The sequence below is a fragment of the Cherax quadricarinatus genome, chromosome 25 (genome assembly GCF_038502225.1).
Source record: "Cherax quadricarinatus isolate ZL_2023a chromosome 25, ASM3850222v1, whole genome shotgun sequence".
Lineage (NCBI taxonomy): Eukaryota > Metazoa > Arthropoda > Malacostraca > Decapoda > Parastacidae > Cherax > Cherax quadricarinatus.
The window spans coordinates 42,608,252-42,680,340 of NC_091316.1; the positions used below are offsets into that span (position 1 = coordinate 42,608,252).

At 40.5% G+C, this 72,089-nt stretch overlaps 1 protein-coding gene across 1 annotated transcript; it reads right to left on the minus strand.

Moving 5' to 3' along the window:
- Positions 1 to 7,183: 7,183 nt before the first annotated feature.
- Positions 7,184 to 43,079, minus strand: LOC138853212 (zinc finger protein 252-like). Its single transcript, XM_070088713.1, has 2 exons — positions 42,966 to 43,079; positions 7,184 to 8,842 (listed from the first exon to the last, which is right to left on the minus strand). The coding sequence occupies exon 2, from the start codon at positions 8,339 to 8,341 to the stop codon at positions 7,184 to 7,186; it is 1,158 nt and encodes a 385-aa protein (XP_069944814.1). The 5' UTR covers positions 8,342 to 8,842; positions 42,966 to 43,079.
- Positions 43,080 to 72,089: the final 29,010 nt, after the last annotated feature.

Genomic DNA, 72,089 nt, shown 5'->3' on the forward strand with positions numbered 1-72,089 from the left:
CCCTTTATACGTATATACATAAAAGCATCGCAAGTGTTGTCACCAATCATTGCAACACTTTAACAAATCCATCAAATCCTCTGCCTTCCCTACAGTTCTCAAAATAGCGAGGGTCACCCCGATCCATAAAGGAGGAGACCAAACAGACTTAAATAAATATAGGCTAATATCCAATTCACACCCTCTCTCTAAAATCTTCGAAAAATTCATAAGCGAATCTATTCCTACCTCATCTCCCACAACATACTCAACCCCTGTCAGTTTGGGTTCAGGCCTAATAAAAATATGAATGATGCTATTATACACATGCTAGAACAAATATACACTGCACTAGAAAAAAAAGAAGTCACACTGGGGATCTTCATTGATTTACGTAAAGCTTTTGATACAGTTGACCATGACTTGCTTCACATAAAATTGTCGCACTGTGGTATAAGAGGGCACTCCCTCAACTACCTAAAGTCATACCTCAGCAATAGAAGCCAATATGTGTACACAAATGGAGCAAACTCTTCCACACAACCAATTACAGTTGGTGTCCCACAGGGAAGTGTCCTTGGCCCTCTTCTCTTTCCCATTTACATAAATGACCCACCAAATGCATCGCAAGTACTCAAACCCACACTATTTGCAGATGACACTACATACGTTTTCTCTCACCCGAGCCCAGTCATGCTACCGAATTACAGAAAATATCTACCTGGATGAGGACTAACAAACTTACTCTCAACACTGACAAAACCTATTTCATTCAATTTGGTAACAGAGCTACAGATGTCCCTCTTAACATAATGATAAATGGACTATCTATCACAAAGCTCACAGAGGGAAAATTCTTAGGAATCCACCTTGATAACAGACTCAAATTTCAAACACATATACATGTACAACAAATTTCCAAGAAAATTTCCAAGACCGTAGGTATACTATCGAAGATACGGTACTATGTTCCACAATCAGCCCTCCTGGCCCTATATCACTCACTTATTTACCCCTATCTCACCTATGGAATTTGTGCATGGGGCTCAACAACAATAAACCATCTCAGACCACTAATCACCCAACAAAAGGCTGCAGTCAGAATGATAACAAATTCCCACTACAGGCAGCACACTCCACCAATATTCAAAACTCTAAATCTACTCACCATACAAAACATCCATACTTATTATTGTACCTACTACATACAAAGAACACTTAACTCGGATATAAACCCTCCCCTCAAACGTCTCCTTACCAACCTCGAAAGAACACATGACCATAACACAAGGCACAGATCACTTTTTGATGTTCCTCGTGTCCATCTCACACTATGCAAAAACTCAATGCACATAAAAGGCCCAAAAATCTGGAATTCATTAACTGTGAATATAAAAGAAACACTGTTTATAAATTCAAGTCTCTTCTTAAAAATCACTTACTCACCCACAACTAAATAAATACTGAATAATTGTATCTCATAAATGTTTAACCTGTGACCCAACCAAACTTTGTTATTTTTAATTAAATTACCTAACAGAATACTCCATTCTACTGAATGCACAGCAACACAGTAAATGATCATATGACCTCTCTTTGAAATATTCATTTGTGCTTAATTTTTATCTGTTTACAATAATGTTTACTGCTGAATATATCATTGCTTAGTTAATCTTAAGTTAATTTTAAGCCTGCCCATAATGCTCTGCATACAAGGGGCTTTGGCATGTTACACTTAACCACTGTATATCTTTGTACTTCTATGTATCATGTTAAAATAAATAAATAAATAAATAAATAAATATTAACGAAATCAACCAAACATCTACTGGATCGTTTTATCAAGTGACCTCCTGGCTTTTAATTCTGCCATTCCATAAAATATTACCACCTGCACCACTCCTTGTAAATTACATTTTGTACTAAGTATACATAAGATTAAGTATACATAAGATTAAGTCCAAACATGATTGTAAAACAGCAAACCACTATTCTATGTTTAGTTTTAAGTAATAATTACTATGTACTATTATCTTATCTAGTTTTAATTAGTTACTATGTATTAGGATTAGTTTGCCCGAAATGCCTCAGCACGATAGTGGCTATCTTTGTACTTAGCAAAGAAAAAAATTGTAGTTACACATTGTAACCTTTACAAAGAAATAAACTTATTATTACTGTATTATTATTATTACTAGTCAATATGGCTTTCATAAGAGCCATTCTACCATTGACCTCTTACTACACTTGGATACGTATGTTCGTAATGCCTTTGCGAATAACCACTCAGTTATTGCCATATTTTTTGACCTTGAGAAGGCATATGACACAACTTGGAGGTATAATATTTTGGCCCAAGCCCACTCCTTAGGCCTCCGAGGCAATCTACCATCCTTCGTTAAGAACTTCTTAACTGCCAGACATTTCTATGTTTGGGTTAATAACGTAACGTTAATAACGTAAGTAACCATTCTTACAGGATTCATTACCTTTGTAACTTGTGAGTTCATTAACTTTGTACCTAGTTCAGCTATCAAAACTTTGGGGCCCAGTCCCTGGACCCATTACGTACCTCTGTAATCTGTAAATACCTTTGTAACTTATCATGATTGTGACTAGACCTACCTGGTGTTCATTACCTTTGTAAATTGTGAGTTCATTACCTCTGTAACTTGCTCAGCTATCAAAACTTTGGAGTCCAGTCCCTGGACCAATTATGTACCTCTGTAATCTTTTGGCTACCGCCCACAGGATGGGTATGGGGTGCATAATAAACATATTAAACTAATGGGTTAATAATATGCTCTCCCCGGACTTTGTCCAAGCTGAAGGTGTCCCCCAGGGATGTGTTCTGAGCACAACACTTTTTCTTCTTGCTATAAATAATTTGGCCTCTCTTCTTCCATCCAATATTTGGTCATCACTTTATGTTGATGACTTTGCTATAACTTGTGCAGGCGCTGACTGTCACCTCATTGCAATTTCTCTCCAACATGCAGTCAACGTGTTTCTAATTGGGCCACTACGCATGGGTTTAAATTTTCCAGTACTAAAACTCACCAAATTACTTTCTTTCACTAGACTTTCTGTCATCTCTGATCATCCATTGAACCTCTAAGGCTCACGTATTCCTGAACGTGATACAGTCAGGTTTCTAGGCCTTCTGTTTGACTGTAGGTTATCCTGGAAACCTCACATTACCTCTCTGAAGGCTACTTGTCACAGCCGGCTGAACCTTCTTAAAACCCTTGCTCATCTTTCATGGGGATCTGATCTTAGAACTCTCCTTCGCCTACATTCAGCCCATATTTTATTGAAACTCGATTATGGTGACCAGATCTATTCGGCGACTTCTCCTGCTACTCTCTCTAACCTTAATCCCATCCATCACCAGGGATTATGTTTATGCCTTGGTGCTTTTCGCTCTTCACCCATTGAGAGTCTCTATGCAGAAGTGAATATTCCATCATTGTCTGATCGACATGAGCCCCATTGCCTTCGCTGCTATGTTCGCTCTCATGTTCTCCACAATCCTTCCATATACAGAATAGTCACTGATGTTAGTAGACATTCTTTATTTGTTCGTCGCGCCTGTCTGCTCCATCCCTTTTCTCTTCACCTACATTCGCTTTTGTTTCCCTTTCAGTTACCACCTTTCTATGTTCAATTAGCATCTCACTTTTCCCTACCCCCCTAGGAAGTTCCAGCTGTTTGTGTCTGTTCTTTCTCACTCTCTTGTGGGTGCACACCCTCCCAAAGCTGTCAGGTTAGATTTCCCTAACAACACTGATCAAGAGACCAAGTGCAACTGGTTTTTCGAAGCTAGTGTAGACAATCATGAGAAAACGATCAAGTTTCTCCACGATGAGGATAACTACGTCTTTGTGCCTAATGATTCAGCATTTATAGACAAACTTCTCACTCACGAATATGCCAACATCAAACTCCGAGCTGCCCCACCAAGGGCACTTAAAGTGCTTATTGTCATCTACAACATCAACAAGCACTTGAATCCTCAATATCTGGCGTCAGAGCAAGTTGCAAGCCCTCGTCGACTTTCCGAGTGGACTGGCTGAGTGGACTGGCCAGAGAACTCTGCCATGCTATATTCACTCCCGTGCAGCCCTCAACAGACACTATTACACTGCATTGTACAGACCTCCTCAACGTCGATGTTATAAGTGTCAACGCTGGGGCCAAATTGCCAGGAAATGCCCAGCTAAGTCACACTGGTGTGCAGTGTGTGCCAAGGCTCATCTTTCTGAACAGTGTTATGATATGATCAAACGGCAAGAAGACTGTTGCTAAACAATGTATCAATTGTAAGACCTCAGGCGTTACAGCAGCTCATGCTGACTGCAGTGTGAGGGCTGCCCACATCGCAGCCAACTGCACCTCACCCTGTACCCCTCATTATGACCCCCCAGGACTACCAGGTACCTCGAGTCTGAATACTGGCTCATGCCTGCCCTCAGACAATGGGGTTGAGCACCTCACCTGGGGAGCACGTCAACAGACCTCCATTACGTCAACTGTCAATACCAGCCTAGCTGAGTCAGCTGACAGTCAGCCAACGAGCTCAGCTGACGGGGTCTCCAGATGTTCCAAGTCTTGCTCCTGTGGTATACAACCTGATGTCGCACATAAGGGTACTGGAAACACAACAATTTCTCCTGAAACAACAACTTGAGCAACACAAGGAAAGATGTGTAGAGTGTACCAATAACAAGATTGTCACATTGAAGGAGGGGAATACTTGGAGAGGGTTTCGGGGATCAATGCCCCCACGACCTGGTCTATGACCAGGCCTCATGGTGGATCAGGGCCTGATCAACCAGGCTGTGGGGACACTTTGTAGTTTACAGCTGCAGTAACAACATTTGTTTGGCAAGACAGTGATGGAGTAAGTGATGGTAGAAGAGTTTTCTTTTTCAGGTCACCTTACCAGGGTGGGAGAGAGCCGGTGTGTTCAAATAATAATAAGTCACAATATTAATAATAAAGAATATAGAGGTAAATTTAGAAAGAAACAAAGCACTATAATTTACATAATAATTTTTAATATATTAAAATTCTACATTAAAATAAGTACATAGAGAAAAGTATTAAAGTTAGATAAGGTGAGATCACATTAATAACAAACATACATAGAAAATGTCAACTTTCTCACCATTAAATAGTACATCACCTTAACATATAAACTGACAATAACATTGTTGGTAAGAACAAACTTAAAAAATTCCTTCAACAATAAAAAGTATGGGTGGAGAAAGTGATATTTGTAAGCATAAAATTCACCATGTAAATCATCACCTTAACAATACCACTGTCTGCAAGATGCAACTTAAAATCTTCCCGCTACAACAACAATACCAATGTCTGCAAGATGCAACTTAAAATCTTCCTGCTGCAACAACAATACCAATGTCTGCAAGATGCAACTTAAAATCTTCCTGCTGCAACAACAATACCACTGTCTGCAAGATGCAACTTAAAATCTTCCCGCTACAACAACAATACCAATGTCTGCAAGATGCAACTTAAAATCTTCCTGCTGCAACAACAATACCAATGTCTGCAAGATGCAACTTAAAATCTTCCTGCTGCAACAACAATACCAATGTCTGCAAGATGCAACTTAAAATCTTCCCGCTACAACAACAATACCAATGTCTGCAAGATGCAACTTAAAATCTTCCTGCTACAACAACAATACCAATGTCTGCAAGATGCAACTTAAAATCTTCCTGCTGCAACAACAATACCAATGTCTGCAAGATGCAACTTAAAATCTTCCTGCTGCAACAACAATACCACTGTCTGCAAGATGCAACTTAAAATCTTCCCGCTACAACAACAATACCAATGTCTGCAAGATGCAACTTAAAATCTTCCTGCTGCAACAACAATACCAATGTCTGCAAGATGCAACTTAAAATCTTCCTGCTACAACAACAATACCACTGTCTGCAAGATGCAACTTAAAATCTTCCCGCTACAACAACAATACCAATGTCTGCAAGATGCAACTTAAAATCTTCCCGCTGCAACAACAATACCACTGTCTGCAAGATGCAACTTAAAATCTTCCCGCTACAACAACAATACCAATGTCTGCAAGATGCAACTTAAAATCTTCCCGCTGCAACAACAATACCACTGTCTGCAAGATGCAACTTAAAATCTTCCTGCTACAACAACAATACCACTGTCTGCAAGATGCAACTTAAAATCTTCCCGCTACAACAACAATACCAATGTCTGCAAGATGCAACTTAAAATCTTCCCGCTGCAACAACAATACCACTGTCTGCAAGATGCAGCTTAAAATCTTCCTGCTGCAACAACAAAAAAATGCTGGGTGGAAAAAGTCAAAATTCTAGATATAAAATACACCAAGTATATCACTTCAGCAGTAAAATAAATTGTCATTACCATTGTCTACAAGACAAAACTTAACTTGTTGCAAACCTTTATAAAATGATTTGTGGAGAATATATTAGCTTCCAGGTGAAAATAATAAACAGCCTGTTTGATCAAACATTCATCCTAGAAGCCAGAATTATTTCATTTCTGAGGAAACACTAAACCTGTAAAGGTCATACAATGCCTAGGAAATGGGAGTCATTCTGCTTTGATACAAAAAAAAAAATGTAACTCAAAAATATAGTTAACCTCATGATTCTTAAATGCAAGAGTGCTAAATCAGTATGGGTCATACAGCCCCTTGAAAATATGAGGTGGAGGGTATTCATATCTGATCCAAGGAAGGTGAGAGATAACTCTAACTCCTTGGAATGAGAGCATATTACCAGCATTAAGACAATCATTCTTGTAGATGAATGGTTCAGAGAACCGACATGTTGATAAATTAGACACATGTGCAACTCTTGGGTATCTTTATTGAGGAAACGTTTCGCCACACAGTGGCTTCATCAGTCCATACGTAGGAGAAACTTGAAGAATAGGAGGAGAATGAGGTAATCAGTCCCTCAACCTTGAGTCGATGTGTTCAGTCCATCAATCTATTCAAGATTGATGGACTGAACACATCGACTCAAGGTTGAGGGACTGATTACCTCATTCTCCTCCTGTTCTTCAAGTTTCTCCTACGTATGGACTGATGAAGCCACTGTGTGGCGAAACGTTTCCTCAATAAAGATACCCAAGAGTTGCACATGTGTCTAATTTATCACAATCATTCTTAAAAGGAATTTTCTAATGAATGAACTCTCACGTGTCGCATTAGGGATGACCTTCGTGAAAAGTCTTTTAGACAATCAGAACATTGATATGGTTTTTCTTGTGAATGAACACTCATGTGTTGTATAAGGGATGATCTATCTATAAAGCCTTTTAGACATTCAGAACATTGATATGGTTTTACTTGTGAATGAACTCTCATGTGTCGTATTAGATATGATCTCTGTGAAAAGCCTTTTAGACATTCAGAACATTGATATGGTTTTACTTGTGAATGAACTCTCATGTGTTGTATTAGATATGATCTCTGTGAAAAGTCTTTTAGACATTCAGAACACTGATATGGTTTTTCTTGAGAATGAATTCTCGTGTGATGTATTAGATGTGATCTATTTGAAAAGTCTTTTAGACATTCAGAACACTGAAATGGTTTTTCTTGAGAATGAACTCTCACGTGTTGCATTAGGGATGATCTCTGTGAAAAGTCTTTTAGACATTCAGAACATTGATATGGTTTTTCTTGAGAATGAATTCTCATGTGGTGTACTAGGGATGATTTCCATGAAAAGTCTTTTAGACATTCAGAACATTGATATGGTGTTACTTGTGAATGAACTCTCATGTGTTGTATTAGACTTGATTTCTGTGAAAAGTCTTTTAGACATTCAGAACACTGATATGGTTTTTCTTGTGAATGAATTCTCATGTGACGTATTAGGGATGATCTGCGTGAAAAGTTTTTTAGACATTCAGCACACTGATATGGTTTTTCTTGAGAATGAATTCTCATGTGTTGTATTAGATTTGATCTCTTTGAAAAGTCTTTTAGACATTCAGCACACTGATATGGTTTTTCTTGTGAATGAACTCTCATGTGTCGTATTAGATTTGATCTCTTTGAAAAGTCTTTTAGACATTCAGAACACTGATATGGTTTTTCTTGTGAATGAACTCTCATGTGTTGTTCTAGGGATGATCTCTCTGAAAAGTGTTTTAAACATTCAGAACACTGATATGGTTTTTCTTGAGAATGAACTCTAGTGAGTTCCATTAGATGTGATTTATGTAAAAAATCTTTTAGACATTCAGAACACTGATAAGTTTGTTTCCTTGAAGGAACTCTAATGTATTGTGTCTTATTGTTTGTCTGAAAAGTCATTTAAGTCCTTAACACCTTCACTACTGTGACTCCGAAAATTAAAAGGGCTGAGTGTGTCACAAATTTTCAAATCGTAAGGAATGTTTTTCTCAAGTTATGACACCACAAATGCAACATCTGATGGAAATTATTCAGACACAACTATATGCATCAGCAATTTGACACATTTTACATCCTATTTTAACCCATTTCAGTAATTAAGTTGATCCAGTTCCTAGCCAACATACCTACTGCTTTATCAATTATGCACATGAAACAAACCATTCAATTATTTTAAGGTAATTTGACTAATTTTACAAATTCAAAAAAAAATCTAATATAAAAACAGAGTTCAAAATAAAGAGAGGGTAACTTTCCCAAGCAGCTGGATCTGTTAGACAGAAATTATTGGAGAAACCAGAAGTGACAATCGTGCAGTGCCAAAGTCTGGAGATGACCAAGAACATGAAGCCTCCAAGTTGTCTCAGATTCTCTCTCTCTCTTCAGGTTGAAACATTGCCTCTGAAACACAAATATTAGAATAGTGATGGTTATGCACTGATTATGTTAGGGAGCTGACTTTTACTACCAGGTGAAGAGAGAGTAATGATGAGAATGAACTGGAGGTGGAGGACTGTATTATGATAATAGTTGAGTATAGATTAGTGATGATGGTGGATGAACATTAATAATACCGTAGGAGAACAGATTAATGTAGATGATGAAAAACATTGTAAACATTCCACTCACTAAAACAATTTTGCCTCAGTTCAGTATGTCCACTGTGGCTTCTACTATATAATACCATAAATCTCTGAGTACTGAAACATAACAATCCCAATAATTGAAGCAGACCTACTGAAAACATGTAAAAAACATGTAGGGGCTAGGGAGGATCCTACCCTTCTTTAGGGAAACTGCCAAAAATCAAATATGTCTGCCACTTTGAGCTCTCTTTCAAACTACTTCCAGATTGAAACCAACCAAAATCTTCTCCTTTTCACTAGGAAGTCTTCCATTCCATCAATTGACACCAAGAAACAACAAGTAAAACAAAATAAACAACCCTAGAAATTCACTACAGCGTTGCTATATTAAACCAAATACAAGGTGAGTGCTTTGTTTTCTTGGGTACACTGTGCACACTCACTGTCCTGACTAGTGGCGGCCCATCAACAAATAGAACAGCATAATAAACGCTATTAAATTAATAATTTTTAAAATAAAACTAAATTTAAATGATAAACATTTGCATACACATATCCGGAGAGGCACAGATTTTTCCTGTAATATATTTGGCAGTTTCAAATTATTTTAGCGTAAGGTTGATGAAGTCATATGTCTGGCAGTGAGCATCTGCGTTGACTGCAGCTCTGCAGCTCCTATGGATGAGCTGCCACTGGTCCTGACTCAGTCTCTCAACTCAGGTGCACTGCGTAGGAACTACAAACCTCTAACACACAGTACATCAGCAAGATCACAACTCTAGAACATAAACTAAACACGCTGGAACAATTAAGCAAAACCCACACTCAGTCTGTGGACACCATCAACAGTCTGAAAGATCTAGTTACCCAGCTAAACACCAACAACATAGAAGAGAGATCATGAATGGATCTCCAACTTGCAGATGTCATAAACAACTTCCAAGACCATAATGACCAGCAACAGCTGTCTGATGCTGTTGTAGTTAACAGCTACCATCTCCCACCTAGTCACCCAAGAGACATGTATGGAGGCCACCCTACAGCTTATCAAGGACCACCTTCACCTAAACATACATAGTGATGAAGTAAAAGAGTGAAAACTGATGGGCCACCAAGCAGGAAAAAGCACTTCTATTAAAATTCAACACCAGCTTGCAAAGAAATAACCTGTTAAAAACATCCATATCCATGAAATCTGAGGTAAATGTTAATGAGTGCCTCACCAAAACAAGGAAAAACCACCTTTATTGACTAGGAAAATTATGCCACAACCAAAAAATCCATCACTGTGTTGTGAGGGATGGTAAAATTGCAGTTAGGAAGGAGCACACTGGGAAGAGATACTTCATCTCCACAGAATTTGAACTAAAAAAATTCCTTAGTGAGGCTGTGTTAACCGACTCAGAAGAAAGTGCAGTTTATACCCATTGTCCATGAATAGTGTTATGAATTACTCAGTAACTGTTAAATACTGCTTTAAAATTTATTCCTTAACCCTATCAGGGTTTCGGCCGTACTAGTACGGCTTACGCACCAGGGTTTTTGACGTACTAGTACACATAAATTCTAGCGCCCTCAAATCTAGTGAGAGAAAGCTGGTAGGCCTACATATCAAAGAAGGGGTCTATGTGGTCACTGTGCGCAGTATAAAAAAAATCCTGCAGCACACAGTGTGTAATGAAAAAAAAAAAAACTTTGACCGTGTTTTTGGATTAAAACAGTGACTTTGTACTGTACTTTCGTATGGTATTTATTGTTGTATTCTAGTTTTCTTGATCTCATTCTATAGAATGGAAGACATACTACAGAAATTGAGATGATTTTGACTGATTTTATAATGAAAAGTACCTTGAAATTGAGCTAAAAGTAGCAGAAATGTTCGATTTTTACCAAAGTTCAAAAGTAAACAAATCATGCTAAGCGTCCAATACACGTCAACTGGTGAATTTAATATTTTTTCACAAGTGTGCCAATATTATTTATACCATATTTTACACTAATGCAGTTGTTTGCATAACAGTAAATCTTCTATTTTTTGTAAGAATAAAAATTCAAAGTGGAAAGCAAAAGAATGTAAGAGGGGCATTGGGGCATGACTAATGAACAGAGGAAATGTCATTTTAGTGCCAGGAATGTCTTTCATGTTTATTCTGAACCCTATTTGGAAATTGGCATCTTTTGAAATTTGTATGAAATTGGCAAAATTGCTAAATTCTGACCACTGTATTGGATAGTTGAAATCGGTAAATGGGTGGTTTCTTGCACTCATTCGATAGAAAAAATGGAATTCTAGCGAAAGTTATTATTTTTGTCGACTAGTACAGTAGAATTGGCCGAAAATAGGGCTCAAAGTGGGCAAAATTGCCGATGCATAAACATCGTCGAGACCGCTAACTTCGCGAGAGCATAATTCCGTAAGTTTTCCATCAAATTTCATACTTTTGGTGTCATTATGATCGGGAAAAGATTGTGGCCCGGTGGCCTGGTGGCTAAAGCTCCCGCTTCACACACGGAGGGCCCGGGTTCGATTCCCAGCGGGTGGAAACATTTCGACACCTGTTGTCCTGTTCACCTAGCAGTAAATAAGTACCTGGGTGTTAGTCGACTGGTGTGGGTCACATCCTGGGGGACAATATTAACCCTTTGACTGCTTCGGCTGTATATGTATGTCTTACGAGCCACCGTGTTTGACGTATATATAGTCGAAAATTCTAGAGGCTTCAAATCAAGTAGGAGAAAGCTGGTGGGCCCGCATATGAGAGAGTGGGTCTGTGTGGTCGGTGTGCACCATATAAAAAATCCTGCATCACGCAGTGCATAATGAGAAAAAAACTGACCGTGTTTTTGGATTAAAATGTCGACATTGTGGTGTATTTTCGTATAGTATTTGTGGTTGTAGTCTCGTTTTCTTGGTCTCATTTGATAGAATGGGAAACATATTATAGAAATGGAGGTGATTTTGATTGATTTTACTATGAAAAGAGCCTTGAAATGGAGCTCAAAGTAGGGAAAATGTTTGATTTTTGCCGATGTTCAAAAGTAAAATGATGTCGTTGTCCATTAAATGTCCAACTAGATATTCTAATGTGCAATCATGAATGGGTTGACATTATTTATACAATTATTACAATATTGCAGTGGTCTGCATAACAGTGGAACTTCTATTTTTTGTTTGAATAAAAATTCAAAATGGAAAGCAAGAGTAATATCGGAGGGGCCTGGAGACGTGACTGATGAACAAGGAAAATGTTATTTTGGAGCCAGAAATGTCTGCATTGTTCATTCTGGACCCTATTTTGAAATTGGCATGTTTTTTAATTTTCGTGAAATTGGCCAAATTGCAAATTTCTGACCACATTATTGGGTAGTTGTAATCGGTAAATGGGCAGTTTCTTGTACTCAGTCGATAGAACAAATGGAGTTCTAAAGAAATAGCTACGAGTTTGATCGACTGGAGCAATGGAATTAGCCGAAAATAGGGCTCAAAGTAGGCGAAGTCGCAGATTCGTAAATATTGCCAAGGTTGCTAACTTCACGAGAGCATAATTCCTTAAGTTTTCCAACAAATTTTGTTCTTTTGCTGTCATTACCATCGGCAAAAGATTCTCCATCATTTCATAGGATTTTTTTTTCGACACCAGGAAACACCTCAGGATTTGGGGTTGCGACAGTCAAGGGGTTAAAATGTAAATATTTATTATTTATAAATTAAAATGTAAATATTTATTATTTATAAATTAAAATGTAAATATTTATTATTTATAAATTACATACATTGTTTAAGTGTAAATAGTGGTGATGGCTTCTGCTGCCACCTCCACCACCATTAACATGTACGGCTTCTCTCAGTGGCCTTTTTAAACCCAGCAACAACACCACCACCACTTACTCCTCACATACATTATAACATATTTTATACTTTCTAGAGAATATATCATATTTCTATGTCATTAATATTGCTAATTATGTCATATTAGATGAATTTTGATAGATAAATAAGCCATAGAGATGATATTAGCGTCATATTGAAGCATAATAAACTCGTCTTCCTCTCGCCTCCTACTTGTCTTCCAAACACCAACAAGAGTCAATAAAGGTAGGTGTGATGTTAAATGTTCATTTATCCTGCAGCACACAGTGCACGAGAGAAAAAAATACCGAGACCGTAATTTTCAATTAAAACAGCGACTTTGCAGTGTTTTTTCGTATGTTTTTTATAGTTGTATTTGCAATTTCTTGGTCTCATTTGATAGAATGGAAGATGATTTTAACTGGTTTTAATAATGGAAATGATTTTAATGATTTTAACTGGTTTTAATAATGGAAATGGGTTGAAACTGAGCTCAAAATAGCAGAGATGTTAAATTTTTGCCGATGTTCAAGAGTAAACAAATGATCCCACACATCTAATACACACCAGCTGGTGGGTCTAACATACGTTTACAAATGTGGTGATATTATTTATAAAATTATTACAGTATTACATAACAGTAAATCTTCTATTTTTTGGTTTGAATAAAAATTCATTATGTGAATAAAAAATTAAAATGGAATTCATTTGTAATGCCTGAAAACGTAACTAATGAACAGAGGAAATGTTAGTTTAGTTCCAGGAATGCCGGCATTGTTTATTCTGGATTCTATTTTGAACTTTGCATTAAATTGGCCAAATTACCAATTTCTGACCACTTTATTTTGTAGTTGAAACAGTTGACTGGCGATTTCTTGTGCTCAATTGATAGAATAGAAGTAATACTAGTGAAACAGCTAAGAATTTGGTTGACTAGAGTAATATAATTGGCATAAAATGGGAGTCAAAGTCAGTAAAATCACTGATTTCTTAACCCTTTGACTGCCACAGGCCCCTTTCTGAAACTCTCATTCTATGTCGCAAAATATTTAAAAAAAAAAAAAATTCTTACCAAAATGTTAGGATTATTTTACCGAGTGTTTTAAGCCTAAAAAATTTTTTTGCCATCAGTACTTACCGAGATACAGAGGTGCAAAGTTGGCACAAAATGATCGATGTATGGCAACAGCGGCGAATGCCGCACACCCGGTATTCTTTTATTTACTCCAGTTCGAAGGTTTCTTGTATTTTCCAATATTTTTCTTTTCTAAGTAACTTATGTGGCCTGTGAGACCAAAGTAAGGTGCATTGTTCAAATATACACTCATTGTTTACAACACAATAACTGAACAAATATTATCACTATTAGTTTGTGTATAAAACTTTTTTACACAAACAAACAATACAAAACATTGTTTATTACTACTGTCCCATAATATATATACATATGTACAGTCACTGAACACTTTCCTAGAACTGCTGCAGCTTGTGGAACTCTTTGAAACATGGGTATATGCATAGTGGCATTTGACACTCCTCACACATAAAACGAGTGTCTCTGCGTGTTTGTGGGAGTTTTGTGGTATGTCAAAATACAAAACGCCTCATCTGAGCATTTTTCTTGAAAGCAGTAGGAGGCAGTTGTATGGGTAGTGATCACTAGGCCTCAAACAAGATTGCGTGTGTTGGTAATTTCGTGGGCGCTGGTCTACTGCAGGTGTTGCTCCTTGGTACTTGGCGATTATTTGTCTGATAACTGACAAACAAAATTCACCATATTTTGGTTTTTGTTGGTCCTCAACTTGTATATGTTATAAGCATTTAGCATGGAAATATCAACAAGATGGAAAAAAAGTTTTATATACCACTTATAACAATCAGCAAACCCAATCTGCATGTCACATTTGTCCATTAAGCGCATATTGAGGTTGTAGTCCATGACAGCGGCAGGTTTTAGAATGGGTTCATTGGTCTCTCTACTGTGCCTGCCAGTATGTGCCACTTCGTTTCAGTGAACTGATGTCAACAATGTGACATCACGTTTGTCATACCACCGAAATGCCATGATGTCATTGGCAGCAAAGGCTTGCACCTCACCTCTGCGAGTGCCAGTGTCGAGCCTTAGCATATGTTTAGGATTACCACGCACTGTGCCACACACGTCTGTCAGGTTCACTCACAAGAAATCACTGAGTATGGGGCTTGTGTACCAGTTATCAGTAAATAATATAAGCCCCTTACCAAGATATGGTTCCATTATTGTTCGAACCACATCATCAGAGATACCCAATAACTTCCTGGTATCTCTCAATGTATTACTGCCAGTGTACACAATGATATCCAAAACGAGACCACTTTTGCAATGACACAGTACAGTGGAACCTCAAAAATCGAACTTAATCCATTCCAGGAGCTAGTTCTAAATTCGAAAAGTCTGAAATTTGAAGCAATATTTCCCATAAGAAATAATGGAAATGCAATTAATCCATTCCAGAAACCCAAAAATATTCACACAAAAAATACATTTTATAGAGATTAATTACAGTTTTACATACAACAAATACGTACTATAGTTTTTAATTATGTATAATAATACATATAAAATAACATTTTTACTTACCTTTATTGAAGATTGTTGATGGCATCTGGAAGATAGGGAGGAGGAGAGAGGGAGTTGGGGTTAGTGTTTGGAAGGTGAATCCCCCTCCATGAGGACTTCAGGTAAAGTCCTCTCTGGGGTTACTTCCCTTCTCTATCTTTTAATGCCACTAGGACCAGCTTGCGAGTCACTGGACCCCTGTCTCACAAAATAACTGTCCACACTCCTCTGTTTCTGGCACCTCTTTAACATTTCCCTAAAATAGGACATGGTTCTGTCACTGAACTTGTTGCAAAGATGGCTTGTTTCAGCTTGCTCAGGGTGGTACTTCTGCACAAACATTTGGACATCATTCCACTTGGCACAAATCTCCTTAATCTTTGAAGAAGGCACCTCATCCACTCCCTATATTAACACCTTTCGCAACATCAGCTTCCTTGATTTGTTCTTTCTTTGACAGGATAGAACCGATGGTCGACTTGTTTTACCCATACATCCTGGCAAGCTCAACAAGTCTCACACCACTCTCATACTTCTGTATTATTTCCTTCTTCACATCTATGGTGTTTCTCACTTTCTTTACCACAGGGGTACCACTAGCAAGTTTCTTTGGGCCCATGGCAGCTTACTTCACAGTCCCACAAGCACTAAACACAACGAAATAATCGTAAAATGCGTGAATGAGAGCACAGGTTAGTGTTCACTCAAGCATAAACAAAGCTAGACTGCTCACGGCACCTGCGCGGGGACGCGGACAGAGCGGGCGGTAGACAGGTCCCATACCCGGCCATGCGAAAATAGGGGCGCGTTCGATAATAGGGACACAGTTTGTCCGAAAAAATGGTCCTATTTTCGAAACGTTCAATATGTGATACGTTCAATTTTTGAGGTTCCACTGTACAAATAACTTTATACCAAAGCGTTTCCTCTTGCTTGGTATGTTTTTGCTTGAATGAGAGTTTTCCTTTGAATAAAGTCAAAGACTCGTCAATGACAAGCTTTCTGAAAGGATAAAAATACATGCAACACTTTTGTTTCAGGTACATAAACACATTTCTGATCTTATATAACCTGTCAATACTGTCAGACCTTGTTTTGTCTGAAAAGTGTAACATATGTAACAGTATCAAGAAACGATTCATGCCTATGATGTCACTAAAACTTGAGGTTGAAATCAGGCGTTCTGTTGCCCAGTACGTGGGGACAGTGTGCTTATATACATGTGGCATAAGCATTATTGTGGCAAAAAACAGGTACATCTCTGTCACAGTTGTGTCCTTCCACTGGTGTAGCCATGATCTTGGTGAGAGAATTTCATTTGCCATGGTGTACTCAAAGTATGTGTTGGTTTCCCTGACAATAATGTCCATCAGAGGTTCATCGAAGAGTAACTGAAAGCATTCCAGTTCAGTAGCATTGCTCCCAAGTGTACATGATGGCTGTATTCCACTTTGTTTCACCAAAGTCATGGGGACTGGGAACAAACTTGTCACCTTCCTGCCAATCCCAGATATGGTCTGCTGGTGGGTTCTGGATATTGAAATGTGGTTGTGCAGGTTGTGGGGTTGGGTGAGGCTGGTCATGCAGAGTCAGCAGTGTGGGTAGTAGCGTGGCCAGCTGCTGGTGCAACATGACTCATGCCACCATCACTATCACCACCACCACCTGCTGCCTCACTCACATCATTCATACCCATCGTAACAATATCGTCATCTTCACTATCAGGCCGTGGTGTAGGGCCATGGGATGTGCTCCGAGATTTACTCCTTCCCCTTGGAACAGCATATGAAACACTACCAGACCGCATGCTATGTCGTATTTACAGCCGCTTCACTGGGGAATATTCATCCTCACTGTCACAACTAAAACTGCTTTCAGTAACTTTGAAATCACTATCGCTTTCACTGCTCACATCTGAGTCTTGTACATGGGCAAATAGTTTCCTCTTTTGTCCTGGTACAGGTGAACATGAATGAGCCGGCCCAGCACCAGAGGTGGAAGGTCGTGGGTCATCTGGGTTTTCATCACTAATTACGTTATCCTGGGCACTTTTTTCGGTCACACCCCATTGAAAACCATGGAATTCACTTTCACTGACACTTTCATCGCTGTTAGAGCTATCACTTGGGAACAAAAGACCTCCAATCCAGTGAGGAGTGAGGAACTTCTTACTGCGAGGCATGGTGAAAATAGACTACCAAGATGGTGTTCCCACAATGCACCACTGAGTCCCAGATTTTTTTCCACAGGGTCCACACCCACCACTCAGACCCATTCTCTCTCATGTAGGCCTACTAGCTTTCTCCCGCTCGATTTGAAGCCATACAAATACATCAGAAACAGTGGTGCATAAGACATATATATATGACATAAACAGTCAAAGGGTTAAATATAGCTGACACATCAAAATTCGCGAGAGCATAATTTCGTCAATTTTCCATCAAATTTCGTACTTTTTGTTTTATTACCTTCAGAAAAAGATTCTCTACCATTTCATAAGAAAAAATAACAAAATTATTTTTTGAAAATTCTTGGACACTGGTGTGCACTTTGAAATTTGGCATTTGGACCCAGAAAGGGTTGTAATAAAATTGGTAGAATTACCGACAATATGTAAAGTAAAAGGACACAAGTGCAACTAATGTGACATTTTTATTGTGGCAACGTTTTGCTCTCCAGGAGCTTTGTCAGGCTGTTACCATGTATGAAGTTGTGTCTGTTGCGATTGCTGTGAGCACTAAGAAGGGTGTCCAAATAACATCTGCATGAAATGTCCATTATGTTGCAGTGTCCAACAGATTGTAATAAAGTTGGTAGAATTACCGACTATATGTAAAGTAAAAGGACACAAGTGCAACTAATGTGACATTTTTATTGTGGCAACGTTTCACTCTCCAGGAGCTTTGTTAAGCCATAACGGCTTGACAAAGCTCCTGGAGAGCGAAACGTTGCCACAATAAAAGTGTCACATTAGTTGCACTTGTGTCCTTTTACTGAAAGGGTTAATAGGTCACTATTTTTTATTACTAATCATACAATTTGCTTATGGTGTTATTACTTGCCTAAATATTGTGCTTTACGTCAAATCTTACTATTTAAATTTTATTTAAGACCTTTTTTTACTATCTTTTAACTTTATACTTTTTGTATTATTATTATTACTTGTTTAGTATCTGTGCAATCTATAGAATAGTTCTTCTGCTGCCTACACTTTGTACTGCTTGTATAAGCTCTCATATCACATCCAGTGCAATATTAATACAGTGGTACCTTGAGTTATGAGTAGCTCCCAACTCGAACAATTATGTAAATGTATTTTTGTAAATGGTTTTGTAAGTGTATTTTTGGGGGTCTGAAATGCATTAATCTAATTTTCATTATTCCTTATGGAAACAAATTCGTTCGGTATCGGCACTCGAACAGCCTTCTGGAGTGAATTAAGTTTGTAACTCGAGGTACCACTGTAGTTATCTTTATATTATTTATACACTGTTAAACTTGCGTTAGTCATATAGTTGCAAACATCAACCCTGACATTATTAATAATAATAATAATAATAATAATAATAATAATAATAATAATAATATCTTTATTTACTACAAGTACATGTACATGTACATGGTATACAGGCCTAGCTGACATCAATCACATACTACTGTATAGAAAGCCCCTTGTTATGCTGAGCATTTTGGGCAAATTAGGTCAGTGTCCCAGGATGCGACCCACACCAGTCGACTAACACCCAGGTACCCATTTTACTGATGGGGAACATAGACAACATTTGTAAAAAAACGCATCCAAAGTTCCTACCCTGGCTGGAAATCTAACCCTGGTCCATGCCATGTGAAGCGAGATCCTAACAACAATTGCCTTTATTACACTGCTAGTCAGGCTAAGACACTACTCAGTTCCAGCAGTAACATAATTGTATTCAATCATAATGTCAGATCACTAAGCAAGCACTATGAAGACTTTCAGGCACTACTGAATTATCTAAATGTCAGTATGTTTATCATTATTCTCACTGAAACACGGCTAAAACATGATGCTACAAACATCTATTCCATACCTGGCTACACATCAAAACACAATTGTAGGCCAGATCAATTAATAGGTGGAACAGCTATATACTACTCTGATGAACTAGAGTGTATAAATTCTACTTGCACAAGGGATGAGCATGATGAATAAACCTTTGCTAAATTTAAATCCAAAGACCTTACAAAATCTTTAACAGTTGGAGCAATTTACAGAGTTCCTCACTTCAATATTTACTCTTTTAGTGAAACACTAAGAAACATAATAACTAGTGCCAAAATGAATAAACACCACCTAAAACTTACAGGGGACTTCAACATAAATCTCATCCATGACCATGACTCACAAGTGACTGAATTCACAAACGATATGAACAGCTGCTTACTTATTATTTTTATTTTTTTTTATTAACACACTGGCCGATTCCCACCAAGGCAGGGAGGCTCGAAAAAGAAAAACTTTCACCATCATTCACTCCATCACTGTCTTGCCAGAAGGGTGCTTTACACTACAGTTTTTAAACTGCAACATTAACACCCCTCCTTCAGAGTGCCGGCACTGTACTTCCCATCTCCAGGACTCAAGACCGGCCTGCCAGTTTCCCTGAATCCCTTCATAAATGTTACTTTGCTCACACTCCAACAGCATGTCAAGTATTAAAAACCATTTGTCTCCATTCACTCCTATCAAACACGCACACCTCTGTGCACTTGCTCTCCCTCTGTGGGCACCTAGCTCCCTTGCAGTGTTCCCCTTCCTTTGCATTTGACTGGCTCGTCCTCCTTATTCCCCACTTCTACCACTACCACTACTACTACCTCTTCTATTACTACTACTACTACTGATGAAATTAAGACAAATGTGCGGCATCTGGGTGTCTTTGTTGTGGACATTTCGCCATCCAGTGGCTGGCTGGATGGCGAGACGTCTACGATAGAGATACCCGGGGGTTGCGCATGTGTCTTAATTTCATCTTGTCGGTATTATATACCATTCTTGTACTACTACTACTACTACCACTTCTTCCTGCCTATATATAGCCGTCCTGCTCCACTTCTGGTTAGTGTGACTTTGTAAATGGTCCAAGTCGGACTGAAACATCGTCGTAAGCTTCTGTCTTTTATGTGTGGGTTATTTGTGTATCATTCCAGTCACGGTATTGTGCCTTTTTTGTTATATAGGTATAGTTAGTTTAGGTGTTGTCTAAGTATTGAGCTAGAATGAGCTAAAGTACAACTAGCTATAAACTTATAATATAAAATACAAATGAAAATGGCACTTGTAATTGCACTAGGGTCTGATATAGGTTGTTAACAAGATCAAGAGTATAACTAGATTTAAATTGACAAAATAAAATTCACAAATTAAAGTACCAAAAGAATAATAAGTAAAAAATAACAATGGCAATGACTTGGTTATAATATCATAGTAAGATGGTAGACAGGTGCACAGGTACAAAGGATAATATAAAGGTTGGAGTTGAATATACAAACTTGAAAATTTGGCAACAAAATGTTATGAAAAGTATAAAATAATGATTAATGTGAAAAAATAAAATTGACTGGTAGTAAATATAGTGTTTAATAAAATTTTAGTAAGTAATAATGATTAAAAAAAAAAAAAGATTAATTAGCAAAAAAAAAAAAAAAAAGTGAAAAAGTAATGTTTATTTCAAGTATTAAATTTTAAGAACAGTTATTTGGATTCAATATTGCACTGGTAGTTATACTAGAGGTTATTTGGCAGTACAAAGTATTTAAGAGTACTCTAAGATAGTAAATGTGGTATTAAAACAGGTTATGGTAATTAGACAAGTAATGGTAATTAAATGGTGTCAAAAATGTTAAGAGTAAATTGTACTGATAGTAAAAATGGTAATTAATTATTAATTTTAGTAAGTAATATCAATTAATAGTATTTAAAAAAATATGAGGTAGTAATATGGACAGAGAAAGTATCAACTCAGCTAATATTTAAGCAAACAATAGTAAATAAGAAAATTACATAAGGAGACTTATGCTTACTAGTATAATCACAAAATGAGGTAGTTGATTATTTAATTACTAAAAGATTGTACTATGAAATTTGAACAATAATGGAGCAAAACATACACTACACTACGTAGGCTTTTAGGTTGGACATTGTTTAGTTATTCTCTGTAAGATTAGTATCCTTGAGAAATCGTGATAGATCATTCTCATTCGTGATTATGTACAGTTGACCTACATTCGTTTTCCTAACTAGAATTTTCCCATCCCATGTGAAGCATTGGTGTATTGTGTCATTATTCTCCTGCTTAAGTTTTCTGACTCTGTACAGGAGGTTCTGACGTTTTTTGGTAAGACACTCGTTTATGTATACCTCTTTCTTTACTTTAATAGGTGCAATTATTAAGTCTTTTTTCCTGTCATGTGAGTCGAATCTAAGCATAACACTTTTTCTACCATGGGATCCTAGAGTTATGGGGCTATGGGACCCAACATGTATTTATGTATCTGTAAGTTACTCTGGGATACCTAATTATATTGAATTGATGGGAACTCAGCTCTAAATGTCATAAGGGTAGATCACTCTTATGGCTGAAAGGCAGCTGAGTCAAGCCTGTTTTTCTCATAATAGGTTATACTATAGACACACAAACACACAATTTAAATAAGTAGTTTATAAAGTTGTAATTCTTTTTGTAAAAGCAAAATTGAGGTGTGGTAGAATTGTGGTAATAAGAGAATTGTGCTTGGCAACAGTCTTTTGTTTTGGTGGGAGGAGCTTAGCTAGGCTCCTCCTCCTCTCTCTCTCTCTCTGTGTTGCTGGACTTCAACCTGGCAGGATCTCTGGGTCTTTCTTCTATTTTTTGGGGCATTATGTGTGCTCCAGGGGTGAGTTTTTATAACTTAAGTTGTGGCCACCATACCCAGGGTGACTAAAGTGTGTCAAAACACTGGTTAACCCAGGATTAGTCATGAAGAGAGAAGGGCAAAGTTGCTGAGATGCACCATGTGGGAGAACAGCTAAGGAGTGTGTAGATTTTTGTTTTGAATATGTGAGGCTGTAATTGTATATTCTGTACATATCTATTTAGAATACAGTTATATTTTTATAGTTGTAGTTTACATAACCTGTGAAGAGGGCTGGTGAAAGGACATCAGAGACACTGAGGATGATCAGTCATGATGTAAGTATTACATCTAGACAGATTAGGCCATTAAGTAGAAAGCTACCCCACACTAGATCATATAGCGAGAACCTTACTATCAAAGTAATAAGAGAAACCAACGTAACACCTAGTAACCTGGCTTCCTTTATTTCTGACTCTGGTACTGTAACTTTTGTTTGGTCCTTTATGATCTGGAGAGTAATTTCTTTACTGTTCGTTTGGTTCATATCACTGGGAAAAAGTAGACTGTTAATTATTACTGCATCTGATAGTTTATCTTGTTCAGTTTTATCTTCTTGGAGAGCAAAGAAGTCACTGAACTGGTTATCTAAGTTGTTCTTCCATTCTTTTACTGCTTCTTCAACCTTTGTATTAAGAGATATTATTTGTTCTGCATGGCTATCTATGACTGTTTTGATGGTCTTGCCATAGTTAGTCATTCCTGGTGTTGATAACTTTTGTTCAAGACTGAGGATTTTGTTCTCGAGTTGTGTCATCCTGGTGTCTTGTTTTGTTAGCATCTCTCAAAGATTCATATTTTCAATAACTAAGGTGGAGATGCATGACTTTAGGGTATCTGGATCGTTGGTCATACCTGAGAGACTACTTGGTAGGTTGAATCCGAGGAAGAGAGGGGAGGATGGGCTGGTGGCAGCCATGTTTGTTGTTATTGTTGTGATGCTGCTTTGAGCGGTGGTGAGAGGGGTGGTAGCTGGGCCGGCGTCCTCCTGGCTACACTTGTTGAATAGTTAATTTTTTGGTGTTTTCTTGCTGGCCTTGGTGCTGTTTCCTCTGAGATTGCGCCTCATAATACTACAGGAATTGTTGTAGTTAAGAAGAAGTTGTAGTTATACAAAGCTTAGGGTTACGTTGTTCGGCTGGCAGCGGGGTGTTGCTTTGGGTTTGAGGGCAGTCTTCCTTTGATCTCTATTATTTTCGATTTGTAGGTTTCACTGTTGGTAATCTTTGGTCATTCTGGGTGCTATGTTGGGTATTGCAGTTTTGCTTGTAACTAGGTCATCATAGGAGCATTGGTGGCTCTGATAGTTGGAGAAAAGTATGGAGCTTGTAGGTTGCTGCTGTTGCTGCCGCTGCCGTATTAATAACGGCAGAATCACTGGAGTGGTTGACACATCGTCAGTGTGGCTTTGTTTATGCTGGAGTAAGCATTAGTCTCGGTGCTCTTCCAAACATTTCACAATAATTCATTGTGTTTGGTGCTTGTAGATTGAGTGCGACTGGAGTGGTAGAGGCAGTGGTTGAGGAAGCGGTTGAGGCAGTGGGTGAGGCAGTGGGTGAGGCAGTGGGTGAGGCAGTGGGTGAGGCAGTGGGTGAGGCAGCAGTTGAGGCAGTGGGTGAGGCAGTGGTTGAGGCAGTGGTTGAGGCAGCAGTTGAGGCAGTGGGTGAGGCAGTGGGTGAGGCAGTGGTCGAGGCAGTGGTATTTAATAACATACATGTTATTATTAATAATAATAATAATAATAATAATAATAATAATAATACATGTTATTAGTAATATGTATTATTATTATTTATAACCTGTTATTAACCCTTTGAATGTTTCAGGCCCCTCTCTGAAACTATCATTCTATGTCGCAAAATACAGTGGACCCCAGGTTAACGATATTTTTTCACTCCAGAAGTATGTTCAGGTGCCAGTACTGACCGAATTTGTTGCCATAAGGAATATTGTGAAGTAGATTAGTCCATCTCAAACCCCCAAACATACACGTACAAACGCACTTACATAAATACACTTACATAATTGGTCGCATTTGGAGGTGATCGTTATGCGGGGGTCCACTGTATTCAAAAAAAAAAAATTATTTTTTCTTATGAAAATGTTAGGAATATTTTTAGTAGTGTTTTAAGCCTAAAAAATTTTTTTGCCATCAGTACTTACCGAGATATAGAGCTGCAAAGTTTGCAGAAAGTGATGTGCATATGGCAACAGCGGCGACTGCCGCCCACCCGGTATTCTTTTTACTCTAATTCAAAGGTTTCTTGCATTTTTCAATATTTTTCTGTTCCAGGTAACTTATGTGGCCTGTGAGACCAATGTAAGGTGCATTCTTCAAATATACTCTCATTGTTTACAACACAATAACAGAACAAACTTTATCATTATTAGTTTGTGTATACACTTTGTTTACACAAACAAACAATACAAAACAATGTTTATTACTATTGTTCCATAATATATATACATATGTACAGTCACTAAACACGTTCCTAGAACTGCTGCAGCTTGTGGAACTCTTTGAAACATGGGTATATGCAGAGGGGCACTTCACACTCCTCACACATAAAACGAGTGTCTCTGCGTGTTTGTGGGCATTTTGTGGTATGCATACATACATAACACCTCTTCTGAGCATTTTTCTTGGCAGTAGTAGGAGGCAGTTGTATGGGGTAGTGATCACCAGGCCTCATACGAGATGACGTCTGTGGGCGCTGGTCTATTGCAGGAGTTGCTCCTTGGTACTTTGCAATTATTTGTCTGATTACTGACAGGCAAAATTCACCATATTTTGGTGTTTTCTTGGTCTTCAACTTGTATATGTTATAAGCATTTAGCATAGAGATATCAGCAAGATGGAAAAAAGTTTTATATAACACTTATAACTCTTGCGTACACAGTCTGCAAACCCAATCTGCATGTCACATTTGTCCACTAAGCGCATATTGAGGTTGTAGTCCATGACAGCTGCAGGCTTTAGAATGGGTTCATTGGTCTCTCTGTTGTCCCTGCCACTGGGTACCATTTCGTTTCTGTGAATTGATGTCAACAATGTGACATCACGTTTGTCATGCCACTGAAATGCCATGATGTCATTGGCAGCAAAGGCTTGCACCTCACCTCTGCGAGTGCCAGCATTGAACCTTGGCATATGTTTACAATTACCATGCACTGTGCCACACACGTCTGTCAAGTTCACTCGCAAGAAATCACTGAGTAAGGGGCTTGTGTACCAGTTATCAGTAAATAACATATGCCCCTTACCAAGATATGGTTCCATCATTGTTCGAACCACATCACCAGAGATACCCAATAACTTAATGGTATCTCTCAAAGTATTACTGCCAGTGTACACAATGATATCCAAAACTAGACCACTTCTGCAATCACACAGTACAAATAGCTTTATACCAAAGCGTTTCCTCTTGCTTGGTATATATTGCTTGAATGAGAGTCTTCCTTTGAATAAAATCAAGGACTCATCAATAACAAGCTTCCTGAAGGGATAAAAATACATGCAGCACTTTTGTTTCAGGTACATAAACACATTTCTGATCTTATATAACCTGTCGCTTCTGTCAGGCCTGGTTTTGTCTGAAAAGTGTAACATACGTAACAGTATCAGGAAACGATTGACACCTATAATGTCACTAAAACCTGGAGTTGAAGTCAGGCGTTCTGTTGCCCAGTATGTGGTGACAGTGTGCTTATACACATGTGGCATAAGCATTATTGTGGCAAAAAACAGGTACATCTCTGCCACAGTTGTCTCCTTCCACTTGTGTAGCCGTGATTTTGGTGAGAGAATTGTATTTGCCATGGTGTAATTACAGTATGTGTTTGTTTCCCTGACAATGATGTCCATCAGGGGTTCATCGAAGAATAACTCAAAGCAGTCCAGTTCACTGGCATTGTTCCCAAGTGGACAAGATGGCTTTATTCCACTTTGTGTTTCATCAAAGTCATGGGGACTGGGAACAAACTCGTCACTGTCCTGCCAATCCCAGATGTGGTCTGCTGGTGGGGTCTGGATATTGTACCATGGTTGTGGTTGTGCAGGTTGTGGTTGTACAGGTTGTGGTGGTGCAGGTTGTGGGAGTGTGGGGTAGGGTGAGGCTGGTTGTTGTGCTGAGTCAGCAGCGTGGGTAGTAGCGTGGCCCGCTGATGGTGCCACATGGGCCGTGCCACCCTCACTATCACCACCACTGCCTCCTCCCTCACTGTCATCATTCATACCCATCGTTACGATATCGTCATCTTCACTATCAGGTCGTGGTGTAGGGCCACGGGATGTGCTCCCAGAGTTTCTCCTTCCCCTTGGAACAACATATGAAACACTACCAGACCGCATGCTACATCGTACATACTGCCGCTTCACTGGGGAATATTCACTCTCACTGTCACTAGAACTGCTTTCAATGACCTTGAAATCACTATCACTATCACTGCTATCATCTGGGTGTTGTACACAACCAAATAGTTTCCTCTTTCGTCCTGGTACAGGCGAACGTGAATGTGAACAAGCCGGCACAGCACCAGAGGTGGAAGGTTGTGGGTCATCTGGGTTTTCATCACTAATTACGTTATCCTGGGCACTTTTTCTGGTAACACTCACTTCAAAACCCTGGAATTCACTGTCACTGACATTTTCATCGCTGTTAGAGCTATCACTTGGGAACAAAAGACCTCTAATCCGCCGAGGAGTGAGGAACTTCTTACCGAGAGGCATGGTGAAAATGGACTAACAACATGGCGTTCCCACAATGCACCGCTGGGTCCCAGATTTTTTTCACAGGGTGCACACCGACCACTGAGACCCATTCTCTCTCGTGTAGGCCTACCAGGCCTTTGGCGCTTGATTTGAAGCCGCTAGAATTTGTGCGTATAAATACGTCAGAAACATTGGCTCATAGGAGGTATTTATACGTCAGAAACAGTCAAAGGGTTAAATACCACTGCCTCAACTGCTGCCTCTACCATTGCCTCAACCGCTGCCTCTACCAGTGCCTCAACCACTGCCTCTACCAGTGCCTCAACCACTGCCTCACCCACTACCTCAACCACTGCCTCACCCACTGCCTCACCCACTGCCTCAACCACTGCCTCAACCATTGTTTCACCCACTGCCTCACCCACTGCCTCATGCACTGCCTCTACCATTGCTTCAACCACTGCCTCACCCACTGCCTCACCCACTGCCTCAACCACTGCCTCTACCATTGCCTCAACCACTGCCTCACCCACTGCCTCAACCGCTGCCTCACCCACTGCCTCAACCGCTTCCCCAACCACTGCCTCTACCACTCCAGTCACGCTCAATCTACAAGCACCAAACACAATGAATTATTGTGAAATGTTTAGAAGAGCACAGAGGCTAATGCTCACTCCAGCATAAACAAAGCCACACTGACGATGTGCCAACCACTCCTTCATATTTTTGTACAATTTCCTTCTTCAATTCTATCGTATTTATTATTATTTTAATTTATTATTATTATTATTATTAGTATTATTATTACTACTACAACTATTGTTATTATTAGCAGTAGCAGAAATGTTTGATTCTTTGCTGTGTTCAAGAGTCAACACATGATGTCACCGTCTAATACCTGTCAGAATAGTCATTCCAAAATGCAGTCATGAATGGGTTTACATTATTTATACTGTAGTTTAACAGTAAATAATGGACAAAACACTCACCACACTGGTAGGAGGGCTGGCTGCCAGTTGGGGGGGGTCAGAGGGAAGGTAGTAGGGACTCGCAGAGGTCGAGGAAGTGGAGGCAGTGGTGGAGGCAGTGGTATTTAATAACATACCTGTTATTAAATCATAACATGTATGTATTTAGTACAATTTATGACGTTTTCATGTATTTTATTATTGTTCATGGTTCAACAAGTTAAGGAAGAAGTATTGTATTATATTTCCCAACAATATATTAGGGCACCAAACATTCGCGATTTTTCAACATTCGCAAGGCTCTTGATCCCCTAACCCTCGCGAATGTTGAGGGAGACCTGTATATATGTATGTACAATCACTGGACACTTTGCTAGAACTGCTGCAGCTTGTGGAATTCTTTGAAACATGGGTGTATGCACAATGGTGTTTTACACTCCTCACATAAAACGAATGTCTGTGTTTTTGTGGGCATTTTGTGGTATGTGCACAGACATAATACCTCTTCTGAGCATTTTTCTTGAAAGCAGTAGCAGGCAGTGGTATGGGGTAGTGATCACCAGGCTTCAGACGAGAGTGCATGTGTTGGTAATTTCGTGGGTGCTGGTCAATTGCAATTGTTGTTCCTTGGTACTTGAATATTATTTGCCTGATGACTGACAAACAAAATTCACCATATTTGGGTTTCTTGTTGGTCTTCAATTTATACATATTATAAGCATTCAGCATGAAAATGTTAAGAAGATGGAAAAAGAGTTTTATGTGCCACTTATGAGCACAATCAGCAAACCCAATCTGCAAGTCACATTTGTCCACTAACCACATACTGAGGTTCTAATCCATCACAGCTGCAGGTTTTACAATGGGTTCATTGGTCTCTCTATTCTGCTTGCTACTGTCTATCATGTCAATAAACTGATGTCAACAGTGTGACATCACATTTGTCATACCACCAAAATGCCATGATGTCATTGGCAGCAAACACCTGAACATCACCTCTACGAGTGCCAGCGTTGAACCTGGGCATATGTTTACAATTTCCACGCACTGTGCCACACACATCTGTCATGTTCACTTGCAAGAAATCACTGAGTGAGGGGCTTGTGTACCAGTTGTCAGTATATAAAATATGCCCCTTACCAAGATATGGTTCCATCATTGTTCTAACCATATCACCTGAGATACCCAGTAACTTCCTGGTATCTTGCAATGTTTTACTGACAGTTTACCTGGAGTTTACCTGGAGAGAGTTCCGGGGGTCAACGCCCCCGCGGCCCGGTCTGTGACCAGGCCTCCTGGTGGATCAGCGCCTGATCAACCAGGCTGTTGCTGCTGGCTGCACGCAAACCAACGTACGAGCCACAGCCCGGCTGATCAGGAACTGACTTTAGGTGCTTGTCCAGTGCCAGCTTGAAGACTGCCAGGGGTCTGTTGGTAATCCCCCTTATGTGTGCTGGGAGGCAGTTGAACAGTCTCGGGCCCCTGACACTTATTGTATGGTCTCTTAACGTGCTAGTGACACCCCCGCTTTTCATTGGGGGGATGGTGCATCGTCTGCCAAGTCTTTTGCTTTTGTAGTGAGTGATTTTCGTGTGTGACAGTGTACACAATTATATCCAAAACCAGACAACTCTTGCAATCACACAGTGCAAATAACTTTATACCAAAGTGTTTCCTCTTGCTTGGTATGTACTGCTTGAATAAGAGTCTGCCTTTGAACAAAATCAAAGACTCACCAATAACAAGCTTCCTGAAGGAATAAACATACAGTGGTCCCTCGATAATCGTCGTTCTCGGGAATCATAGATTTCGGAAATCATAGGGATATTTTCGTATAAACATGGGCTCGCTAATCGTAGGTTGACTCGCGAATAGTAGGTCGTCCGGGGCGCGTACGCACGGTGTGAGCCGAGGCAGCCTCCCTACCCAGCCAGTGTGGCATTGTTTACCAGTGAGCGAAGGTCCCCTCACTTGCTCCTATGAAATATTTCATAATATTCCACTTATTTTAGTGCTTGCAAGTACAAAATAAGCTACCATGGCTCCAAAAAAAGCTCCTAGTGCCAAGCCTGTGGTAAAGAAGGTGAGAAATACAATTGAATTTAAGAAAAACATCACTGAACAATACGAAAGTGGCACAAGTGCGGCCAAACTGGCCAGGATGTATAAGAAACCCTACACAACCATATGTTCCATCGTGGCCAAGAAAGAGGAAATCAAGGATGCTGTTGTTGCAAAGGGGGTAAATTTTTTTTTTTTTTATTATCACACTGGCCGATTCCCACCAAGGCAGGGTGGCCTGAAAAAGAAAAACTTTCACCATCATTCACTCCATCACTGTCTTGCCAGAAGGGTGCTTTACACTACAGTTTTTAAACTGCAACATTAACACCCCTCCTTCAGAGTGCAGGCACTGTACTTCCCATCTCCAGGACTCAAGTCCGGCCTGCCGGTTTCCCTGAATCCCTTCATAAATGTTACTTTGCTCACACTCCAACAGCACGTCAAGTATTAAAAACCATTTGTCTCCATTCACTCCTATCAAACACGCTCACGCATGCCTGCTGGAAGTCCAAGCCCCTCGCACACAAAACCTCCTTTACCCCCTCCCTCCAACCCTTCCTAGGCCGACCCCTACCCCGCCTTCCTTCCACTACAGACTGATACACTCTTGAAGTCATTCTGTTTCGCTCCATTCTCTCTACATGTCCGAACCACCTCAACAACCCTTCCTCAGCCCTCTGGACAACAGTTTTGGTAATCCCGCACCTCCTCCTAACTTCCAAACTACGAATTCTCTGCATTATATTCACACCACACATTGCCCTCAGACATGACATCTCCACTGCCTCCAGCCTTCTCCTTGCTGCAACATTCATCACCCACGCTTCACACCTATATAAGAGCGTTGGTAAAACTATACTCTCATACATTCCCCTCTTTGCCTCCAAGGACAAAGTTCTTTGTCTCCACAGACTCCTAAGTGCACCACTCACTCTTTTTCCCTCATCAATTCTATGATTCACCTCATCTTTCATAGACCCATCCGCTGACACGTCCACTCCCAAATATCTGAATACGTTCACCTCCTCCATACTCTCTCCCTCCAATCTGATATTCAATCTTTCATCACCTAATCTTTTTGTTATCCTCATAACCTTACTCTTTCCTGTATTCACCTTTAATTTTCTTCTTTTGCACACCCTTCCAAATTCATCCACCAATCTCTGCAACTTCTCTTCAGAATCTCCCAAGAGCTGACAAAAATGAGATCACCAGTACTCGAAGATGTTGAGAAGTTATTATTGGTGTGGATAAATGAGAAACAATTAGCAGGAGATACTCTTATGACTTCAATTATTTGTGAAAAGGCTAGGCAGTTGCACAACGATCTGGCAAAGAAATTGCCTGCAAATAGTGATGTGAGTGAATTTAAGGCCAGCAAAGGTTGGTTTGAGAGATTTAAGAACCGTACTGGCATACACAGTCTGGTAAGGCATGGTGAGGCTGCCAGTTCGGACCACAAGGCGGCTGAAAAATATGTGCATGAATTCCAGGAGTACATAGAGGCCGAAGGACTGAAACCTGAACAAGTGTTCAGTTGTGACAAAACAGGCCTCTTTTGGAAGGAAATGCCAAAGAGGACCTTCATTACACAGGAGGAAAAGGCAATGCCAGGACACAAGCCTATGAAAGACAGGCTGACACTCATGTTCTGTGCTAATGCTAGTGAGGATTTCAAAGTGAAGCCATTGCTAGCGTACCATTCTGAAAATCCCAGAATGTTCAGGAAAAACAATGTTATGAAGAGTAAATTGTGTGTGTTTTGGAAATCTAATAGTAAGGCATGGGTTACGAGGGAAATTTTTGTCGAGTGGTTCAATGAAGTGTTTGGCCCTAGTGTGAAGAATTACCTCCTGGAAAAGAAATTGGATCTCAAGTGCCTGCTAGTAATGAACAATGCACCTGCTCATCCTCCAAACTTGGATGACCTAATTTTCGAGGAGTTTGGGCTCATCACAGTAAAGTTCTTGCCCCCGAATACCACTCCTCTCCTCCAGCCCATGGACCAGCAGGTCATTGCAAACTTTAAAAAACTCTACACCAAAGCCATGTTTCAAAGGTGCTTGACTGTGACCACAGACACTCACTTGACCCTAAGAGAATTTTGGAGAGAACACTTCAGCATCCTCCATTGCATAACCCTTATAGGTATGGCTTGGGAGGGAGCGACTGGAGTTACCTGGAGAGAGTTCCGGGGGTCAACGCCCCCGCGGCCCGGTCTGAGACCAGGCCTCCTGGTGGATCACAGCCTGATCAACCAGGCTGTTGCTGCTGGCTGCACGCAAACCAACATACGAGCTACAGCCCGGCTGATCCGGAACTGACTTTAGGTGCTTGTCCAGTGCCAGCTTGAAGACTGCCAGGGGTCTGTTGGTAATCCCCCTTATGTGTGCTGGGAGGCAGTTGAACAGTCTCGGGCCCCTGACACTTATTGTATGGTCTCTTAACGTGCTAGTGACACCCCTGCTTTTCATTGGGGGGATGGTGCATCGTCTGCCAAGTCTTTTGCTTTCGTAATGAGTGATTTTCGTGTGCAAGTTCGGTACTAGTCCCTCTAGGATTTTCCAGGTGTATATAATCATGTATCTCTCCCTCCTGCGTTCCAGGGAATACAGGTTTAGGAACCTCAAGCGCTCCCAATAATTGAGGTGTTTTATCTCCGTTATGCGTGCCGTGAAAGTTCTCTGTACATTTTCTAGGTCGGCAATTTCACCTGCCTTGAAAGGTGCTGTTAGTGTGCAGCAATATTCCAGCCTAGATAGAACAAGTGACCTGAAGAGTGTCATCATGGGCTTGGCCTCCCTAGTTTTGAAGGTTCTCATTATCCATCCTGTCATTTTTCTAGCAGATGCGATTGATACAATGTTATGGTCCTTGAAGGTGAGATCCTCCGACATGATCACTCCCAGGTCTTTGACGTTGGTGTTTCGCTCTATTTTGTGGCCAGAATTTGTTTTGTACTCTGATGACGATTTAATTTCCTCATGTTTACCATATCTGAGTAATTGAAATTTCTCATCGTTGAACTTCATATTGTTTTCTGCAGCCCACTGAAAGATTTGGTTGATGTCTGCCTGGAGCTTTGCAGTGTCTGCAATGGAAGACACTGTCATGCAGATTCGGGTGTCATCTGCAAAGGAAGACACGGTGCTGTGGCTGACATCCTTGTCTATGTCGGATATAAGGATGAGGAACAAGATGGGAGCGAGTACTGTGCCTTGTGGAACAGAGCTTTTCACCGTAGCTGCCTCGGACTTTACTCTGTTGACGACTACTCTCTGTGTTCTGTTAGTGAGGAAATTATAGATCCATCGACCGACTTTTCCTGTTATTCCTTTAGCACGCATTTTGTGCGCTATTACGCCATGGTCACACTTGTCGAAGGCTTTTGCAAAGTCTGTATATATTACATCTGCATTCTTTTTGTCTTCTAGTGCATTTAGGACCTTGTCGTAGTGGTCCAATAGTTGAGACAGACAGGAGCGACCTGTTCTAAACCCATGTTGCCCTGGGTTGTGTAACTGATGGGTTTCTAGATGCGTGGTGATCTTGCTTCTTAGGACCCTTTCAAAGATTTTTATGATATGGGATGTTAGTGCTATTGGTCTGTAGTTCTTTGCTGTTGCTTTACTGCCCCCTTTGTGGAGTGGGGCTATGTCTGTTGTTTTTAGTAACTGTGGGACGACCCCCGTGTCCATGCTCCCTCTCCATAGGATGGAAAAGGCTCGTGATAGGGGCTTCTTGCAGTTCTTGATGAACACAGAGTTCCATGAGTCTGGCCCTGGGGCAGAGTGCATGGGCATGTCATTTATCGCCTGTTCGAAGTCATTTGGCGTCAGGACTTGGAACTCTGCTTGGAGAAAATTGTGGCCAGATTGTGTTGACAAGAAGGATTTTGAAGGGTTTGGGACTGACCCTGATGAGCCTATGTCTGTTGTTAAATCAGTTGTGGAACTGGGGAGTTCCATGGGGTTGGATGTGAGTTTGGAGGATGTGGAAGAGTTGGTGGAAGACCACAATGAAAAGCTCACCACTGAGGAGCTGCAAGAGCTTCAGCAGGAACAGCAACAGATCGCAGCTCAGAATCTTGCTGCAGAGGAGGAGGAAGAGAGATGGAAGAAGGTGCCTTCTTCAGAAATTAAAGAGATTTTTGCTATGTGGGGTAAGATGGAAAGATTTGTGGAGAAACATCACCATGACAAGGTTGTTGCAAGCTATGTTGGCAACATGTACAGTGACAAAGTCTTAGGCCATTTTAGGGAAGTGTTAAAGAGATGCCAGAAACAGAGCTCTCTCCACAGTTATTTTGCAAGACAGGACTCCAGTGACTCTCAAGCTGGTCCTAGTGGCATTAAGAAACAGAGAAGACAAGCAACCTCAGAAAAGCGATTGGTACCTGAGGTGTTGCTTGAAGGGGATTCCCATTCCAAACTGTAAACAATCCAATCTCTCTCCTCCTCCAGTCTCCCATACACTAAGAAGAATCTCCAGTAAAGGTAAGTGTTATGCTGTTAATGTTTCATTCATCATTTCCCACTGTATTGTTTATGTACTACATGTGGAAACTTAAAACACATATGTAGTTTAATGTGATCCTTTATTGACAATGTTTCACCCACACAGTGGGCTTTTTCAAGTCACAAACAGATCTGTGATCTGTGTGGGCAAAACGTTGTCAATAAAGGATCACATTAAACTGCATATGAGTTTAAGTTTCCATAGTGTCGGTATTTTATACCATTTATTTTCATGTACTACATGTACATTTCATGTAAAAAAAATTTTTGTTTTAATACTTCTGGGTGTCAGGAACAGATTAATTGTATTTACATTATTTCTTATGGGGAAAATTGATTCGAAACCGTAGATTTCAATAATAGTAGCAACTCCAGGAATGGATTAACTACGAAAAACGAGGGACCACTGTACATACAGCACTTTTGTTTCAGGTACGTAAACACATTTCTGATCTTATATAGCATGTCGCTTCTGTCAGGCCTTGTTTTGTCTGATAAGTGTAGCATACATAACAGTAGCACAAATTTATTCACTGGTATAATGTCACCAAAAGCTGGGGTTGAAATCAGGCAGTCTGTCACTGTGCTTATACACATGTGGCATAAGCATTATTGTGGCAAAGATCAGATACATCTCTGCCACAGTTGTGTCCTTCCACTGGTGTAGGTGTGATCTTGGTGAAAGAATTGTGTTTGCCATGGTGTACTCAAAGTATGTATTGCTTTACCTGACAATAATGTCCATCAGGGGTTCATCGAAGAATAACTGAGAGCATTCCAGTTCAGTAGCATTGCTCCCAAGTGTACATGATGGCCATATCCCACTTTGTGTTTCATCAAAGTGATGGGGATTGGGAACAAAATTGTCACCTTGCTGCCAATCCCAGATGTGGTCTGCTGGTGGGTTCTGGATACTGAAAGGTGTTTGTGGTTGTGCAGGTTGAGGTTGAGGTTGTGGATGTTGTGGGGCTGTGGGGTTGGGTGAGGCTGGTTGTGGGTGTGCTGAGTTAGCAGTGTCAGTAGTAACGTGGCCAGCTGCTAGTGCCACATGACTCATGGCACCACCACTATCACCACCACCACCTGCTCTCTCACTCACATCATTCATACCCATTGTAAGTTAAGACACATGTGCAACATATGGATATCTTTATTGTAAACATTTCACCATCCAGTGGCTTTATCAATACAGATTCTAGGACATAATAAGAAGACAGTAGAACTATATACAAAAGATGAGGTAATCAGTCCCTCAGCCTTGGAGTTAGTGTTTACAGCATCGTGGTGGTGGAGAATCTGGAGCAAAGAACAGAACAGAACAGAGGACTCACAGGTTAGGACCCCAAGGGGCGAGGGGGAAGTGGGGACAGGTCGAAGAGTAGACGGTGAGAGGACTGTCTTGAGTCGAAGAGAGAAGAGTCAGGATTAGACCCAACTGCTAAGCCTGGAGAAGCACTAACGAAGACAATGTAGAAGGCAACAGGAACTCTGCAGGTGCTGACTGCATCTTGCTTGATGAAAGAAAACTGCGACTTGATAGTGATAGGTGGCTGCAGGAGACAAGGAAGGAGCTTATCGTTGATTGGTCAGTTCATAGAGGTTTGGTGGTTAATTGGAGTTGTAGCGTTGTTTTACAATGTAATTTTGCTTGGTGAATTTAGTTCTATTTTCAAGACGTTTAAATCATTGGATAGGGATGATCATGAGACATGTTAACAAGTGTTGATAGCAGGAATCTAGAGAGCATTCTTCAATGTGCTTTAGAAAAGTAGAAAGTTCAATTGTACAACCAGTTGTGCAAGAAGAATCGATGGTAAACTTGACTTTCTTTTGGATGAGGTGAGAGTGGACTATAGATAGCAGCATATCTTGAGGATAATTTGCTGTGGTGCAGAAGGTGATTCCATGCCACGAATAGTTTTTTTTTTCAGCATCTTCATCTGGAACTGTATCGAGTCGTAAGATTGTGTTGTTGGTACTGGTTTTTCTTTCTTGTTATGTGGTGTTGAAGGTGGAAGTGAAGATTCGTTGTCAGTTTCAGTAAACGAATAGGAAGATGTTGCTATGGAATTTCAGTGAGGAGCAGTGGTGGTAAAGGCTTCTCATTGGTTGTTGTTGGAGTGACGTCACTAGTTGGTAGAGACGGAGGAGTTACTGAAGAAGTAGAGGTGGTGACTAAGTCTTTCATAAATTTAAGAATATCGGCTAATGGTGGAGAGGCTGGAAATTCAAACGATGGCATGTGTTGAAGGAGCCAGGTACTGCCATATTCTGCATATGAGCATACAGCAGACAGTAGTGGATCTTCGTTATGTCACATGCTGGAGGAGTGACGGTGGTGGTGGAAGTGGGTTGAGAAGAAGCTTGAAGGAGTTTTGTTGTGTCTGCCTGCAACTTTGCAATTGTGGCATAGGTAGGCGACTTGGACGATGACTTCTTTTGTGCTGCATCTTGAGTTTTCTTCATAATGTCCTTTCTAGTAGGAAATTTTGCTGCAAGAGTGTGGTGATCATTACTGTTGCAGTTTAAACAAGTTGGTGGAGATGGAGCAGAGGCAGTACAGGAACTACCACATGTAGTACAGAACTTCTTATCTTTCACTGAGCATGCCTTGGTGTTATGCAGAGAAGAATAACAGTTACAACAATGTTGAATATATTGAAACTTTTCAGCTTCAATGTAGGTAGGGCTGTTGAAGTAGTAGTACACAGCAAGGGCTTCGTTCAGAGCAGTGGCAGCCATGGTGACATCGGTAAAGGTGACATTGAGCAAGAACGACGCATTAGGGACTTTGGTGATGCTATCGACAGTAGCCCATGTATTTTGAGTATCAATAGATGACTTGAGTTCAGCAATAGGTAGAGAAGTGAGGATCTTGTCAAGTTTCTTCAGGAAAATTTATCTTCTTGCTCTTATAGCAGAAGACCTAACAGTAAGTCCTTGAGCAGTAAGAGTAGAGGTGGCTTCAGGAGTGAGTGTCTTCTCAGCTTCAGCTTCATCCTGACAGATGACAATGAAAGCTTCCTTGAGTGACAGAATAGCATTGAATTTCACTCTTAATCTTCCCTGAATGACAGTTGCAAGAGCAAGCTTCGCTGAATCATCAACAGTACCACTGTTGGGCTTGATCTTGACACAATTTGCATAGCTCATCATGCAAGTCAAGGCTGAAGACGATGATGGTAAAGGTTCCCCTCCCCTGTGGGGATAATAGGGAGACTGAAATAAGTAAGGAGAGCTGCTATGACCTGCCGAGGTGAGAGTCAAAAGGAAAATCCAACCCTGGGGCAAAGGCAAGGAGACTGGCAGTTATATAAGTGTCAGTGGATAGGGACATGTAGCAGACGAGGGCATAGTCACTGGTAGGCGGGATTCCCCAGTGGAAGTAGGACCTACCCAAAGGGATCGGTTGTAATAGCCATCAAGAAGGTCTTGTAGATGTCCTCTGAACCAAGATTCCATGATGTTGCAGTGTCTGACAAGTTGTGTAAGAAAGGTATAAAATATCGACAATACAGTGGACCCCCACCTTACAATATTAATCTGTTCCTGAGAGCTCATTGTATGCCGAAATTATCGTAAGGCGAATTAATTTTCCCTATAAGAAATAATGGAAATCAAATTAATCCGTGCACGACACCCCAAAGTATGAAAAAAAAAAAATTTACCACATGAAATATTAATTTTAATACACACAAACTGAAGAAGACATGCACAGTTACATGACACTTACCTTTATTGAAGATCTGGTGATGATTGATGGGATGGGAGGAGGGGAGTGTGTGGAAGTTATTGTTTAGAAGAGGAGTCCCTTTCCATTAGGAATTGAGGTATCAAGTGCTTTTCTGGGGTTACTTCCCTTCTTCTTTTAATGCAACTAGGACCAGCTTGAGAGTCACTGGACCTCTGTCGCACAATATATCTGTCCATAGAGCTCTGTACCTATCGTTCCTTTATGATTTGTCTAAAGTGGTTCACAACATTGTCATTGTAATAGTCACCAGCACGGCTTGCAATAGCTGTGTGAGGGTAATTTTCATCCATAAAGGTTTGCAGTTCAACCCACTTTGCACACATTTCCTTAATCTCTTTTTTCAATTCCATACTAATTCTCATCCTTTTTACCACAGGGATGGGACTAGAAGCTTTTTTCGGGTCCATGGTGACTTATTTTGCAGTTACAAGCTCTAAAAACACTGGGATAATGTGAAAAGTACTGAATGTATGCGTAGATGCGACCACACTGGCTGGCTTGTAAACACTGGTGCTGAGGCCACACATGGGACGCGTCCTGGATGAGTCATGTAAGGTGAGTTTTTTAGCGTGAGGCGAGGCAAAATTTTTGCGTTAAAATGTATCATATGGCAGATTTAATGTAGCGCGATGCCATCATAAGGCGGGTGTCCACTGTATGTAAGTTAAGACATATGTGCAACATATAGATACAGTGGACCACCGATATTCGATGGCATCGGTATTCGATAAATCCGGTATTTGATGTATTTTAACGCAAAAATTTCGCCTCAGTATCCGATCGAAAACCCGGTATTCGATGTGATTCGTACGAGATGTGGCCAGTGTGTGCCAGTGTTTTCAAGCCAGCCAGTGTGCACGCATCTAAGGATACATTCGGTACATTACATATTATCAATGTTTTTGGTGCTTGTTTCTGCAAATTATGAAATTTCTGAAATTATGAAAGATTTTGAAGGGTTTGGGGCTAACCCTGAGAAGCTTATGCCAGTTGTGGAATCCATTGTGCCTACTTCAAAAATTAAGGAAATGTGTGCACAGTGGGTTGAACTGCAAACCTTTATGGATGAAAATCACCCTAACACAGCTATTGCAAGCAATTTTGGTGACTATTATAATGGCAATGTTGCGGGCCATTTTAGACAAATCGTAAAGGAACGGGAGGCACAGAGCTCTATGGACAGATTTGTTGTGCAACAGAGGTCCAGTGACTCTCAAGCTGGTCCTAGTGGCATTAAAAGAAGAAGGGAAGTAACCCCGGAAAAGGACTTGCTACCTCAAGTCCTAATGGAAGGGGATTCCCCTTCTAAACACTAACACCATCCACACTCTCCCCTCCTCCCATCCCATCAATCATTACCAGATCTTCATTAAAGGCAAGTGTCAATTATTCTATTATTATTCTATTGTTATTGTTGTTATTGTAATTATTCTATTGCATTAAACTTAATATTTCAGGTGGTAAAATATTTTTTTTCATACTTTTGGGTGTCTTGCACGGATTAATTTGATTTCCATTATTTCTTATGGGGAAAATTGATTCGCTTTTCGATATTTTCGGTATTCAATGAGCTCTCAGGAATGGATTAACATCGAATACCGTGGGTCCACTGTATCTTTATTGTAGACATTTCGCCATCCAGTGGCTTCATCAAAATACAGATTCTAGGACATAATTAGAAGGCAGTAGAACTACAGGTACCATCCGACTTACAACCAAGCTTAGTTTCAACCAACTGGTCGTAAGTCGAACCTTTTGCATTAAAATGTATTGTATGGCAGATTTAATGTAATGCGATGCCATCGTAAGGCGGGGATCCACTGTATGTAAGTTAAGACACATGTGCAACATATAGATATCTTTATTGTAGACATTTTGCCATCCAGTGGCTTTATCAATACAGATTCTAGGACATACATGTAATTAGAAGACAGCAGAACTACAGGTGCCATCCGACTTACGACCAAGGTTAGTTTCAACCAACTGGTCCTAAGTCAAAATGGACGTAAGTCGAACCTTTGAAAATTGCCGACATATTGTGTAGGGCATAATGTCAAACCTTTCCAATATAAACTACCTACATAGTACTGCAATGTAATGTACAGGTCTCCCTCAACATTCGTGTGGATTAAAGGATCAAGAGTCTCGCGAATGTTGAAAAATCGTGAATGTTTGGTGCCCCAATATATTGTAGGGAAATATAATACAATACTCCTTCCTTAACTTGTTGAACCATGAACAATCATAAAATACATCAAAACGTTGTAAATTGTACTAAATACATAAATGTTATGGTTTAATAACATGTATGTTATTAAATACCACTGCCTCCACCAATGCCTCCACTTCCTCGACCACTGCGAGTCCATACTACCCTCCCTCCGACCCCCGCAACTGGCAGCCAGCCCTCCCACCAGTGTGGTGAGTGTTTTGTTTGTTCATTATTTGCTATTAAACCACAGTATAAATAATGTAAACCCATTCATGACTGCATATTGGAATGGCTATTCGGACAGGTATTCGACAGTGACATCATGTGTTTACTCTTGAACACAGCGAAGAATCAAACATTTCTACTACTGCTAATAATAACAATAGTAATAATAATAATAACAATAATAATAATAATAATAAATACGATAGAATTGAAGAAGGAAATTGTACAAAAATACGAGGGAGTGGTTGACACATCATAAGTGTGGCTTTGTTTATGCTGGCGTGAGCATTAGTCTCCGTGCTCTTCCAAACATTTCACAATAATTCATTGTGTTTGGTGCTTGTAGATTGAGTGCGACTCGAGTGGTAGAGGCAGTGGTTGAGGAAGCAGTTGAGGCAGTGGTTGAGGCAGTGGGTGAGGCAGTGGGTGAGGCAATGGTAGAGGCAGCAGTTGAAGCAGTGGTATTTAATAACATGTTATAAATAATAATAATACATATTAATAACATGTATTATTATTATTATTATTATTATTATAATTATTATTATTATTAATAACATGTACGTTATTAAATACCACTGCCTCAACCACTGCCTCACCCACTGCCTCAACCACTGCCTCACCCACTGCTTCATCCACTGCCTCAACCACTGCCTCAACCACTGCCTCACCCACTGCCTCAACCACTGCCTCACCCACTGCTTCATCCACTGCCTCAACCACTGCCTCACCCACTGCCTCAACTGCTGCCTCACCCACTGCCTCAACCACTGCCTAACCCACTGCCTCATCTGCTGCCTCACTTACTGCCTCAACTGCTTCCTCAACCACTGCCTCACCCACTGCTTCAACTGCTGCCTCACCCACTGCCTCAACTGCTGCCTCACCCACTGCCTCAACCACTGCCTCAACCGCTTCCTCAACCACTGCCTCTACCACTCCAGTCGCACTCAATCTACAAGCACAAAACACAATGAATTATTGCGAAATGTTTGGAAGAGCACCGAGACTAATGCTCACTCCAGCATAAGCAAAGCCACACTGACAATGTGTCAATCACTCCCTCGTTTCTTTGTACAGTTTCCTTCTTCAATTCTATCGTATTTATTATTATTATTACCATTATTACTATTGTTATTATTAGCAGTAGCAGAAATGTTTGATTCTTTGCTGTGTTCAAGAGTAAACACATGATGTCACTGTCCAATACCTGTCCGAATAGCCATTCCAATATGCAGTCATGAATGGGTTTACATTATTTATACTGTAGTTTAATAGCAAATAATGAACAAACAAAACACTCACCACACTGGTGGGAGGGCTGGCTGCCAGTTGCGGGGATCAGAGGGAGGGTAGTAGTTACTCGCAGGTGGCAGGAAACTTAAAATATGATTTGGCGGCTGGGAATTTGGAGGCTGGGAATTTGGCAGTTGGGAATGAGTGAATGTGAAGCCCGTGAAAGTTGAAAACGCGAATGTTGAGGGAGACCTGTACAATCATTATTTCATTCTTTTTACCATAATTTACTTCTATTGTTATATTTTAATTATTTATGTACTGTATATAATGTATACATGGTAGTGAACTGTATTGTAAATTTTACATCACATACAGTATCACATGTTACTGTTATCTTTATTATCGACATAGTGGAATGGGAGAATACCACTGGTAGTGTCATCCTGCCAGAATGTAGTATAACCTATACCCTAAGTAAAGAGAAATAACTCTGGAACATGTGTAATACGTATCCGGCTGGCTGGTCGAGTGGGTGGCCGGATGGGTGGGTGGGTGGGTGGTTGATTGGCTGACTGGCTGACTGAATGTGGCTGTCTCTCTCTCTGTATCTCTCTCTCTCTATCTTTATCTCTCTCTCTTTCTCTCACAGGTACACGTAAGTGAAGTTATCATACATAGTATAAATTACCTAGGATAACCCAAAAAATCCAGACAAAGTGCTATACAGTGGATCTGTGCTCCAGTGCCCTAAATTAATAATATTAATAATAATAATTATTATTATTACAATAATACATATGTACTAATATTAATAATAATATTATTATTAAACTATAATATAATAATCGTGTCCATTCATTACTTACCTTAAAATATCTGTAGTCTTAATGCAGAGTGAGAGGTGAGTAAACAAGATTAAATGAATAAAGGAGAGAGAGAATGAGAGTGTAGAAGCTTCACGAGTTATGTAAACAAACGCTGTTGTTGTTGTTGTTGTTGTTGTTACCAGCCTGGACACGAATGGTTTTTGTTCACTCTGTCAAGCCGACCAGAAAAACATCTCATATTTGTTAATTTATATGTTTATATGTTATTTAGCATGTTTATTATATAATTTTGAAAAAATCATAGATGGATTAAGCAAAATGTCTATATTAATGTTTTATTCACCTTTAATGCACATCAGTGATTATTATTGTGTTTTCATTATTAATATGGCATCTTCAAGACCAATTACACTCTTAATGAATGGCTCTGAGACAGACAAGCCGACAGAAAGACAGATACAGGTAGACAGAAAGACAGACACAGGTAGACAGAAAGACAGACACAGGTAGACAGAAAGACAGACACACAGGTAGACAGAAAGACACACACAGGTAGACAGAAAGACACACACAGGTAGACAGACACACACAGGTAGACATAAAGACAGACACACACATAGACAGACAGACACAGGTAGACATAAAGACAGACATACAAGTAGACATAAAGACAGACACACAGGTAGAGAGAAAGACAGACACACAGGTAGAGAGAAAGACAGACACACAGGTAGAGAGAAAGACAGACACACAGGTAGAGAGAAAGACAGACACACAGGTAGAGAGAAAGACAGACACACAGGTAGAGAGAAAGACAGACACACAGGTAGAGAGAAAGACAGACACACAGGTAGAGAGAAAGACAGACACACAGGTAGAGAGAAAGACAGACACACAGGTAGAGAGAAAGACAGACACACAGGTAGAGAGAAAGACAGACACACAGGTAGACAGACACACAGGTAGACAGAAAGACAGACACACAGGTAGACAGACACACACAGGTAGACAGACAGACACACAGAGATACAGACAGACAGATACAGACAGGTTTATGTGCAACAGTGAAAACAAATAGAGAGTGGGAGAGTACGAGCCTTTCTTGCCACAATCTCAAGTGCAAGATTCAGACTTCATCTTAGAGGCCACTACCTGGAGTTTACCTGGAGAGAGTTCCGGGGGTCAATGCCCCCGCGGCCCGGTCTGTGACCAGGCCTCCCGGTGGATCAGAGCCTGATCAACCAGGCTGTTACTGCTGGCTGCACGCAAACCAACATACGAGCCACAGCCCGGCTGGTCAGGAACCGACTTTAGGTGCTTGTCCAGTGCCACCTTGAAGACTGCCAGGGGTCTGTTGGTAATCCCCCTTACCAACAGGCCATGGTGAAATTTCCTGTCCAGTTAGTACAGTTCATACAGTATGATGCTGCTGATAGGGCAGGGTTACTCAAACTGATGCTGCCTGCATGACACATTGCCGCCATGAGTATTGTCAAATATTGTACAGAGGTGTGCATCAGCCAGCCCAGCCCAGCTGCCAGATGCACGGTCGTAAGTCGAGGGGACCTATGTCGAGCAGGGTGTAAGTCGGATGGTAGGTGTATATACAAAAGATGAGGTAATCGGTCCCTCAGCCTTGGAGTTAGTATTTACAGCATCATGGTGGAGAATCTGGGGCAAAGGCAAGGAGATTGGCAGTTATACAGGCGTCAGTGGATAGGGACATTTAGCAGACGAGCGCATAGTCACTGGTAGGCGGGTTTCCCCAGCAGAAGTAGGTCCTACCCAAAGGGATGGGTTAGTTGTAGTAGCCGTCTAGGTCTTGTAGATGTCATCTGAACCAAGATTCCATGATGTTGCAGTGTCTGACAAGTTGTGCAAGAAAGGTATAAAATACCGACTATATGTAAGTTAAGACACATGTGCAACATATGGATATCTTTATTGTAGACATTTTGTCATCCAGTGGCTTTATCATTCTCCATTACCCTGATGCTGTAAACACTAACTCCAAGGCTGAGGGACTGATTACCTCATGTTTTGTATATACAGTAAACTGTAATTTAGCACGAATTTATTTGGCAAGATTGAAGAATTGCAACACATTTTTATGTAACACGTCATATGATCAATTTAACACGATTCACGGGAGGGGTAAAATTTTTGAGCTTGCAGTTGCCAGGTCGCCCGTGGTGGGTTATACTATTGAGTCAATGGGGGAGGCCTACTGCCATCCTCCTGCCATCCATCCCCACCCCTACCATGCTCCCAGCCTCCAGTTTGGCTCATACACGTGCAGGACGAAGATACTCGGGAACCTAGCTGTGTTTATTTACATACATATTTTCTTATTTTTGTTGCCATTTTTTTAAATCTGCCAAGTAATCATGGCACCCAGTAAGCATACAAGTGTTGCTGAGATTGACAAGAAAAGGTTTAAGCGTTCAAGTCTAGGAATTGCGAAGAAAATTGAGATATTAGACAAGCTTAAGAGTGGATCATGTTAGGTGGATATAGTGAGGGCCTATGGCCTTAATAAAGCATCAGTTCATACAATTAAAGAGAACGAGGCGAATATACGAGCTTGTGTAATGAATAACCCAAGATGTCATCTCATGACAAGAATGAAATGTAGGTCCCAACAAGTAAATAAAACAGAAAACTTGTTGCTTGAGTGGATTGAACAAAAGACAAAGAAAGGTGCACCACTTAATTTCATCTTAATTAGGGAAAAGACCTTACAGTTGTTTAAAGCAGTGTGTGATAAGGAAGGAAAGCCTGAAAAAGAGTGTGTTTAGCACAGGCTGGTTCCACACCTTTAAGTTGCATAATAAGTTACATAATATTAAATTTTCTGGTCAAAGTACTTCAGCTGATCATACAGCAGCAAGTAATTTTCCTGCTGAATTGCAGGAAATTATTTCTGAGGGTGGCTATGAGCCACATCAAGTGTTTAATGCTGACAAGACAGGTGTTTTTTGGAAAAAAAATGCCAACACGAACTTATATCAATCAGCAAGAGAAGAGTGCACCAAGCTTCAAGACAGCAAAGGACCACTTCACCTTGCTCCTTTGCAGTAATGCATCAGGTGATTTCAAGTGTAAGCCCATAGTTATTTACCTCTCTAAGAATCCTTGTGCTTTGAAAGGTGTAGCTAAAAACACCTTACCAGTAATTTGGAGGTCAAACCAGTCAGCATGGATGACAGAGGAAATATTTATTGACTGGTTTAAGCATCACTTTATTCCTGAAGTCAAGTTTTACCTGCACAGCAAGAACCTTGCATTCAAGGCTCTCTTCATTCTTGATAATTCCCATACTCATCCACAAGTTTTGCTGGATGTGTCCCCACATGTAAAAGTTGTATTTTTACCTCCAAATACAACATCTTTAATACAACCACTGGATCAGGGAGTTAAGTCATTCAAGTGTAACTACACAAAAAATGTTATGAAAAAACTAGTTGCATCAATGGACTCTGATTCCAACTTGGCAGCACCAAGCTTCTGGAATAAATTTAACATCACAGATGCTATCAGCTATGCTAGAAGTGCATGGAATGAAGTGCCCCAATCAACGTTAAATGCAGGTTGGGGAAAGTTATGGCCTTCTGTGGTTAATTCTTTCATTGGTGTCTCCTGGCTTGAAAGTTAGGTTCAGGAAATTGTTCAGCTGGCAAGGAGATTACCAGGTGATTGTTTTGAAGATATGAATGAAGATGTGAATGAGCTCTTAGAAGATGACGATGAAGACAGGAGTCCAGAGGAAATGTTAGCAGAGCTCGATGCACAGATACAAGGGAGAGACATAACAGAAGAAGATGAAGAAGAACCTGAAGAAAAACAGTTAACATTGCAGCAGTTACGTGAGCAGTTCCGTGTTGCTGCTAAACTAGCAGACTTTTTCACTGAAGAGGACCCTGACAAATCTAGAAGCAGTGCTTTGAAACAAGGTGTAGACCAGCTGATGATGCCTTACTGTCAGCTGTATAATGTATTACAGGGTAAAACAGAGAACCATTACAGAATTCATGCACACTGTAAGGCTGGAGGTGATGTCCTGGTAGTCAGTAAATGTGGGGCTGATAGTGCTGTCCTGGGAGACAGTAATGGTGAAGCTGGAGGTGCTGTCCTGGGAGACAGTAATGGTGAAGCTGGAGGAGCTGTCCTGGGAGACAGTAATGGTGAAGCTGGAGTTTTTGTCCAGGTAGTCGGGAATTATACGCAGGAAGGAATACATATAAATGACCTCATAGGGGACAGGAGCAGCAGTGGGGAAACAAGTGTAGTCAAAGATAAAACCAATATTGCAAACTAGAAATACCACAGGAAATAGCAAACAAGAGGACTCCACTAGCAATAGTGAGGATATATTACCAAAAACAACTGGTGGGAGCTCCATTGTTGGTGCTAGGGAGGATAGGAATAAGACAGGTAAACATGCACCAACAGGGAATACAGTCACAGAAACCCAAGGCAAACGGAAACCAAGCCTGTGCACATACTATGCACTTGGTATCTGCAGACATGGGAAATCTGGAAAAACAGACGAGACGTGCAACTACAGTGGACCCCCGCATAGCGATATTAATCCGTGCAAGAAAGCTCATTGTTATGCGAAATTATCGTTTTATTTTATATTTTATTATCACACCGGCCGATTCCCACCAAGGCAAGGTGGCCCGAAAAAGAAAAACTTTCACCATCATTCACTCCATCACTGTCTTGCCAGAAGGGTGCTTTACACTACAGTTTTTAAACTGCAACATTAACACCCCTCCTTCAGAGTGCAGGCACTGTACTTCCCATCTCCAGGACTCAAGTCCGGCCTGCCGGTTTCCCTGAATCCCTTCATAAATGTTACTTTGCTCACACTCCAACAGCACGTCAAGTATTAAAAACCATTTGTCTCCATTCACTCCTATCAAACACGCTCACGCATGCCTGCTGGAAGTCCAAGCCCCTCGCACACAAAACCTCCTTTACCCCCTCTCTCCAACCCTTCCTAGGCCGACCCCTACCCCGCCTTCCTTCCACTACAGACTGATACACTCTTGAAGTCATTCTGTTTCGCTCCATTCTCTCTACATGTCCGAACCACCTCAACAACCCTTCCTCAGCCCTCTGGACAACAGTTTTGGTAATCCCGCACCTCCTCCTAACTTCCAAACTACGAATTCTCTGCATTATATTCACACCACACATTGCCCTCAGACATGACATCTCCACTGCCTCCAGCCTTCTCCTCGCTGCAACATTCATCACCCACGCTTCACACCCATATAAGAGCGTTGGTAAAACTATACTCTCATACATTCCCCTCTTTGCCTCCAAGGACAAAGTTCTTTGTCTCCACAGACTCCTAAGTGCACCACTCACTCTTTTTCCCTCATCAATTCTATGATTCACCTCATCTTTCATTGACCCATCCGCTGACACGTCCACTCCCAAATATCTGAATACGTTCACCTCCTCCATACTCTCTCCCTCCAATCTGATATTCAATCTTTCATCACCTAATCTTTTTGTTATCCTCATAACCTTACTCTTTCCTGTATTCACCTTTAATTTTCTTCTTTTGCACACCCTACCAAATTCATCCACTAATCTCTGCAACTTCTCTTCAGAATCTCCCAAGAGCACAGTGTCATCAGCAAAGAGCAGCTGTGACAACTCCCACTTTGTGTGTGATTCTTTATCTTTTAACTCCACGCCTCTTGCCAAGACCCTCGCATTTACTTCTCTTACAACCCCATCTATAAATATATTAAACAACCACGGTGACATCACACATCCTTGTCTAAGGCCTACTTTTACTGGGAAAAAATTTCCCTCTTTCCTACATACTCTAACTTGAGCCTCACTATCCTCACTATGAGAATGAATTTTCCCCATAAGAAATAATGGAAATCAAATTAATCCGTGCAAGACACCCCAAAGTATGAAAAAAAAAAATAAATTTACCACATGAAATATTAATTTTAATACACACAAACTGAAAAAGGCATGCACAATTACATGACATTTACTTTTATTGAAGATCTGGTGATGATTGATGGGATGGGAGGAGGAGAGAGTGTTAGTGTTTAGAAGGGGAATCCCCTTCCATTAAGACTTGAGGTGTCAAGTCCTTTTCTGGGGTTACTTCCCTTCTTCTTTTAATGCCACTAGGACCAGCTTCAGAGTCACTGGAGTTCTGTCGCACAACATATCTGTCCATAGTGGCCTGTACCTCTCGTTCCTTCATGACTTCCCTAAAGTGTTTCACAGCATTGTCAGTGTAATAGTCACCAGCACGGCTTGCAATAGCTGTGTGAGGGTGATTTTCATCCATGAAGGTTTGCACATCAAGCCACTTTGCACAGATTTCCTTAATCTTTGTAGTAGGCAATTTCTTCAATTTCTCTCTCCCCTCCTTCGAACCAGTTTCCTCAGGTCTGGCCTCTTGCTGTTGAAGTTGATCTATCAGCTCATCAGTGGTTAGTTCTTCATTGTCCTCCTCCACCAACTCTTCCACATCATCCCCACTAACCTCCAACCCCAAGGACTTTCCCAATGCCATAATGGATTCCTCAACTGGCATAGGATTCTCAGGGTTAGCCTGAAACCCTTCAAAATCCCTTTGGTCTACACATTCTGGCCACAGTTTCTTCCAAGCAGAGTTCAAGGTTCTCTTAGTCACTCCCTCCCAAGCCTTACCTATAAGGTTTACACAATTGAGGATATTAAAGTGATCTCTCCAAAAGTCTCTTAGAGTCAGTTGAGTTTCTGAGGTCACTACAAAGCACCTTTCAAACAGAGCTTTTGTGTACAGTTTTTTGAAGTTTGCAATAACCTGCTGGTCCATGGGCTGCAGGAGAGGAGTGGTATTAAGAGGCAAAAACTTCACCTTAATGAATTTCATGTCCCCATAAAGTCACTCTGCCACATCTGTAGGATGACCAGGGGCATTGTCTAACACCAGGAGGCACTTAAGTTCTAATTTTTTTTCAGTTAGGTAATCTTTCACATTGGGAGCAAATGCATGTTGTAACCAGTCATAGAAAAAGTCCCTAGTGACCCATGCCTTACTGTTTGCCCTCAACAGCACACACGAATTTTCCTTGAGGACATTCTTTTGCCTGAACGGTCTGGGAGTTTCAGAGTGATACACTAATAAAGGCTTCACTTTGCAATCACCAGTAGCATTGGAACACATCAACAGAGTAAGCCTGTCTTTCATAGGCTTATGTCCTGGGAGTGCCTTTTCCTCCTGAGTAATGTACGTCCTGCTTGGCATTTTCTTCCAAAACAGGCCTGCTTCATCACAATTAAACACTTGTTCAGGTTTCAGTCCTTCAGTTTCTATGTACTCCTTGAATTCCTGCACATATTTTTCAGCTGCTTTGTGGTCCGAACTGGCAGCCTCACCATGCCTTATCACACTATGTATGCCACTACGCCTCTTAAATCTCTCAAACCAACCTTTGCTGGCCTTAAATTCACTCACATCATCACTAGTTGCAGGCATTTTTTTAATTAAATCCTCATGCAACTTCCTAGCCTTTTCACTTATGATCACTTGAGAGATGCTATCTCCTGCTATCTGTTTCTCATTTATCCACACCAAAAACAGTCTCTCAACATCTTCCATCACTTGCGATCTGTTTCGAAAACACAGTTAAACCTTTGGCAAGAACAGCTTCCTTGATTGCCTTTTTGTTGCCCACAATAGTAGCGATGGTTGATTGGGGTTTACTATACAACCTGGCCAGCTCGGAGACACGCACTCCACTTTCATACTTATCAATGATCTCTTTCTTCATCTCTATAGTAATTCTTACCCTTATTCCTGTAGGGTTGGCACTAGAAGCTTTCTTGGGGCCCATGGTCACTTATTTTGCAGATAAAATCACCAGAAACACTGTAATAATACGAAATGTTCCGATTGTATGCTTGGATGTTACCGCGGAAGCTGGCTGGTAAACAATGCCACCGGCGGAACATGTGAGGCTGGCTAAGGGCGCACATTACACGCGTCTCAGACAAACAGCGTTGAGCGGGTTTTTTAGCGGTATGCGAGGCAAAATCTTGGCGATAAAATGTAGTGGTATGCAGATTTAACGTTATGTGATGCCAACGGTATGCGGGGGTCCACTGTATGACCACCCTAGAAAATGCCGTGCCCATATGACAACAGGAAAATGCAAACTCCCTTCCTGTAAGCTTTTTCACCCTGAAATGTGTACCTCTTCAGTACAGGAAAGACTGTGCTATAACTTAAATTGCCAGGCACACCATCTAAAGGGGACAAAAAGATACAAAACATCAAGGCCATGGGAAAACCTGGGTAGCCACAGCCACTCAAGAGGGAGAGGTTTTTTAGTGCCAGGAAGGAAAAAGAACTGGCAGAAAATGGCAGAAATCGTACACCAAATCCAGTCATTCCTGGAGTGGAACCACAGTCGATGGCCTCCACTCCAAACCAACAGATACAGATACTAATGCCGGAAAAAATCCCCCCCCCAGTACCAACAATATCACCAGTCCGATGACATTCTTCTTTGCAAATATACAGGGTCTAAAGCCAGCAACAAATAACAAAATACCTTTCATCCGTGGACTGCTTGCAGAGGCAAAGGTAATGTTCGCGGCTATCACTGAGACCCACATAAAGGATCACTTGGACAATGAAATATGGATCCCAGGTTACAACCTATACAGATGTGACAGAGTGAACAGGCAAAAAAGGGGGGGGGGTTGGCCTGTACATTGCAGAGTCACTTGTTTGCACAGAACTGCTTAATGCCTCAAATGATGCAGTGGAAGTTTTAGCAGTAAAGGTCGAGAAGCAAAACCTAGTCATTGTGGTAGTCTACAAGCCTCCGGATGCAACATCCCAGCAATTCCAGGAACAGCTGTTAAAAATTGACCACTGTCTGGAAAATCTTCCAGCTCCTGCACCCAACACCTAACGACGACGACTCCAGTGTGTCAGAGGAAAGAAAGTCTCCCTGAAAGCATTGAGTATACATAGTGTATAGTGTATACTACAGTGGCTCCCTAGTATATTGATGATAAAGGCTAAAGTGTCATTTGAAAACAGGTGAATTTGTAAATGAAGTGATAAGCCTATAGAGGCAGGTGCCAGAAGTCGCCAGAAACTTACCACAGGTCAGCTGTTTTAATAATCTTCCTGGCTTGCTAGTGTACTCGCATATAATCTAGTGATACCAGTGAATAGCAGAATACAGTGTTGTAGTAGCAACTAACCAGTATTATAATGGTACTTAGTGGAGTGGAGTGACTTTCATTAGTTTCTTTTTCTTGAAATACCAGACGTTACTGTGAATTTCATATAACCTGTAGTTACCAGCGGTCGCAATATACACAACGAGAAGCAATTATTACTACAGAAAAAGCGTCCTTCCTCCAAAATTTGCACCAGTCAACTATAGTGATAATATAGCATTTATTGTGGTGGAGACGGAAAAAACAAAAATAGAAAAGCCAGATACAGCGATTGATAAACAAAGAGGTCGACTGTACGTCATTGTAGGAGCTGCCAGATATCACCGGCTCTTCAACACGCAAGTTATACTTTTGTATCAGTCAAATCACATATTACTCGGGTAGATAATTTCCAGTAGATCCTTCATGTGTTAGCTCAAATCACCGACCAGTATGTTTTAAATAAGTGACCCACTGATCAGAGCAGATCGACTGGTCCGAACCCTTGACTGGTCCGAACCCTTGACTGGTCCGAACCCGGGACTGGTTTCAAACAGTTTCGTTGGACAATAAAGCAGACTGTAAACGGATGGGTTTGTAGGCGCCCTTATAAACACAAACATTAAAAATCAGGAACGTGACGGTAAGCTGTCCAATATACAAAAAGAGTTAGAAACAGAAATACAAATAGCTAGAGCTTCATTTAAGGTTATTAATATAATATTCAAGAGGTTGCTAGTAGAATTGCAGTAAATCAACCATTCACATCATTATGAAGCTGTGTGTAGTCTGTGGTCAGTCAAACAAACGGGCTTCCACATGGATAAATTGTCATTTTTGTGGAAATTGGTGTCACGCTCCTTGTGCAGATATCCCAGAACTAGCTACAAGCAGTATTAAAACAGAGAAGTGTTTTTGGGTATGCCCAAATGAGGAAAATCTGTGGACTAAAATCACAAGGGTATTAAAAGAGGACAACATCAAAGCTGCTTTCATAGAAAACCTGGAAGCTTTCTACAACAGATGGGAACATAAAAAGTCTGGGCTGAATGGTACTGCCCTTGATACTGGCCATGTAGTCACAAACTGTAAGGCTGGAGGTGATGTCCTGGTAGTCAGTAAATGTGGGGCTGATAGTGCTGTCCTGGGAGACAGTAATGGTGAAGCTGGAGGTGCTGTCCTGGGAGACAGAAATGGTGAAGCTGGAGATACTGTCCTGGGAGACAGTAATGGTGAAGCTGGAGATTTTGTCCAGGTAGTCGGGAATTATACGCAGGAAGGAATACATATAAATGACCTCATAGAGGACAGGAGCCATAGTAGGGAAACAAGTGTAGTCAAAGATAAGATAAAACCAATATTGCAAACTAGAAATACCGCAGGAAATAGCAAACAAGAGGACTCCAATAGCAATAGTGAGGATAAATTACCAAAAACAACTGGTGGGAGCTCCATTGTTGGTGCTAGGGAGGATAGGAATAAGACAGGGAAACATGCACCAACAGGGAATACAGTCACAGAAACCCAAGGCAAACGGAAACCAAGCCTGTGCACATACTATGCACTTGGTATCTGCTGGCATGGGAAATCTGGAAAAACAGATGGGACATGCAACTATGACCACCCTAGAAAATGTCATGTCCATATGACAACAGGAAAATGCAAACTCCCTTCCTGTAAGCTTTTTCACCCTGAACTGTGTACCTCTTCAGTACAGGAAAGACTGTGCTATAACTTAAATTGCCAGGCATACCATCTAAAGGGGACAAAAAGATACAAAACATCCAGGCCATGGGAAAACCTGGGTAGCCACAGCCACTCAAGAGGGAGAGGTTTTTTAGTGCCAGGAAGGAAAAAAAACTGGCAGGAAATGGCAGAAATCGTACACCAAATCCAGTCATTCCTGGAGTGGAACCACAGTCGATGGCCTCCACTCCAAACCAACAGATACAGATACTAATGCCGGAAAAAAAATCCCCCCCCAGTACCAACAATACCACCAGTCCGATAACATTCTTCTTTGCAAATATACGGGGTCTAAAGCCAGCAACAAACAACAAAATACCTTTCATCCGTGGACTGCTTGCAGAGGCAAAGGCAATGTTCGCGGCTTTCACTGAGACCCACATAAAGGATCACTTGGACAACGAAATATGGATCCCAGGTTACAACCTATACAGATGTGACAGAGTGAACAGGCAAAAGGGGGGGGGGGTTGGCCTGTACATTGCAGAGTCACTTGTTTGCACAGAACTGCTTAATGCCTCAAATGACGTAGTGGAAGTTTTAGCAGTAAAGGTCGAGAACCAAAACCTAGTCATTGTGGTAGTCTACAAGCCTCCGGATGCAACTTCCCAGCAATTCCAGGAACAGCTGTTAAAAATTGACCACTGTCTGGAAAATCTTCCAGCTCCTGCACCCAACATCTTGCTCCTGGGGGATTTCAACTTAAGGCACCTAAAATGGAGGAATATAGCAAATAATATTGTTGCAGAAATAACACCAGGAGGCAGCTCTGATGAAAACTCACACTCACACGAGCTTTTAAATCTCTGCACAAAATTCAATTTAAACCAGCAAATAATAGAGCCTACTAGACTGGAGAATACACTAGACCTCATATTCACTAACAATGATGATCTGATAAGAAATGTCACCATATCAAAAACAATATACTCAGATCACAACATAATTGAGGTTCAGACATGTATGCGTGGAGCCCCAGACCGACAAAATGAGACTAGTCACGAGGGAGCATTCACCAAATTCAACTTCAATAACAAAAACATAAAGTGGGACCAAGTAAACCAAGTCCTAACCGATATAAGCTGGGAAGATATACTAAGCAACACAGACCCAAACTTATGCCTAGAACAGATTAACTCGGTGGCACTCGATGTATGCACAAGGCTTATTCCTCTAAGAAAAAGGAGGAGTAGATGTAAAATAGAAAGAGACAGGCGCTCCCTTTACAGGCGACGGAAAAGAATAACAGAGCGGCTAAAAGAGGTCAATATATCTGAAATGCGCAGGGAGACACTGGTCAGAGAAATAGCAAGCATCGAACTTAAGCTAAAAGAATCCTTGAGGAGTCAGGAATCGCGGGAAGAACTAAAAGCCATAAATGAAATCGAAAGAAACCCAAAGTATTTCTTCTCCTATGCCAAATCAAAATCGAGAACAACGTCCAGTATTGGGCCCCTACTTAAACAAGATGGGTCCTACACAGATGACAGCAAGGAAATGAGTGAGCTACTCAAGTCCCAATATGACTCAGTTTTTAGCAAGCCGCTAACCAGACTGAGAGTCGAAGATCAAAATGAATTTTTTATGAGAGAGCCACAAAATTTGATTAACACAAGCCTATCCGATGTTATCCTGACGCCAAATGACTTCGAACAGGCGATAAATGACATGCCCATGCACTCTGCCCCAGGGCCAGACTCATGGAACTCTGTGTTCATCAAGAACTGCAAGAAGCCCCTATCACGAGCCTTTTCCATCCTATGGAGAGGGAGCATGGACACGGGGGTCGTCCCACAGTTACTAAAAACAACAGACATAGCCCAACTCCACAAAGGGGGCAGTAAAGCAACAGCAAAGAACTACAGACCAATAGCACTAACATCCCATATCATAAAAATCTTTGAAAGGGTCCTAAGAAGCAAGATCACCACGCATCTAGAAACCCATCAGTTACACAACCCAGGGCAACATGGGTTTAGAACAGGTCGCTCCTGTCTGTCTCAACTATTGGACCACTACGACAAGGTCCTAAATGCACTAGAAGACAAAAAGAATGCAGATGTAATATATACAGACTTTGCAAAAGCCTTCGACAAGTGTGACCATGGCGTAATAGCGCACAAAATGCGTGCTAAAGGAATAACAGGAAAAGTCGGTCGATGGATCTATAATTTCCTCACTAACAGAACACAGAGAGTAGTCATCAACAGAGTAAAGTCCGAGGCAGCTACGGTGAAAAGCTCTGTTCCACAAGGCACAGTACTCGCTCCCATCTTGTTCCTCATCCTTATATCCGACATAGACAAGGATGTCAGCCACAGCACCGTGTCTTCCTTTGCAGATGACACCCGAATCTGCATGACAGTGTCTTCCATTGCAGACACTGCAAAGCTCCAGGCAGACATCAACCAAATCTTTCAGTGGGCTGCAGAAAACAATATGAAGTTCAACGATGAGAAATTTCAATTACTCAGATATGGTAAACATGAGGAAATTAAATCGTCATCAGAGTACAAAACAAATTCTGGCCACAAAATAGAGCGAAACACCAACGTCAAAGACCTGGGAGTGATCATGTCGGAGGATCTCACCTTCAAGGACCATAACATTGTATCAATCGCATCTGCTAGAAAAATGACAGGATGGATAATGAGAACCTTCAAAACTAGGGAGGCCAAGCCCATGATGACACTCTTCAGGTCACTTGTTCTATCTAGGCTGGAATATTGCTGCACACTAACAGCACCTTTCAAGGCAGGTGAAATTGCCGACCTAGAAAATGTACAGAGAACTTTCACGGCGCGCATAACGGAGATAAAACACCTCAATTATTGGGAGCGCTTGAGGTTCCTAAACCTGTATTCCCTGGAACGCAGGAGGGAGAGATACATGATTATATACACCTGGAAAATCCTAGAGGGACTAGTACCGAACTTGCACACGAAAATCACTCATTACGAAAGCAAAAGACTTGGCAGACGATGCACCATCCCCCCAATGAAAAGCAGGGGTGTCACTAGCACGTTAAGAGACCATACAATAAGTGTCAGGGGCCCGAGACTGTTCAACTGCCTCCCAGCACACATAAGGGGGATTACCAACAGACCCCTGGCAGTCTTCAAGCTGGCACTGGACAAGCACCTAAAGTCAGTTCCGGATCAGCCGGGCTGTAGCTCGTATGTTGGTTTGCGTGCAGCCAGCAGCAACAGCCTGGTTGATCAGGCTCTGATCCACCAGGAGGCCTGGTCTCAGACCGGGCCGCGGGGGCGTTGACCCCCGGAACTCTCTCCAGGTAAACTCCAGGTAATATTGTTGCAGTAATAACACAAGGAGGCAGCTGTGATGAAAACTCACTCTCACACGAGCTTTTAAATCTCTGCACAAAATTCAATTTAAACCAGCAAATAATAGAGCCTACTAGACTGGAGAATACACTAGACCTCATCTTCACTAACAATGATGATCTGATAAGAAATGTCACCATATCAAAAACAATATACTCAGATCACAACATAATTGAGGTTCAGACATGTATGCTTGGAGCCCCAGACCGACAAAATGAGACTAGTCACGAGGGAGCATTCACCAAATTCAACAAAGAACTACAGACCGATAGCACTAACATCCCATATCATAAAAATCTTTGAAAGGGTCCTAAGAAGCAAGATCACCACGCATCTAGAAACCCATCAGTTACACAACCCAGGGCAACATGGGTTTAGAACAGGTCGCTCCTGTCTGTCTCAACTATTGGACCACTACGACAAGGTCCTAAATGCACTAGAAGACAAAAAGAATGCAGATGTAATATATACAGATTTTGCAAAAGCCTTCGACAAGTGTGACCATGGCGTAATAGCGCACAAAATGCGTGCTAAAGGAATAACAGGAAAAGTCGGTCGATGGATCTATAATTTCCTCACTAACAGAACACAGAGAGTAGTCGTCAACAGAGTAAAGTCCGAGGCAGCTACGGTGAAAAGCTCTGTTCCACAAGGCACAGTACTCGCTCCCATCTTGTTCCTCATCCTTATATCCGACATAGACAAGGATGTCAGCCACAGCACCGTGTCTTCCTTTGCAGATGACACCCGAATCTGCATGACAGTGTCTTCCATTGCAGACACTGCAAAGCTCCAGGCAGACATCAACCAAATCTTTCAGTGGGCTGCAGAAAACAATATGAAGTTCAACGATGAGAAATTTCAATTACTCAGATATGGTAAACATGAGGAAATTAAATCTTCATCAGAGTACAAAACAAATTCTGGCCACAAAATAGAGCGAAACACCAACGTCAAAGACCTGGGAGTGATCATGTCGGAGGATCTCACCTTCAAGGACCATAACATTGTATCAATCGCATCTGCTAGAAAAATGACAGGATGGATAATGAGAACCTTCAAAACTAGGGAGGCCAAGCCCATGATGACACTCTTCAGGTCACTTGTTCTATCTAGGCTGGAATATTGCTGCACACTAACAGCACCTTTCAAGGCAGGTGAAATTGCCGACCTAGAAAATGTACAGAGAACTTTCACGGCGCGCATAACGGAGATAAAACACCTCAATTATTGGGAGCGCTTGAGGTTCATAAACCTGTATTCCCTGGAACGCAGGAGGGAGAGATACATGATTATATACACCTGGAAAATCCTAGAGGGACTAGTACCGAACTTGCACACGAAAATCACCCACTACGAAAGCAAAAGACTTGGCAGACGATGCACCATCCCCCCAATGAAAAGCAGGGGTGTCACTAGCACGTTAAGAGACCATACAATAAGTGTCAGGGGCCCGAGACTGTTCAACTGCCTCCCAGCACACATAAGGGGGATTACCAACAGACCCCTGGCAGTCTTCAAGCTGGCACTGGACAAGCACCTAAAGTCAGTTCCGGATCAGCCGGGCTGTGGCTCGTATGTTGGTTTGCGTGCAGCCAGCAGCAACAGCCTGGTTGATCAGGCTCTGATCCACCAGGAGGCCTGGTCTCAGACCGGGCCGCGGGGGCGTTGACCCCCGGAACTCTCTCTCCAGGTAAACTCGGTGACTATTGTTATTAAGGCGTCACTTGTGGAAGTCGTCTGCTCACATCTCACATTTGTTTATTTATTCTACTGTGGGGTGTATTTATCTTATTTATATGTTATGCATCGTGTTTATTATATAATTTTGAAAAAAATATCATGGATGGATTAATGAAAATGTGTATATTACCGTAATATACGACATTTAATGAGACTCGGTGACTATTGTTATTATGGCGTCACTTGTGGAAGTCGTCTGCTCACATCTCACATTTATGTTTATTTATTCTACTGTGGGGTGTATTTATCTTATTTATATGTTATGCATCGTGTTTATTATATAATTTTGAAAAAAATATCATGGATGGATTAATGAAAATGTGTATATTACCGTAATATACGACATTTAATGAGACTCGATGAGTATTGTTATTATGGCGTCACTTGTGGAAGTCGTCTGCTCACATCTCACATTTATGTTTATTTATTCTACTGTGGGGTGTATTTATCTTATTTATATGTTATGCATCGTGTTTATTATATAATTTTGAAAAAAATATCATGGATGTACTCCGAGATTTACTCCTTCCCCTTGCTACGTCGTATATACTACCGCTTCACTGGAGAATATTCACCCTCACTGTCGCTACTAGAACTGCTTTCAACAGCTTTGAAATCACTATCACCATCACTTTCACTGCTCACATCTGGGTCTTGTACCCAGGCAAGTAGTTTCCTCTTTCGTCCTGGTACAGATGAACATGAATGAGACGGCCCAACACCAGATGTGGAAGGTTGTGGGTCATCTGGATTTTCATCACTAATTACGTTATCCTGGGTGCTGCTTTCGGTCACACCCACTCCAAATCCATGAAATTCACTTTCACTGGCACTTCCACCACTGTTAGAACTATCAGTTGGGAACAAAAGACCTCCAATCTGCTGAGGAGTGAGGTACTTCTTACTGCAAGGCATGGTGAAAATGGAGTACCAAGATGGCGTTCCCACACTGCACCACTGAGTCCCAGATTTTTTCACAGGGTGCACACCCACCACTCAGACCCATTCTCTCTCATGTAGGACTACCTGCTTTCTCCCCTTGATTTGAAGCCAATAGAATTTATGCATATAAATACGTCAAACACGGAAGCTCGTAAGACGTATATATACGACCAAAACAGTCAAAGGGTTAAGGGGTCAGAGAACAATCTCTTGATTGCCTATAAACTTAACAGTAGAACCCAGTATGTATACACAAATGGAACCAGTTCCACTACACAACCTGGTCTTGTTGGAGTCTCACAAGGGAGTATTCTTGGCCCACTTCTCTTTCTCATTTATATCAATGACTTACCAAACACATCTAATCTACTTAAACCCATTTTATTTGTAGATGACACAACTTATGTCTTTTCTTACCCAAACCCAATCATACTAACACAGTAAATGCTGAACTGCTAAAAAATATCTACTTGGATGATTACCAACAAACTTACTCTCAAAACCTACTTCATGCTTTTTGGAAACAGAGCTTCAAATGTACAGCTAAACACATTGATAAATGGTTCACCCATTTCAAGACAGGCAGAGGGCAAATTTCCAGGTCTCCACCTTGACTGCAGTCTCAAATTTCAGACACATATACAGCAAATTTCCAAAAAAAGTCTCCAAAACAGTAGGCATCCTTACAAAGATACAGTACCATGTGCCCTAATCCGCTCTTCTAGCTTTGTACCACTCACCTTACCTCACCTATGGTATTTGTGCATGGGGCTCAACCACTGTAAATCATCTTAAGCCTTTAATAACCCAGCAAAAAGCTGCAGTGCAATTGATTACTAACTCCTGCATTAGACAACACACTCCACCTCTTTTCAAGAGTCTTAACTTGGAGACAAAGAACTTTGTCCTTGGAGGCAAAGAGGGGAATGTATGAGAGTACAGTTTTACCAACGCTCTTATATGGGTGTGAAGCATGGGTGATGAATGTTGCAGCGAGGAGAAAGTCAGAGGCAGTGGAGATGTCATGTCTGAGGGCAATGTGTGGTGTGAATATAATGCAGAGAATTTGTAGTTTGGAAGTCAGGAGGAGGTGCGGGATTACCAAAACTGTTGTCCAGAGGGCCGAGGAAGGGTTGTTGAGGTGGTTCAGACATGTAGAGAGAATGGAGCGAAACAGAAAGACTTCAAGAGTGTATCAGTCTGTAGTGGAAGGAAGGCGGGGTAGGGGTCGGCCTAGGAAAGGTTGGAGGGAGGGGGTAAAGGAGGTTTTGTGTGCTAGGGGCTTGGACTTCCAGCAGGCATGCGTGAGCGTGTTTGATAGGAGTGAATGGAGACAAATGATTTTTAATACTTGATTTGCTGTTGGAGTGTGAGCAAAGTAACATGAAGGGATTCAGGGAAACTGGCAGGCCGGACTTGAGTCCTGGAGATAGGAAGTACAGTGCCTGCACTCTGAAGGAGGGGTGTTAGTGTTGCAGTTTAAAAACTGTAGTGTAAAGCACCCTTCTGGCAAGACAGTGATGGAGTGAATGATGGTGAAAGTTTTTCTTTTTCGGGCCACCCTGCCTTGGTGGGAATCGGCCAGTGTATTAATAAAAAAAATCCACACTTATTATTGTGCCTACTACACACACAGAACACTATACTATAATGTAAACCCTCCCCTTAAACTCCTCCTCGATAATTATAACAGAACACACAACCATAATACAAGACACAGTTCACTCTTCGATATCCCTCGTGTTCATCTCTCCCTATGCAAAAATGCTATGCATGTAAAAAGCCCGAAGATCTGGAATTCATTGCCAGAACACACTAAAGGACCCCCTGTCTGCAAATCAGTTTAGGGCCCTAATAAGAAATCACCTCATCACCTAAAATTAACCAGACAAACCGTACCTAATCACTACCAGTTTCTCAACAGCTGCTCATATTGTGCTGATGAATGCTCAACCACTTACAACTTCGAAATTAGGATGTCTATTTTTTTCATTTTTTTTTAATAGTAGTAGATTGTAATACAGTACATCATAATGTAAATTGTTCTATTGTAATACCAAATTTCCTTGTTTTAAATAGTACTAAACTGTAATACATCATTTTGTAAATTGTTTTAAATTGTTACACTGTAATACAATGGACCCTCAGTTAATGCCTGCATCGGATAGCGCCAAAATTGGATGCCTTACTGCAACCCCTGAATGAGTCACAATGTATATAATGTATATGATGACCTAGTTACAAGCAAAACTGCACTACCCAACGTAGCACCCAGAATGACCAAAGATTACCAACAGTGAAACCTACAAATCGAAAATAAGAGAAATCAAAGGAAGACTGCACACAAACCGAAAGCAACACCCCGCTGCCAGCCGAACAACGTAACCCTAAGCTTTGTATACTACAACTTCTTCTTAACAACAACAATTCCTGTAGTATTATGAGGCGCAATCTAAGAGGAAACAGCACCAAGGCCAGCAAGAAAACACCGAAAAATCAACTATTCAACAAGTGTAGTCAGGAGGACGCCGGCCCAGCAACCACCCCTCTCACCACAACTCAAGGCGACACCACAACAACAACAACAACAAAAATGGCTGCCACCAGCCCATCCTCCCCTCTCTCCCCCGGATTCAACCTACCAAGTAGTCTCTCAGGTATGACCAACGATCCAGATACCCTAAAGTCATGCATCTCCAACTTAGTTATTGAAAATATGAATCTTCGAGAGACGCTAACAAAACAAGACACCAGGATGACACAACTCAAGAACAAAATCCTCAGTCTTGAACAAAAGTTATCAACACCAGGAATGACAAACTGTGGCAAGACCATCCAAACAGTCATAGATAGCCATACCCAACAAATAATATCTCTTAATACAAAGGTTGAAGAAGCAGTAAAACAATGGAAGAACAACTTAGATAACCAGTTCAGTGACTACTTTGCTCTCCAAGAAGATAAAACTGAGCAAGATAAACTATCGGATGCAGTAATAGTTAACAGTCCACTTTTTCCCAGTGATATGAACCAAACAAACAGTAAAGAAATTACTCTGCAGATCATAAAGGACCAAACTAGTGTTATTGTACCAGAGTCTGAAATAAAAGAAGCCAGGTTACTAGGATCCCATGGTAGAAAAAGTGTTATGCTTAGATTCCACTCACATGACAGGAAAAAAGACTTAATTATTGCATCTATTAAAGTAAAGAAAGAGGTATACATAAACGAGTGTCTTACCAAAAAACGTCAGAACCTCCTGTATAGAGTCAGAAAACTTAAGCGAGAGAATAATGACACAATACACCAATGCTTCACACGGGATGGGAAAATTCTTGTTAGGAAAACAAATGTAGGTCAACTGTACACAATCACGAACGAGAATGATCTATCACGATTTCTCAGGGATACTAATCTTACAGAGAATAACTAAACAATGTCCAACTTAAAAGCCTACGTAGTGTAGTGTATGTTTTGCTCCATTATTGTTCAAATTTCATTGTACAATCTCTTAGTAATTAAATAATCAACTACCTCATTTTGTGATTTTACTAGTAAGCAAAAATCACCTTATGTGATTTTCTTATTTACTATTGTTCGCTTGAACATTAGCTGAATTGATACTTTCTCTGTCCATATTACTACCTCTTATTTTTTTAAATACTATCAATTGATATTACTTACTAAAATTAATAAATATCATTTTTACTAAAATTTCAATTTACTCTTAACATTTTTGACATTTAATAACCATTACTTGTCTAATTACCTTTACCTGTTTTAATACCACATTTACTATCCTAGATTACTCTTAATTACCTTGTACTGCCATATAACCTCTAGTATAACTACCAGTGCAATATTGAATGAAATAAACATTACTTTTTCACTTTTTTGTAATCATTATTACAGTGGACCCCCGCATAGCGAACTTAATCCGTGCAAGAGGGCTGGTCGTTATGCGAAATGTTCGCTATGCGAATTAATTTTCCCCATAAGAAATAATGGAAATAAAATTAATCCGTGCAAGACACCCAAAAGTATGAAAAAAAATTTTTTTTACCACAAAAAAATGTTAATTTTAGTACACACAAACTGAAAAAGGCATGCACAATTACATGACACTTACTTTTATTGAAGATCTGGTGATGATTGATGGGATGGGAGGAGGGGAGAGAGTGTTAGTGTTTAGAAGGGGAATCCCCTTCCATTAGGACTTGAGGTAGCAAGTCCTTTTCTGGGGTTACTTCCCTTCTTCTTTTAATGCCACTAGGACCAGCTTCAGAGTCACTGGACTTCTTTCGCACAACATATCTGTCCATAGTGGCCTGTACCTCTCGTTCCTTTATGATTTGTCTAAAGTGGTTCACAACAGTGTCATTGTAACAGTCACCAGCACGGCTTGCAATAGCTGTGTGAGGGTGATTTTCATCAAAAAAGGTTTGCACTTCAAGCCATTTTGCACACATTTCCTTAATCTTTGAAGTAGGCAATTCCTTCAATTTCTCTCTCCCCTCCTTTGAACCAGTTTCCCCAGGTCTGGCCTCTTGCTCTTGAAGTTGATCTATCAGCTCATCAGTGGTTAGTTCTTCATTGTCCTCCTCCACCAACTCTTCCACATCCTCCCCACTAACCTCCAACCCCAAGGACTTCCCCAATTCCACAATTGATTCCTCAACTGGTATACTACTCCTCTCAGGGTTAGCCTCAAACCCTTCAAAATCCCTTTTGTCTACACATTCTGGCCACAGTTTCTTCCAAGCAGAGTTCAAGGTTCTCTTAGTCACTCCCTCCCAAGCCTTACCTATAAGGTTTACACAACTGAGGATAGTTATAGAAAAATTCCCTAGTGACCCATGCCTTACTGTTTGCCCTCCACAGCACACACAAATTATCCTTGAGGACATTCTTTTGCCTGAACGCTCTGGGAGTTTCAGAGTGATACACTAATATAGGCTTAACTTTGCAATCACCACTAGCATTGGCACACATCAACAAAGTAAGCCTGTCTTTCATAGGCTTATGTCCTGGGAGTGCCTTTTCCTCCTGAGTAATGTAGGTCCTGCTTGGCATTTTCTTCCAGAACAGGCCTGTTTCATCACAATTAAACACTTGTTCAGGTTCCAGTCCTTCAGTTTCTATGTACTCCTTGAATTCATGCACATATTTTTCAGCCGCTTTGTGGTCCGAACTGGCAGCCTCACCATGCCGTATCACACTATGGATGCCACTACGCTTCTTAAATCTCTCAAACCAACCTTTGCTGGCCTTAAATTCACTCACATCATCACTAGTTGCAGGCATTTTTTTAATTAAATCGTCATGCAACTTCCTAGCCTTTTCACATATGATCGCTTGAGAGACGCTATCTCCTGCTAGTTGTTTTTCATTTATCCACACCAATAAGAGTCTCTCAACATCTTCCATCACTTGCGATCTTTGTTTCGAAAACACAGTTAAACCTTTGGCAACAACAGCTTCCTTGATTGCCGTTTTCTTGCCCACAATAGAAGCGATGGTTGATTTTGGTTTCTTGTACAACCTGACCAGGTCGGTGATACGTACTCCACTTTCATACTTATCAATGATCTCTTTCTTCATTTCAATGGGTATTCTTACCCTTTGAGGTGTAGGGTTGGCACTAGAAGCTTTCTTGGGGCCCATGGTCACTTATTTTCCACAAACAGCACCGAAAACACTGTATAACTACCAGTGCAATATTGAATGAAATAAACATTACTTTTTCACTTTTTTGTAATCATTATTACTTACTAAAATTTTATTAAACACCATATTTACTACCAGTCAATTTTACTTTTGTACATTAAACATTATTTTATACTTCCCATAACATTTTGTTGCCAAATTTTCAAGTTTTTATATTCAACCCCAACCTTTATATTATCCTTTGTACCTGTGTACCTGGGTACCTGTCTACCATCTTACTATCATATTATAACCAAGACATTACCATTGTGATTTTTTACTATTATTCTTTTGGTACTTTAATTGTGAATTTTATTTTGTCAATTTAAATCTATAGTTATAATCTTGATCTTGTCAACAACCTATACCAGACTAGTGCAATTGCAAGTACCATTTCAAATTGTATTTTTATATTATAAGTTTATATTATAATTCCTACCATCTGTCCATTTAACTTTGCTTACCATTACTTATTTTTAGTCCCTTATATATTTTCTCCTTTATTTTAGCTTTATATAACTACCCTAGTTTATATATTCACAATTGTTAAAATAATCAAGGTGCTATTCTCAGGTGCTAAAGTAGAATAAGTTCACATTTTTGCCATTATATTCCAAAGCTCATTTATTTGATTACCATTTTATTGTTCACCACAACCTATATTAGTCCCTTTTTATTATAATTTTAAACTATAATTCTAACTTTAAAAAATTACCTTTATAGTACTACCTACTATCATATTCCCAAGCTCTATTATATGATCATTACTTTATTTGTGTTAGTCCCTTAGCTCATTATTTTACATTTGTTAAATAATTCAGGTGCTCTTTTTTAGCTTAAGACTATTTACTTTGTTTTATACTTAATTCTAACCATAAATTCACTACAAATCTTATGATTACAAGCATTGATCCTGATACCAACCTCTTATTTAATGACTTAAATGAATCAAACAGTTACTGTAATTACTACACTGCAGAACAATCAAAGGCACTTCTCAGTGCCAATAACAACATAACTATCTTTAACTACAATATCAGATCTTTAAGCAAGCATTATGATGACCTCATAGCATTACTAAATTCCTTACATGCCAGTATGTCCATCATTACACTAACTGAAACCTGGCTAAAGCCTGATAGTACAGATGTCTATGCCATTCCTGGTTACACAGCCATACACAACTGTAGGCCAGACCAACAAGGGGGTGGCACAGCCATATACTACTCAGACCAACTAGAATGTATCACTAATACTTGCACAAGGGATGAACATGGGGAATATATAATAGCTAAATTCAAATCCAAATACCTACAAAAACCTCTCACATTGATAAACATCTACAGAGTTCCACAGTCAAACATTAGCCAATTTAGTCAAAATCTAGGAAGTATGATAACTGATGCACGCATGAACAAAGATCACTTACTACTCTCAGGTGACTTCAATATAAATCTCCTGCAAGACCAGGACCCACACGTTACTGAATTCACAAACACAATGAGTAACTGTATGTTACTACCAACAGTAACAAAACCTACAAGAGTTACAGAGACTAGTGTTTCCCTACTTGACCACATCTGGACCAACACCATATCCCCTTTAAAATCAGGCATAATTACAGATAATACCACAGACCACTACCCTACTTTCCTCATAACAACTCTTGGTAAACTACCCCAAGACACTACTAAAGTCACCTTCAGACTTCACAATGAGGCAGCCATTAATAACTTCACAACAGCATTAGCAAACATTGATTGGCACACTGAGCTAGAAATCTATACAGATATTGGCGAATGTATTAATAATTTTCTAAAAAAGACCCAATACCTCTATAACAAGCACTGCCCTAAAAAAACTAAACAGATGACAGCAAAGAGACTGAACAGTCCCTGGCTAACACCCAGCATTCTCAAATCCATAAATACAAAACACCAATATGAAAAACAGTACAGAATGGGTCACATAACCAGAGACCAAACAAAACGTTACTCGTCAATCCTAACCAGCCTGATAAGAAGGGCAAAAAAATTGTATTATGAGAACAGATTATCCAACTTACGAGGTGATATAAAAAAGACCTGGAAAACCCTATCAGAAATTCTGGGAACAAAAAAGATATCACGAAATAGCGAAATAAAATTAGCAAAATCAGATGAACCCAAACTCCCACCAACAGAAACAGCAAACAGACTCAATGATTTCTTCTCCACTATAGGACAAAACCTTGCCAATAAAATCCCAAGCTCAGATACCCCACCAAATGACTACCTCACCGGCAACTACCCGAACACACTGTTCCTAGCTCCGACTAACCCATACGAAGTCTCCCTTATTATCAATGCACTAAAAAACAAGGCAGGAGATTTAAGTACCTTACCACCCTTTATATACAAAAAAGTGTCACAAGTGCTATCTCCAATCATTGCAACACTCTTTAACAAATCCATTGAATCCTCCACCTTCCCTACAGTACTCAAAATAGCAAGGGTCACCCCGATCCACAAAGGAGGAGACCAAACAGAGTTGAATAACTATAGGCCAATATCCAACTTACACCCTCTCTCAAAAATCTTCGAAAAATTAATTCATAAACGAATCTACTCCTACCTTATCTCCCAAAACATACTAAACCCCTGCCAATTTGGATTCAGGCCTAATAAAAATACTAATGATGCTATTATACACATGCTTGAACATATATACACTGCAATAGAGAAAAAAGAAGTCCCACTGGGGATCTTCATTGACTTACGTAAAGCTTTTGATACAGTTGACCATGACTTGCTCCACGTAAAATTGTCACACTATGGTATAAGAGGGCACTCCCTCAACTACCTCAAGTCATACCTCAGCAACAGAAGCCAATATGTGTATGCAAATGGGGCAAACTCTTCTGCGCAACCAATTACAGTTGGTGTCCCACAGGGAAGTGTCCTTGGCCCTCTTCTCTTTCTCCTATACATAAATGACCTTCCAAATGCTTCGCAATTACTCAAACCCACACTATTTGCAGATGACACTACATACGTCTTCTCTCACCCGAGCCCAGTCACACTAGCCAATACTGTAAATACCGAATTACAGAAAATATCTACCTGGATGAGGACTAACAAACTTACACTAAACATTGACAAAACCTACTTCATTCAGTTTGGTAACAGAGCTACAGATGTCCCTCTTAACATAATGATAAACGGATCACCGATCACAAAGCTAACTGAGGGAAAATTCTTAGGAATCCACCTTGATAATAGACTCAAATTTCATACACATATACAACAAATTTCTAAGAAAATTTCCAAGACTGTAGGCATACTATCGAAGATACGGTACTATGTTCCACAGTCAGCCCTCCTGGCCCTATATCACTCTCTTATTTACCCCTATCTCACCTATGGAATTTGTGCATGGGGCTCAACAACAATTAACCATCTCAGACCACTAATTACCCAACAAAAGGCTGCAGTTAGAATGATAACTAATTCTCACTACAGGCAGCACACTCCACCAATATTCAATACACTAAACCTACTCACCATACAAAACATCCATACTTATTACTGCACCTATTACATACATAGAACACTTAACTCTGATATTAACCCTCCCCTCAAACATCTCCTTGCCAACCTCAACAGAACACATGACCATAACACAAGGCACAGATCACTCTTTGATGTTCCTCGTGTCCATCTCACACTATGCAAAAACTCAATGCACATAAAAGGCCCTAAAATCTGGAATTCATTACCTGTAAATATAAAAGAAACACTACCTGTTTATAAATTCAAGTCTCTACTCAAAGATCACTTACTCACCCAAACCTAATAAATACTGAATAACTGAACCTTATAAATTGTATATCTTAAATGTTTCTCACAATTATATCACATAAATGTTAAACCTAAAACCGAATCTAACTTTATTATTTTTTAAATACACTACCTAACAGAATCCTTCATATGACTGAATGCAACCATATGACCTGTCTTTGTAATACTCACTTGTGCTTTATAGTAATCTGTTTACATTAATGTTTTATCACTGATTTCATCATTGCTTAGTTAATCTTAAGTTAATTTTAAGCCAGCCCGTAATGCTATGCATAGTATAAGTGGCTTTGGCATGCTGCTCTTATCTGTATTTTTTTGTACCTATGTATGTGTGCTCAAATTAATAAATAAAAAAAAAAAATATTAACTGTTGATATAATTTTATTTTGCTTATATTTGTGATATTAGCTAAACCATAAATTGCTTTATATTATTATTTGACTTAGGTAGGATATAACATTTATATATTATTCAGTGCTCATAGTTCGAGAGTATTAAGTAGCTGACAGCATTCTCTAACTACTGTAATTATCGCTCTGCTCATTTCTTTGCCAGCTTCTCTGTAGTTGCTGGGCAGCAGCAGTCCACGGAGAGTCACGTGATCAGGGTCGGGTGATCACACCTCACCTGGAGAAGAGTTGGCCTGGCCTGCACTGGCTTTGGTCTGTTTGATGTTGCTTCCAACAAGACATGCCTCTCCAGCTCTCCATTGCTGGCCCTTGTTGGAAGATCGTCTCTGTCGCTTTCTTGTTGTTGGTTCTGTGTAACTCTGTTCACAGAGCATAGCCTAGACTTAGTGATTTTCGATGTTGTATTGAGGTTGTGTGTCTCACTGACACTGAGAAACTCAGGTCCTGAGCTGTAGCTTCTGACTTAATTTGTACTGGTATCTGTATACTGTCACAGTCAGGGATTTTCTAATGCTGAACTTAGATTCAGTAGTATGGGAGTTTTGTGACTTTTGTGGAGGATCTACAGATGGTCTCTACTTAGTGTTGTTATGTTATCTCCTTGTTCCTGATTCTGTGTTGCTGTTGCTTGTTATATTGCTGTTCAGCTTATAAGTAGTTTTATTGTTCAAGCAAGCTGTTCTGATTGTCAGGTTGGTCACGAAGTTAAGGTGAGGACTTTTAGTCAGTCACTGGTTAAGTCTAGTCGAGTCTTGAGACATAGCAAACTACTTAGAGCACTTGCACACATACACACAAACTTACTTGCATATATTTGTATTATGTTATTAAATGCTAACAATGTACCAGACGGTACTTAAAAGCCATAAAGATGTGATATGTGCCTTCAGCACAATACTACTGTACACGAGAGAAGTGTAGGAACTTGTATCCTATATTATATTCAACTGATTACTTTAATTTACTTTGATAATATATGCCTAGACAATTTTATTGATATTAACAAACTTATCAAATTTTAATTTCTTTAGTTAGTAGCCTACCAGTTGTAATCCTGAAGCACTATTGAATCTAACTAAATTCTAATGGATAATTGGACCAGGATACTGACTACTTGTTACAAAAGCTCAGTAACAGACTGGATGCTAGAAGGGCAGTCCTCTCTAGTATTCACTGGAGATCTCTATACTTATTAGATATCGCATTTTTTTGTAACAAATGGGGGCCTGTCTGGGAGACTTTTGATCCAAGGTGTTGGAGAAATTGTCCAGTTTGACGCACTAGTAACTCTATGGTCAAACACTTTGAATACTTTCCTAATCTGAAGACTTTGAGTTTAGTCTTGTACAACATAATACGTGGATGTATGTACTTGACTGAGTCTCTTGATCCAAGGAGATGGAAATACTGTTCATGAGCTCTAGCTCTAAGACAACCAACACTAAAATTCCTATTAGGATTATAGTTTCCCATAATCACTCTCTCGTAGTGCAGTGATACTGCTCCTGTGGGGAGCAGCAGCAGGATAATACTGCACCACCTCTCGGGGCCCTTAACAACAACAACAGTTTGGTGTGTGTCATGGGCGCCAACACATGGTGTGTGATTCTCTTCTCTTCTATCCATATATTAGTGATGCAGATTACATGGTGAGTTTAAACATGTGGCCTGTAGTTATAACTTTTCTCTTGACATATGCAAGACATCACCATCCCTGTAGAAGCCGTTATTAGATGTACTAGTCATTATATTTTGTTGTTGCAGAAGTACTATGAAAATTCTATGTTCAATAAATCCTAGAGATAAGGCCTGTGTTTCTATCACAACAATTTACTGAACATAGAATCCTGGGCTACCTGGTGGTGATCCTGCGCTAGACTACATCACAACATGGAGCGTTTACTGAAACCTGAGAGGCTAGACTGTGACCCCAGCTTATCAACGGCTGCTCAGGAATGGAAGCACTGGTTTAAGACTTTTGAAAACTTCTTGGGAGCCCTTCCTAAAGAAGATCTAGATAAACTAAGTCTGCTCATCAATTTTGTGTCACCTAAGATATATGAGGCTATTTCTGAGTGTAATACCTACGAAGATGCTATCAAAACCCTCAAGTCTCAGTATATTAAACCTACAAATGAAATCTTTGCACGCTATCGCCTTGCAACTTGCCGCCAGCAGATTGATGAATCCTTAGAGGAATACCTTCAAGCACTGAAAATTTTA

Excerpts from the sequence above, each read along its gene's own strand:
- LOC138853212 (XM_070088713.1), bottom strand. The coding sequence starts at position 8,341 with ATGACTTTTCAGACAAACAATAAGACACAATACATTAGAGTTCCTTCA.